At 37.0% G+C, this 72,089-nt stretch overlaps 3 protein-coding genes across 4 annotated transcripts in view; 2 read left to right on the top strand and 1 right to left on the bottom strand.

Moving 5' to 3' along the window:
• ttc12 (tetratricopeptide repeat domain 12) overlaps positions 1–12,275 on the top strand; it is an 18,748-nt gene extending 6,473 nt beyond the window's left edge. For both annotated transcript variants that reach the window (XM_030152356.1, XM_030152355.1), the window contains 12 exons: positions 1,619–1,688; positions 3,614–3,702; positions 4,033–4,201; positions 5,122–5,217; positions 6,293–6,356; positions 6,468–6,602; positions 6,790–6,882; positions 7,608–7,676; positions 9,142–9,243; positions 9,553–9,652; positions 10,535–10,763; positions 12,146–12,275. In XM_030152356.1, the coding sequence (XP_030008216.1) occupies positions 1,619–1,688; positions 3,614–3,702; positions 4,033–4,201; positions 5,122–5,217; positions 6,293–6,356; positions 6,468–6,602; positions 6,790–6,882; positions 7,608–7,676; positions 9,142–9,243; positions 9,553–9,652; positions 10,535–10,763; positions 12,146–12,215 (1,286 nt within the window). In that variant the 3' untranslated portion in view covers positions 12,216–12,275. The remainder of the gene's footprint in view (positions 1–1,618; positions 1,689–3,613; positions 3,703–4,032; positions 4,202–5,121; positions 5,218–6,292; positions 6,357–6,467; positions 6,603–6,789; positions 6,883–7,607; positions 7,677–9,141; positions 9,244–9,552; positions 9,653–10,534; positions 10,764–12,145) is intronic.
• Positions 12,276–38,845: 26,570 nt separating this feature from the next.
• LOC115431087 (tigger transposable element-derived protein 6-like) lies at positions 38,846–40,304 on the bottom strand. The gene is made up of 2 exons (XM_030151337.1): positions 39,745–40,304; positions 38,846–39,590 (listed from the first exon to the last, which is right to left on the bottom strand). The coding sequence occupies exons 1-2, from the start codon at positions 40,302–40,304 to the stop codon at positions 38,846–38,848; spliced, it is 1,305 nt and encodes a 434-aa protein (XP_030007197.1).
• A 6,565-nt stretch (positions 40,305–46,869) lies between these two features.
• Positions 46,870–56,760, top strand: ankk1 (ankyrin repeat and kinase domain containing 1). Its single transcript, XM_030151212.1, has 9 exons — positions 46,870–47,229; positions 47,986–48,268; positions 48,365–48,516; positions 48,786–48,835; positions 50,345–50,500; positions 54,291–54,412; positions 54,739–54,763; positions 55,152–55,392; positions 55,504–56,760. Exons 1-9 carry the CDS (start codon positions 47,045–47,047, stop codon positions 56,546–56,548), a joined length of 2,259 nt encoding a protein of 752 aa, XP_030007072.1. The 5' UTR covers positions 46,870–47,044; the 3' UTR covers positions 56,549–56,760.
• Positions 56,761–72,089: the final 15,329 nt, after the last annotated feature.

Here is a 72,089-nt window from a genome sequence, read left to right as displayed (position 1 = left end):
ATGTTTTTGATCACCTAAATTAGCATAATTACACATTCCCTTAGTCTGTGAATATTGATGTAATTTGATTGTAGAAGTGCTGAGCAGGCTGTTGCCACACCGTTAATGTCTGCTACTATATCAGCCAAGTAATGCCGTTTAAAGATAGATTAAAACTTATAAGAATTTGGGAGAGCTTTGGGTATGAGTTCCTGTTTTGTTCAGGAGATGTTAGATGTATTATTGGAAAGGTTTTGGAAGGATGTTGTCTCTGAATGACAGCAGACATTATTAAGTCTCTGCAGAGCTGTCTGGGGAGTAGTTTCATGAAACATCTGTGAGAGCAGGTGTCCATCCCATAACCTTTACTCACACCTGTACTCAAGTGTGTAACTGTCAGATTTAGTGTACGCAACAATGGATGGTGTTACCTGTTCAGTGACTATAGATTTATGACAGCACAGCCTGAGATCCAGTAGATGGACAGAAGACTTGTAGACACCAGGGATCATAGATATTTATATACAGCATATTCCAGGGTTATAGTCATTTATCAGCAACTACAAACAGAAGGCGACATCCATTACAGCTTGTTCCGTTATATTTTGGGGCGAATAGTGCCAAAAAAAGTTATCTGAGGTGAAAAGTTATCAAAGTGCAATGTTTTCTGAGACACAATCATTCTCTCTATGCACCCATTTTATAATGCTCGTTTTCAAGCAGGTTTATATGTAACTGATATTTGTTTACTCGGTCCTCTGTGAAAAGGGGCTATTGTTTAACCTACAGGCATCAGTTGCTCTGCTCTCAGGTTGTTCAGCCCTCTTCTGCCAGCTGCTGATATTTTTGTACATGTTTTTGACCCAACAAATGACTTTGAAACTCACCACTATGAGTAAAACTCTTTTCAGCTGTTGCCAAAAGGTAAAAAATTTTAGGTTTTGCAAAACAGTACAATTCATCAAGGTCAATGGCCCTCCCAGGGATATTTATTTTTCTAGATTTCAGCTTGTAGTCTTGACATGGTCTGTTGCTGCCCTCATGTAGACCTTGTATGTATTAATGTACTTTTACAATACAGCCGGTGCAGATGGAGGTGATGGAGTTAAGCTGGAAGCCTATTGCTAAGAAAAGCACAATCTATCAAATACTCGCACTGTGATGCTTACTGTCAATTTTAGTTTTAGCTTGTAATACATCGTGTTTGTTTGCTGCTGCTGCTGTACTCTGTGGAATGGCAAACACTTCCAGTCAAACGTCTCGTCTTTCTTCATTTAGATGAATAAAGAAGCTTACTGTCAAATGATATAACGGCTGTCTCATAGTGCCATTCAAAAGAAAAGGGCAAAACTTACATAAGTCACAAGTGAAAGGGCTGACATTACAAGCTTTCTCCCCCAGAAGAATGTCCTCGCTGCTCTGTTCTACTTTCCCGCTTCTCCTTATCAGAGGAAGACAAACCATTCCTCAATATACACTCCCTCAACATATTTTATTTATTCTTTTCTTTTTTGCCCTTGACTCTAAACCAGTGAGCAAGCAAACAGCAAACTACACTAAAAGGGAGAGGCGTTGAGGTACATGCCGATGATTTATGGTTTTCTGTCTCTTTATACTTCCTGCTGTTCTCTTCTAACAGGTACTGGCCAGACTCTTTTCAGACTGAACAATGGCTTCAGTATCATCAGCAGCAATGACACAGTGAGGAGGTAAGGAGACCAGTGGGAGAGGTAGCTGTCAGCCCTCAGAGGCGCTTTGACAGATGGACCCAGAGACAGGGGCATACAGAGACAATGATGACCTAAACTAGGAGATCATTCTCTGGCCTCTCTTCCTTCCCCTGTTGCTCTCTCTCTCTCTCTCTTTGGTTGTTTGTGTCACAGCCCAAAGAGGAAACGATTATCACAATGAAGATTGAGATGAACAGTGAAATGAGCACAGGCCCAGAGTTCTGTCCTACAAAGAAGGGGGTGTTTAATACAAGATGCAAATTGTGACTCCCTTACGTTAAGGTTATTATTAACATGTCACATACTTTCCCTTTGTTCCATTGTTAGTACTGTCATTGTTCAAGTTGGAACACAGCCTGTGGAAAGTACAAGAACTGTAAAGGAAAATGCAGTTTGAACTTGACGGAAATATCCAGTGGGAACCTGCTACGAGCCGTATATACATGCTACACAAAGAAATACATGTAGCAAATGAGTGCGCTGTCACCGTTGTCGGTCTTGATCAAATCTGCACTCTGAGTTCAAATACGCTCTACACTGATTTGGAGAACCAAACCCGAAGAAAAACGCGGAAGGATGACTATAGTATCTTAACCTTTTATCAGGCGAGTGACTATTTTTGGTAATTTCCACACACATTACAAGACAGTGACAGCAATAGTTATAGTGAGGACAGTGAGGCAACAATCTTAGGTCCAATGTGGTCTACAGGGTCTGGAGTGTAACTGCTTTGTTAGGTACCATGAAGTAATGGTACTAATGTAAGTAATGATGTTCAAGGGAATAATGTGTATGTTGACAGGTGTCTGGATCAGCACTTACATAGTTGTAATGTTCTAAAATACATGCTTCTTTCATGTGTTTTTTTTTTAAATCTATGCTTCTTGGATTTTTTTTTTTTTGCCACATATGGGCAAGGAACCAAATATGGTAACTTTGTTGACCTTGATTTTTTACATGACAATAAAAAATTGTGAAAAATTTCACAAAAGTAATAAAGTCTTGTTAGGTTCTCCAATAACACACTAGGGTTTAAATTTAGAATTTTAGAGTATTTCAACATGTGCCCTATAAAGGGTTAACCCAAAAAGGCCCAGTGCTACTTTTGTGGCAGTTCCCAAATGATTTTTTCTCTTTTTTTTTTAAACTCCTCTTAAATGCTTTATCACTATTTATTGTAATATTATGCTCTGTATTTTGCATTTTTCAGTGAAAATCAGGTATTTTCCTATATTTAATTTACTAATCATGTAGATGTTCAATAAAAGCTCAAATCAAAGTTCAAGGTTATTTATCAAAAATAGAGAAAATGGAAGAAAAAGTGAGTTTTTCCAGTAAAATACATCATTAACTGAACATAAAAACAAGTGTCTCCATTATTTATCCAACTCCATGGATTTTACTGGTGAATCAATGTAGAAGATGACAGTGTTTCCACATTCACTACAGAGCCTCTGAACTTCCAAATGGGTGATATCTGATGACCATGAAAAGACAACAAACTGCATTTTACACCAATTATTTACATGTATAAATAAGATTAGTGGATCAACAGTTATTTAACTTTTTATATCAGTAAATGATTTTGGTTACCAGTGGATGTTTGGGTCTTTATGGGTTAAAGACATGACACGATTTTCCAACTTTTCCTCACAACATTTGTGCTGAATTGCTTCCTGTCTGCTTTTATTTACTTGCTTTTGACAGTAAAATACGTATTAAGAGCTTTTGTCACATGCAACATTGTAATTCTGTATCTATTTGTCTGCATCTTTCATATTAAAATATAGTTATTGAGATACTCTGGTGCAGAAAAAAACAATCATTATCTGAGAGCAATATTTAAATTTAATTTGTATTATGTCAGTTACAAGAAAAGATGATTAAATTTAATTTCTCCACAGTTGTCTGCAACAGAAAACAATGGACCCATTCAGCCAGGAGATGTGTGTGTCTGTTCTGAAATTATGGAGGGTTTGCTGTTGTGGAAATGGTATGTAGATAACGCTAAATAATTTTACATATTTATTAATTTCTTTTTATTTTTCTTTAAAATATTTATCCATGTAGCAATTAGCTCTCACTATGGTTGCAGACACACAAATTAATTACTAAAACAATCTTTTGTTGCTGTATTATGTCTGAATCCTCAGCCTATTACTATAATTCGCGAGCCTTTTCTTGGGTATAGCAATATTTAAATAAAAAGTAATATAAGTATAGTAGCTACAGCTCAGGTAATTATTTCCAGAGTTTGTTGTTGTGTTCTTTATAGATGGTGCCTTGCTTTGCCCAATTAACTATTATATTGTCATGTTTTCAGATGAAAATCAGAAGATGCTAATGACATGTCCAGTCTTTAGGAATGCCATTGTTGACTTGGTAGCCTCAGAGCATATTGCAATACAACACGAAAGCCTGGTGTTACTATGTTTGTATTCACAAACGCCACGAGGCAGAAACTTGGCCATGGAAAACCTGGAAGTGCAAATGTAAGAATTGTCTTTTGTCTTTGTAAAATTTTCTGTTGTAAAGTTTCACAGATTATTGCAGGCTTGGCTAGATCAAAAACAAACAAACTCACAAACAAAAATAATTTTTGCTCCTCTAACTCTGCAGTAGGGCATTACTGCTTGTAAAGGGGACTTGTTATTGCAGTAATTTAGTATGGCACATTACAATTGTCACGGCCCAGCCTTTCTTTTTCTTAGTTTCTTTTCTAGATCCTCTAATTCTAGGGCCTGCAGGCGCTCTGTCTCCTGCAATCACCTGGGGTGTGGCTATAAAGCCTGAGAGGCATTCAGCCTCTTTCTCTTCCCTGCTCATTTTGGGCTGTGCTGCTGCACAGCTCAGACCTTCTGTTCCTTTGTGTTTTGAGTTGTTTGTTATCTGGCCAGGTATGGTTTCAGTTTTGGTTCTTGTCATTTGGTTGGATTATTTTGGCTTTCTTTTGTCACTTATGATAAATTTTGGTTAACTGTACTTGTTGTGTTTGGTTGTTTTGTTATGGCTATGAGCCAGGTCATGACAAAGTGGGGACTCATCCGGGATATGAACCCTGGACCTCTTGCAGTGATAGTGGAGGGGCTTGGGCCAGCCTTGGGCCATATACTTGTTTGTGTCCTGTTCTCTGCTCATCATGTTGTCGTCTATATTAAATGGAATTGGTGTAATTTTGTGGATATTAGTGTTCTCTTATGAAGTTTTAAAAAGCACACTGGAAAAACCTGAATGATATATTATTACCTGAGTTACTGCTAATTTGATTTTCCAAAAAACTGAAAGGAGACTTCATTATGTTATAATTAGAATCACTTTGATAGGTGCAAAGGTGCACAGACTCAATATCTCAGCACAAAATGTTCACTATCTTGATTTTCTGTCCTATTTTTATTTTATTCATTATTTAAAGGTTAGTGAAGAACGTCATGGCATGCGTCTCAGAGCCAAGACAGCAGCGGGCGAATGCAGCGGTCAACATTTTGAAGAACTTTGCAGCGGAAAAGAAGTATTGTCAATACATAACCAAACAAACACACCTGAATTATTCTCTTCACTCCTTAACCATTAAAGACCTAGAACTATTTTTCTGCCCACTAGTAACCTTTCTTGTCCTTTACATTTTGTATATTCCAGTGAAAATCGAGTATTTTCCTCTATTTAACTTACTGATCATGTATATGTTTATAAAAGCTCAGAGTAAATTTGAAGATTATTATATAAAAACAGAGAAAACTCAAGGAAAAGTGACTTTTCAGCAAAATATATTAACTGAACATAAAAACACATGTCTGCAACTACTGTTGTTTGTCAAACTACATGGGTTTTAGTGGTGCATCAATGGTGTAGAAAATGGCAGTATTTCCATGTTCACTATGAAGCCTCTTAAAATCTAAAAATCTAAAAGAAACACATCTTATACCTCTGAAAAAGTAATTAAAAACTGCATTTAATCTGAAATATTTCACTGCATTAATAGGATTAATGATTCAAAAGTTATTCACTTTAGATCAGTATATGTTTTTTTGTCCCTGAATGCTGTTTAGGTCTTTGAGGGTTAAAAACTACAATAAAAAGTATTTCTGACAGAGAAATACTTTTTTGAAGATACTTTTTACTATAACCCAATGGATAGTTTGTTATCCTTGCTCTTAAATAAATCTACAGCATGTCAAGAAAAGGGCCTTGGAGAAACTGAAAGCATGATACCTATAACAAATCACTGTGCTATCTAAGCATCAATGTCATTTGAAAGCAAAATGCCATTCTTAACGTGTTTTTTCTCTTTGGCTCTGCATGAAAATAGACATGAAAGGACAAGTCAGGCTAACCAACACAGCAGGAAATAAGTCGAGGTGTCAAGCAGTGAAATGGGGAGATCAATTTTCCCTGTCTAAAGAGTCTGTATATCCTTCAGAGATTTTGTTCTCATTGTAGCAGCTCTTATGGGTCAATGTTAGACTTTCATCAATATTTCTGTTTTGGTTTTATTCTTAAAACTGCATGACGTTGTATGTGATAACGCTCTATTTATCAGACTTCAAACCCGAAATTTCATATCATATGTTTATATTTTATTCCAGATTTCATATTCAGTTAAGGACTGTAATGACAGACTGTGTCACTGGCCCTTTTACAGGAATACTGGTAAGATGTTTATCAATGTTTCACACTCTTAATCAGTATGCATTGTATACGTACAGGTATTTTATTGTGTGATGTGTGCACTATGTATGTCTAAATATGTTTTGCTTTCAGAAAAATATCAACGCTTCCAATCAATCTCTTCATCCTGCACTGATATCGGTCATCAGCTCTCTGGGCCAAGATGACATCATCCGCTACAATCTTTGTCATGATCCAGAGTGTTGGAAGGCTTTTCTGGTTGCCATTGTCAGTATGATTACAGACTTTTACTGACCTTTACTTAGATTAGTTCTTTATTATCAGATACTTTAAAATTAAAATGTTTTAATAAAGTATTAATGTAACAAGGACACTCAAGTAGTATAAAAATGTTTTGCTGCCATTTGACCTCTCTGTGCAATTTAATGAATATAGAACCTGTCGTCTGTTGCAGAAACAATGCAGGGAACATGAATACAGAGAAATCCTTTACCCTTTGCTTGGACTGATCATCAACCTTTCAACTGTCACTTCTCCAGCCATCCAGGTAAGACAGGTGATGTGATTTGCACTGCATTTATTTTATATTAAGTGTTTTAATACAAGGCACAACTTTGTTAATAACTTTGTTAATAACTCATAACTGTTCAATAACATTGAACAGTTATGAGCTATATGTCATTAGGAAAGTAAATTAAAAACAAGTAATGCTAGGGACAACAAACCCCGCCCCTTGCACTTATTGTAGCTTATTTTGGCATCGATCCAGCTGATGTCAGCATATAAATCGCCTCTATATATGTGCCAAGTTTGAAGGCAATTGAAACAAAAATTATATTTTTATAGACATTTGAAATTTTGCCCATTATAAGTAAAGAGGAAAAAAAGAACATTTTAAAAATTCATAAAAAAATGTGAACTTTGACCTACTTTTGCCAAAATGTAATCAGATCTATTCTGGGTCACTGGCAATCAATAAACCCAATTTGGTATGAATTCAACCAATAGTTTTGTTGATAGAGTGTTAACAAACAAACAAATGGAACCAAAAACAATACCCCTTGCCTCCCCTCACACTCCCCTTGCAGGGTAATAAAGAATAGTATTTTGACCCTATTTGTGCTTAAATTATGTTATTTATATTCTAGTGAATTATTTTATGAAAATCCATAGCGCTTAGAAAGTGGAGCAAAGGATGGCAGCTCTGAAGTGTGATGTCACCTATTGAAATGTGAAAATTGCCTTGGCTGCTGTTGGTCTGCTTCTTTGTAGGAACATGGTGTCTCACTCTGTAGCTCCTGTCTAGGCCTGCTGAAGGATAGTGATGGAGGCATTATAACCGTGAGTGCACCTTACTCTGGCAGTACACTGCAGTCTTCACCTTATTATTATTACTGTGCGGACTAAAATAAGGTATTCAAAATAAATCATTTGCAATATGATGCAACGATTTATACAGCAGTTGCAAACTTTTGTTTGTTTCGCAACCATGTGTACATCCTGAAAAGTAAAGATATTCTTTCAGGTAACTAGACAAAATAAAAGACATCTGTCTTGAGTAATGGGCCTTTTTTTGGACTTGAACACACTGACGATGTGCCCCAAAAGGTGGAAACAATCCAAATTGTTCACAGGATCCTGTATATGAGTCATTAGAGTTGATTAAAACTCGAGCTCCAGGTGCTGTTGTCTGTGATAATGGCTGTTATAGCATCTTCACACTGCCTATGTGATGCCCTCAGAGCCCTGCACCTCCACCCATCTGTCTCTTTACTCTGTTTAAGTGCTCATTCACTGCCTGGCACTTTTTCATTTTTGTCGCCTTATATCAACATCCTTTTTTTTTTTCTACTTGCTCAATATTTTTCCCTGCTCTTGTTTCACCTCGTTGTCTCTGAACTTGACATCTGTTTTCTTAAAAGCAACATTTTGTTTTTTCTAATCTCTTAAATCTCTATCCACAGTGTCCCAGATGACCCAATTACTGGTGTAGTTGTCTTTTGTTTTTTGACATGAATAAATTTAGGGTGAAAAGGGTTAAGTGTGAGCCAAGGAATGTGTTACACTTCCTCTTTTGTACATGCCAGTCTCATCCTCTGAAGTTTACTTTGCTCCATCCAGTAAAAAATATAACACTCCAAAGACTTTTCAAAATGCAATTAGTTGGAGTTTGGCCGTCACTGAGGAACTAGAGCAGTCATAATTCTGCACTCACAGTAGCACCAGTTGAAATCGAGATTCATCTATTGCATCAGAGGTTTTTGATAAAGCCGCCTGTGAAATGAGTAATTTCTGCTTTTCAATTAAAAATTACAGAGTTTTTACACTATTTTCACTTATTTTGTTATGTCTGGTAATTTGGCTAGTGGAAATTACCAAATTGTTGTCCTGGTATTATTAAATGTGTGATAATAATGTATGAGACATCAGCTACAAAAGATCCAAAACAAAGCAAGCATCAGTGAGTGGGTGTTTTCTAATTCTGTTTGTTCATTCATCCTTTTGAAATCTCATGATTATAAGGTATAATTCTACCAACAGGACTTGATCATATCCTTGTCTTGTGATGTTACCGTGAATATGATGCCTTCATTTTCTGAAACAGTTTTCCCTTTATTCTTACCACACTATTCTACAGACTTTTCTTTCAATCTACTGCACAAGCTGTTTTCTTTTTAATAACGGCTTTTATCCCACACAAGTTCTCTCTTTCCTTCCATTATTTCTCTGCTCTCTTTTCCCGATGTTACCTTAAAAATATCCTGTATTACTTTCTTTTTAAATGACAGTATTCTTTGTCCTCCAGAGAGCCACAGGCGTGTTGAGCACTGTCCTCCCTCAGTCCTCAGAGGCTGTTCAGCATGTTATTCAGGGTGGCGTGGTCAGGACCATGTGTCGACTACTAAAGGTACATATGCTGAAAGTAGATGGGGTCAGGTTTCTGTTAAAATGGCAAAACTTGTTTCATACCTCACATATCCTGACGCCTGTCATCTCTCATCACATTTCTTCTTATTAAAAAGTGCCATAAGAAAATAAACTGTGTCATTCATAGTACTGTTGTGTCTATTTATGTGTTACATACTTCCATTATGTATGTAGTATTGATATTTCTATCTTGTGATTGACCTTTGTTTGCCAAATATTAGTGTTTACCAACATACTGTACATTGCAACTTGTTTTAATATGATTTAATTTTTATCTGTGCCCACTCAGGGAACTGGGCAGAATGCCACTAAGTACGCCATCAAAACTCTGACAGTGTGCACTGTTGCCAGTCACTTGGCCCGGGAGGAGCTGGTGAAGGCTGATAAAAGTGAGAAATGACTGATATGTTAGCATCATTTTTTATTTTTATTTTTTTTACTTGTCTTGTCCAGCATCATAACAGCAGAATGGCAGTCTGGCTGCCTTTTGGTGCTGAACAAATTTGCTTTGCCAAAGGAAACTTCATGAAGTGTATGAGGCTCTCCTTGATATTCTACTGTCTTTATTATGAGTTTTGTTGAACCACATTTCGATGCTGTATTCAATGCCGGAGTATCATTTTTAAAGCTCTGTCTTTAGTTCATGAATAAAACCCCAGAGCTGACCTAGTATACAGATCGAGTGTGTTTGTGTGTACATACATGAACATATTTGAACATTTATACTCATATGCATGTATATAGCTACGTAGCTATGCTTTATTGTATCTTGGCTGTTCTTATTGTTCTAGTTTTTATCTTTCTAATCTTGTCATCCTCATGGAGCTCCACTCGTGTCTCACACTCCAAAAATCAGAACACTGCAGTATGTTATCCAGTAATTTTATTTTCACTTTTAAATTTCACAGAAATATAACGGTGTGTGGCCACAGACTGTATCAGTCCCTCTCACACTAACATAAAGACAGTGGCTGATTCCACCGTTTCCTCTCAAACAGGTGATGGTTATTCCTCCAATTCACCCTTACTCTTAAATAAATTAACAAATAATAAGACTGTTCCACAAAATAGACAAAAACATATCTTAGAAAAGTAACTATTATGCAACACAATTTTAAAGAGGCAAAAATATATGTTCATACAAACTCCAAAATATGAATGACTTTATACTGAGTGCCAAATTTCATGCACTAACATATATTCTTGTGAATATCCAGTATTTGACCAGTATTGCTCTTCTCTGGTTTGTTGTTGTTTTGTTGTTTTCACAGAGCTGTCCATTTTACGCCATTTGCTGGTTGTCAGTGGAGATGAGATAGTGTCAGGAAATGCAGCGCTGTGTATGGCCCACTGCCTCGAGGTGGATGGAACTGCCAGAAACCTGCTGGGCACTGACGCTGTGTTGATACTGCTGCGCCACGCTGCAGGGGACGCTAAGAGGACAGCTGTGCAGCAAAATGCAGCGATTGCCCTTGGGAAGCTGTGCCGATCTGAGCGCAGGTGCCCTCTCACCCCACTTTATAAACCACATGCTGTTGATTACATTGTAGAACGTAGCCTGAGGGAGCACTGATAGACCAGACGAAATGCCACACTGACAGTGAGCCAATGTGATGAGAGGGGATGTTAGGGCTCTGGTTAAATACATTGACAGCCTTACATTATTCATAATTGTTGCATTTAAGACATATCCTTTATTGTAAATTACTGGGTTATACTGATGCTCAAACCTTTAGGTCAGTGGTAGACAACCTCTGTCTTTTTCAAAAACATATAAAAACTTGTGTTTTAAACATTTTGCTATTATTGTTGCAACCATAAACCCATTCTGATGTTATGCAGCTGTAAATATGTTGACTCTACGCACTCTATGGAGACTATACTATATGAATCCAAAAATAGAAGTAGTAGCAGTAGTAGTAGTAGTAGTAGCAGTAAAAGTAGACATTTTTATTTTTGTGAGAGCATTCATCTGTATACTCTATTGTAAAGAAAGCCCTCACATACCAGTCAGTTTTTGCTGCACTGCACAATACTGACAAATGACAGCTTCTCACAGTCACTACTTTGAGATAAAATATATTAAGGATGTTTTTTGGCTTCAGGCTCCTTAATTTCTGTCCACAAATCTCTCTTTAGATGTCAATGGTTGCCGACCCTTGCTTTAGGCCAATATTCAATATGTAGTTTCTTGCATATAAAAATATGTAAATTAAAATGATGTTTGCTTATAGCTTCAAGAATTCCGCTGTTTCTCAATATTTGATTTTGTGAAATCATATTCACTGGGAGCTTTATTGGAATGAAAATTTTGGGAAACAATGTCACATAAATATTAGAATATCGCACATACAAACTAATCATGATCGATTGGCTGATAATCTTCAGTGTACATGTCTGTGGACGGTTACAGTTTTAAAAGTTGAATTTATCTCCATAATGTGATCTGTAAAGGACTTTTTGTCTTATGTCTAATTTTTCTGACAATTATGATGGAGCCAAACAGGCTCTTAATAATTCAAGCTCATCACTGCCAGATGGTCATACTTAATTTCATTTTATTGGTACAAGTGGATTTTTTTTTACCTGCAAGCTCAACAGCTTAATGAAATAATGTAGCACCAAGATTATGTGAGCGTAAATTTAAGATTTTGTGTTGACGTAACCAAATAATGTGAGATGACAGCAGCCAACGCATCCTCTTTGTTCTTAGCAGGGCTTTCTCTGTATCTTCAGGCCAAAGAGCCCCTCTGTGATTGTGCTGAGAATGTTGATCTTTAGTTTTCCAGCCCATTACTTCACACAGTGGTTTCAATCACATATCAACCCACTCAAGACGGTGTTGTGTTTTCTTCAAATATACCCTGTGTCTTTCTTTGCAGACATATGGAAAAGCTTCGAGAACTACATGGATTTGAGATCTTGCATTCCTGCATGAAGCTCATCACATGAAGCTTCAACAACCACAAAATTCACAAGTGAATAAAATGTCTTTTTTCCATTTTAGACATATTTTTTCTTCTTTTCCATCAATGGGTCAATTCACATTTTTCAAAATTTAACACATATATTCGGTTATTCATGAAAGGATTAGATTTTAGTGGCCAAAGGTCAAAGTAGCTGTGACCTCAAAAAACACATTTTATCCATAACTCAATATTTTTTACTCATTACAACAAAATTTCACAAATATGTAGTAGAATAAAATAATACAATGATGGCATTGTATAGCCTGAGGGTCAAAGGTCAACATCACTGTAACATAATGTTTTGTAAAAACAGATTTTTCCATTTTTTAATACCAAACTCTATTCATCCATTTTGCTTAACGTAATGAGGTTTGCAGGGGCGTATCCCTGCTGTGGGTGAAGCCCTGGACATGACACCACTTTATTACAGGCCTGACATAAACAGACAAAAAGCCATTCACTCCTAAAGGTGATTCAGATTGACCCCTTAACCCATTAAGGTGCATGTCCTTGGACTGTGGGAGGAAGCCTGGGTACACAAATTTCCCTTTGTGGATAATAAAGCAAGTTATCCTTTAATCTTTACCTCGAGAAAACCCACGCAGACACGGGGAGAAAATGCAAAGAGAACAAATTTTTACATTTTGAAATAAATTGCTAGAAATTATATTACAATCTTGACTAATTCCACAGTTGTTTATGGAAGAGGTTTAGGGCCACTGGAAAAAAATTAAATAAAATTAAGGTCCAATATATTTTTTTTATTATTATTATGAGAAAAAAGTCAGAATTCTGAGATTAAAGTCAGAATTCTGAGAAAAAAACTTTACAATGTAATTCTGCCTTTTTTTTTCTCAGCATTCTGACTTTAATCTCAGAATTCTGACTTTTGTTCTCAGAAAAATAATTGAAAAACTATATTGGACCTTATTTTTTTTTTTTCTATTGGCCCTAATCCTCTTCCGTAGTTGTCCATATGTCCTTGAAGTTATGAAGTCTATTTTAAGTCATTGGGGGAAAAATTTGAGTGTTTACAGTTCTATGGCAGCTATTCTACTATTTACATCATAGTGCAAAATTACAAAATCCTATTTAGGGTTACTTACATTAAATGGCACCATTAACTCAATTGCATGGGATCTGTGTGTGGACCTATACTGGGTAACAGCGGTTCCATTCAGTTGGGTGTAAAAACCCACATGGCCTATTCAACCCTGGGTGTAGCAATGTTGACCATGTACACCTGGGTGCAAATAACATCTGCCTCTAAATTTTCTTTCATTAAAAAACACTAAGCCTTTCAAGAGCCCATAAAACATTATTTGCTTTTAATGGGATTTAGCTCCTAATTGCTCAGTATACATAAACAAGGTCATAAACATTAGGAATGTTCTTGGCTGTCCTTGATGCTGTCTCTTCCCTGTGCGACTTCATATGGTTCATCACCATAAATATGTTCAACTGAGGGTACAAGTGCAGCTTGTTTTACCATCTATCCATGGCTATAATTGAATTTCCTATTTCATCACTTTCATCCAAAAATAAAGTAACAAATCCATTTTACTGTGTGAAAAATATGGCAGTTGAAAGAGTTGAATGCTTAAAATGTAAAATACATTGGACTGTGTGTTTAAATGTACAGACGCACATCTGAAGGACTCATAGCGAAGAGAAAGAATCAGCCTACAGGCGTTAATGATATTTAATGAGAATGATCGGAGAAAACAGCATTCATGGGTTAGAGATCTCATACATGTACGTGCTTCTCTTATTAAATATGACAGATGTGTTAACGTTAATTAACTAGTGTACATCAAGTATTTCTAACAGACTGATCAACCATAGGTCAGTGTCACCAATAGTAGATATATTGAGAAACTGTCTCATCTAAAGGAGATCTGATGCTGCATGGCCTTGGTAATTTCCTCATTTTTCTTTTATTTTTGTCAGTTTGTGTTGTAAATTTGAATCCTGTCAACATATTCCTGATAAAACCAAACTTTTTAATCAGTGTTTCATGCATGGAGGGACAAATCTGAATAAGCAAATATGTGTTAAAAGACTGTTTACAGTTCAGCTGTGTTTGGAAGCTGCCAGATCTGTATGTTTTCCAATTGTGGGGACTGTTTGCTGCATGACAACAGAGCTGCTTTCATTGCTGCGATGTTGAACTTAAGCAGTGTGGGAAGATCAGAACTAATGGGCAACAAGCGTCATATCTTCAAAGACACCATGGCAGCTTACAGTACCATACTTGAGCAGAACATGGTTAAGGAGAGATGTTTGATTTCAGCTTAATGGTGCTACAGTTGAACGAGTTTGTCGGCACAGGAGCTGTTTTAAGGGTCAGAGTATTGTGTTTATGTCTGTAAAGAGAGGTTTTTGGCAATGTTGTTTCCATTAACTTTGAAGAACACTGCAAAAATCTAAATCTTACCAAGTGTATTTTTCTCATTTCTAGTCAAAATATCTCACCACACTTAAAATAAGACATAATCACCTAAAGAGTAACTTTTCAGTGAGATATAAAGAACTTATTTTTAGACAACAGATCTTGAAAATCTTATTTCAAGAAACCTTACCAAGATAATTTTCACTTGTTCCATTGGCAGATTTTTTTTTTTTTTTTTGTTTAATTCAAGAACTCTTTAATTCTTTGTAATTCTTTTTTTTTTTTTTTATTTATAAATAAACAAATACATAAATAAGCTAAAATTTGCTTAGAGGTCTCATTTATGTCTGTGTGCAGAAGAAATCAATATAAGTGAATCTCCAAAGGAACTTTGTGTTGGTAAATGCAAGTTATGCAAATTTACAGGATTTCAGTTCTGTTGCAACATGTTGATGGTCATATGAACTATGTTTTCAGGTCAAAAATGTCCAATTTCATCACAGTTAATGCTATATTTTCATGTCACAAATGGCCAAGTTATATTTGAATTGAATTTACCTGAAAAATGAATATTCTATTCTTTTAGATTCCCCAATTTTTCTTACAAGATTCTATCCTACATATCACGTTTTATTTTTACAGGTTGCAATATGGAGTATGGTGCTGATCCATCCTGCTTATGTTACACCAATACATACATTAAGAATGTCACACGTCACTTTTTAAATCAACAGTTTTCTAATAATAAGCATTTTTATAAAGAAATAATTCTATATTGTTATTTACTCTTTAGTATGATGATAAACTATACAATAAATAATTCTGATCCTAGTTTTTGCACAGGGATCATTTCTGGAAACGGTGACATGGGATGTATGATGGGATCCGTAACAACCATGTCACATCCGTCCACTGCCACATTTTGTGTTTTTGTGTCAGCTGTTATTGTTTTAGATCCACAATACTAACATTTATGAATAAGAGGAGAATTAGCAATAGTAAGTATATAAGTTTATTACTAATAAAGTACTGGTACTGACCAGATCATCATGGGTAATGTCACGTCCGTCCACCAACAAAAGTTTTCACATACATGTGCTATTCAAAATCCAATATTTCTGAAAATATAGCTTCCACTGTCAAATAATATCAGTAGTCTGTGCACAAATGTATTAGCATTATTTCAATACAGTGCTATGCATTTCTTACAACTTTTTTTTTTTAACAAAAATGGCCACTCATTTAACCCCCTAAGTAATTTGTAGCCTATATATATATATATATATATATATATATATATATATATATATACATACACACACACACACACAAGAAACCTACAAACCCACTAAACACATATAAGAGAAGGACAAAACACAATAAAATAAACAATAACAAGATAAACAATATTATCAACTCCTCTTTAAATGCTTGTAAAGAGGAATTTTTTTGCTTAATTCAAGCCAATGAAACAAGTGAAAATTATCTTGGTAAGATTTTATGAAATAAGATTTTCATGATCTATTGTCTGAAAATAAGGTCTTACATCTCACTTACAAGTTACTGTTAACTCCTTGACATGCGCAAAGGTGAACTCAAAAGCACGACTCAAAAAACTGAAGATTTTAACAAAAATATTTTAATGTTGAAAAAGGTGATTTAACAAAAAATGCTCACAAGGAGGATATATAAAACTACTAACACATCTCTATGATGAACAAAAAACTCTTACAGAAAAACTTGAAGCAAAAAACTGACAATTATGGAAAAAAACCTGGTTGGCCACTTGACGTAAAGACACTGACGGGTTCGGAGGAACTGGCACAAGACAAAGGGAGACAGGACTATTTATACATGAGGTAGGGGAACACAGGTGACAACAATCAGGGGTGGGGCTAATCACACTGGTGGGAAAACACACAAAGGGAGGAAGTCAGGGTCTGAAACAAGAGGGAAGAGATGAGTACAAAATAAATCAGGAAGTGCAAGACAGGACCCAATGTGAACGACTCTAACTTAACATAAAGTGACGAATCAAACAAAGACAAAACACTGAAAACCAAAGATGAGACATGAAACACTAAACATCAACATGATTAACATATCTGACCAGACATGACAGTTACTCTTTAGGTGATTATGTCTTATTTTAAGTGTGATGAGATATTTTGACTAGAAATGAGAAAAATACACTTGGTAAGATTTAGATTTTTGCAGTGAAGTAAAAAGCAGTAAAGATTTGTTCTCATTCACTACTTTTATGCCCTTTAGTTGTATAATATTTGTATCACCAGTTGGCTATCACTGAGGGCACCTCTGGTCAATTAAAGATTTGTAGCAACTTAGAGGCAATAAGTAAAAAAAACTTTTCAGAAGATTTTTGTGGCTCAGGGGACACTAACCTCAAAACAGTAGCTGTGACTTGGTATTGAGTATCTGTGATATTACAACTGTCACTTGGTTTTCTGTGGAAGTGTTTATGCATTATGTACTGACCTGACCTACCCTTACAATAAATCATGTTCAGAACTTTGCTGAATTGACATCTTAGAAGTCATATCAGGTTAAAGTGCAAGAAATGAGTGTTCAGCGGTGGTTTATTTGCAGGATTGTGCTCTAAATAGCACACGTGATTGTCTGGGATTATCCTCTGCAGCTCGGATTTAATATTAAAACTCTAAATAAAACATGAATTCAGATGTGAAGTATCATTTATTTTTTGGTCCAATGATGATTTGTTGGTAGTAACGTCTTTTGTGTCTATCATACTTTGTGGATATAGTGGGAGTAAAAGGAGGGGTTACTGAACCTGAGAGAAACAAAACCTCCTTGTAAGTGATGATACCATCTGCGTATGTCTGGAAACAGCTCATACCTTCTGCTCAGTTGGATTAAACAGAAACACGAACAGTGGGACTTGAGTAATTGTAAACAGGACTGAACAGAAATGAGGCTTTACTATTTCACACTAGGATTTTTCCTGCTCACAGGTATGGCATTATTCTTGTTGTGTTACATAGATACATGTATTTTTTGGACCCTGTGAGTTTGCTTCCCTGTTCCCTGAGGCTAAAAAAAGTCACATACTATACAAACAATATTGACAGCAAAAATATCTGTTTTGACATCCCTCTTTCATTGCAGTTGACATGATGCTTCTTTGTCTTTTCAGCATACAGTGCAGTTTGCAGAAATAATTCTTCCCACAGGCAGAAATAATTAGAGTCTTTTACCTCTCACTTGGTATTTGATCGTTTATTTCATGTGCAAGTGCTGTTGTTTTCCCACTGTCATTTAAGCTGATAATAACTGCCATGATGAGACCCAAAGTAAGTTCTGCGTATTAACATAATAATATAGAAAAAAAGAACAAAACAAACTTAAGTGAAAAACTCAATTTGACTTAACCAATCATTCAAACACCAAGGGGTATCTAAATGATTCTCAGGGTCTGACAAATTACATTTTGCAGTTATTTTGCACCTGCCACAACAGGATCCAAATTATTTTAGGCACCCTCTGGAGAGAATAAACAGCATTCAGCTTACAGCAAACATATCAAATATAGCCATGAGAAAACAACCAAACAAACAGCATTGCACAAGCACAGAAATGTGAACATCAGCCTATTTTATCATATTTGTGGGTATATTCTGACAGTGCACTATAAGAAATGCAAACAGTTATTGTGATCTTGTGTGAATTGTTGCTAGTCAGCAAAATGGATCCTGTCACATAAGATAATTGAGGACGTTGTGGTGCAGTCTCTTCAGGAATGTGCTGTTCTGACACCCTGCATGGACTGTAATTTCGCTATTACTGAGAGGTTGCCCAGTTTAATCAATGCATGACACCATCTGACAGTGTGGAGTGCATCCATTTGGTGTTGCTGCGGTGCTATTATGTCCAATGACAGGTTAAATCCACACTAAGCTATAGGTCAGATCATGAGCATGTGCTCAATCTGTGGATGTGGTCACTTATGTGTTTGATTTGCCTCTCCATAGCAGATAGGCCTCCTCTCCTCTGTCTGGTTTTAAAGCCCTTTGTAAAACCCATCTCTTCTCCTTGGCTTTTGACACCATGTGAGATGTTTGAACGTATTATTATTTTTTATTTTATTGTTTATTTGGTATTTGGCATTGGTTTATTTTTTATTGTTTTTAATTGTACATGTCTTTTAATCTATTCTTGAATTTTATTTAGTGCTGCCAAACGATTGCAATTTTTAATCAGATTAATCACAGGGTTGCTGTGGATTCATTTTGATTAATCCCAATTAACCTATTAAGACCCAGGAAATGTCAGCAAAGTACAAGCTTTTTTGTTTTTATTAAATAAGTGCCTATATTGGAAACATCATGATGCAACAATTTTTTCAGATGCAGTTTTTAAAATTTTTATGGAATGTTCTTTGTGGTGGAGTTTTCTTTTCTTTTCTTTTCTTTTTTTTTTTTTTAAAGTTGTGAAACTCTTGTCCACAAATGTGGACAGTGGGTCTTAGGAGGTTAAATATAATTCATTTTTAATCTATATTAATTGTGTTTCATTTTGCATGAGCAAAAGAAGGGAATATATATGCATGTAACATGTTTATTAAACACCTTCAACAGTTTCAACAAAACAACTTGAAACAACTGTTCCGTCTTGTTTATTTTGTACTCATATTTCCATCCAGAGGGCCAACGTGCTGTTTAGCATCTTCCATCTTTATGGGTTGGTTCTGCTGCCTTTCATTACCAGATCAACTGCCCATTTGTGCATGTGTGACAGTAATTCTACTTGGACAAACTGCCCAAAATGCGTTACTAGAGACGTTCAGAGTCATTAGGCCGTTTTCCACCAAAATACCAGGAACTTTTATAATCTGTGTGCTTTGCGTTTCCATCACACCCAAAGTTCAGGGTAATTTATTGAAGTCAGGCTGATGATGTATGGGGGAGTGGGAAAAGAAGCTGCAGTGCAGTTCACGAACATTCACAAACTAAGCTCTAGCACATTAAAATTACACAGTACTTTAAGTGGACGGTTTTGGGTTTAACGTTTTGCTGGTTGTTGAGTCACTTAATCCATCTAGAATACATTTTAAATAAAGTTAACCGTCGTTACATATACTTAATTTCTATTTAAAAATGGTAGAACATGTATTTTCAACTTCTTAGTCATTAAACTAAATCAGGTCTAACTTTAAGTGTGATGGATGGTTCTTTTTCATTTCTACTTCTATGTTCTATTTGTTTTTGTGTTAATTCTGACAGCCCTAATTTTATTCTTTCATTTTGGTTTTATTTATTCTTCTGTACAGCACTTTGGTCCACTGTGGTTGTTTTAACCCTTTCATGCATGAATTATGAGAACCTTGGTCAATATTTGTTTTTTTGAGTGATTTTATCCCTTTTTAGGCATGAAAAAACAATGCAAATGAAATTTTTTTATGAACCTATTTTTCATGGAGTTACAAAAATGTCCACTCAGCTGGACACCATGCATTAAATTTTTGAAGCAAAGAAAATGTATTTAAACCTATCACCAAAAAGTGATACTGAGTGAAAACCATGAAATAAAAACATTTTTAATACCACTAATCTGATGTTTTCTCACATTTTAACGTACTATAATACTAGTTATTACTAATTTCATGGAGATAATATGTGAAAAATAAAACTTTTTGTTTTAAAAAACTGTTAATTACAGTCTAATAACAGTTAGTAAAGTAAATGATTTACAATAAAACATGTTACTGCAGATCAGGTTTGTCAAGAACAGAAAAGTTACAGTAATTGTACGAATTGCAGTCTTTTGGATAATGCCTAAGCGTCCACTCTGACAGCTGTAGAATAGCTGTCCACTGTAGTGACCACTATACATGAAAGGGTTAAAGTGCTTTACAAATAAAGTTGGATTGGATATGTTCACCTCAGTAGAAGAAACATTCCAGAAACAATCACACACAGAGCTTAAAATTTGAGAAGTAATTTCTGTTATGAAATGAAAATGCAGCTAGGCTTTATGTCTTTATGTAGGCCATATGGTACTTCTGTAAAATGCTGCAACTGTTCTGCTTTGATTGAAGTTGTAGGATTTAGGCAACTTAAACAAATCTGCTTTAAAGTAAAATACAGTTGTTTTTCATTTGAAGTTTTTAAAGATTTTTCATTTTTTTAACATGCAGAAACAACGTTATGCATCAAACCTTTATTCTGCATGCAGATGTCAGTTTGTTGGGAATTTTCTCACTTGTGTATTTATTATAAACTGATGCCCCTAAAGTTGGAATAAAATATTTTTTACCTCCTCTCATGAAATGAGCACATAAAGTGACCACATGATTTATTCTTGATAGATAAAGTGTAACTGAGGCTCAGTATGTAAATGTTGCACCTGGTTAAAGGTTTTTACTGATGTGTTGAAAAAGGAATAAAAAGAGGAATGTGTCAAAAAACAAAATTATTCCAACTTTATGGGTAACAGTGCATTTTAATTTTCATTTGAAGTTGACTCCCTTGATCAGTGTTTTTCAACCTTGGGGTCGCCTTGAATTCAAATTGGATCACTGGAAATGTCTAGTAATTGATTTAAAAAAAAGAACAAAAAAAAAAAAACAAACTAATAAAAAATATTTTTTAATGATTCAATATATATTTCATTATAATTAAAACACTCCACACTTTTCCTAATAAAAATCAAGTTCAAATAAAATGCAGGATATAATATCTAAGAGGGCATATCTTGATTGACCCGATCATGTGACTGATTGCTTTACTACACTTCAACCTGCCTGGACACAGTCGCAGTCAGAAAACTGGACCGAACAGAGAATGGAAAGATTTCTTAGCCCACCTGGCCCCACTAAGACATCTCCAAGAGAAACTGAGAAGCAGACACCAAAAAGGTGCATTATATTCATTATATAGCCCAAATGTTGTCTAAATCTAATGTTTATTTTTAACATGGTATAGCAAATTATTACATGATCAGAAACAAATAAATTTTGACAAAAAAATGTCTCTGTTTTGAATGTCTGGGGTTGCCAGATATTTGTGATGTTAAAATGGGGTCAGGAGCCAAACAGGTTGGGAACCACTGCCCTAGTGTCATTTGGACAATATTGTTCAAAAATTTGGAATCTCTTATCATTTGACCCACGTTTCTTTGTTTATAAGAAACAAACTGGGTGATTTAAGGGTTATAAAAAATTATTTTGACAAGTCAATGCACAGTTACACAGATATTGGTACAAAAACACTGATGCCTTTTGTAAAAGCGTTTACTATTGTAGTTGGATATTTTTGCCTGACCTTGCGATCATCCAACAGCGGTTCATTCAGGATTTAGGTCAGGTGACAGGGCAGGCCAGTCCATGACAGATGAAACTCTACATAATCCTAACAGAACATGAATGTGCGTTTGGGGTCACTGTGTTGAAGTTAGTGTTGAAGTATGGAGTAGTAGCCCTGCCCTGTGCACTGACCTGTATCAGTGCTGAAAAATCAAACTGTTTTTCTTTGTTTTTCATGCGTCAATACACTCAGTCACAGTCTGTAATGTATTTAACCTACATGTACAGTACATAATGAGTTAGCATGTACTCCAAACCTGTTGTAAACAGAAACGTGAGGTGGAACAAAGCGAACAAAGCTACATGAATTTCATCCAGAATCGACTGTTATTGCCCAAGGTAACAGTCTGATGAATATGAAGCTTTTATGCATCTATATCTGTACATTTGTATATCTGTGTGGGTAAAATCAATCATCAATCAATTCATATCATTGCATAAACAAAGGAACATGCATGTGTCTCTCAAAAGTGTTAGACTGCGCTTCAAAAACATCTGACATACTCCATACCATATGGCACAAATGACAGTAAAAATACAGCGTTACTGCTCTTACAATGCTTAAAATGCAGCTAAAATTACCACTCCTACTAATTCATCACCTTCAAAAATGTCCTCACTCTCCATGTAATGAGCAGAATTTATAGCTGAGAAACAGCTCTTTTCAGTCAAAATGGTTTTAGAGATCCTAGCTAGAGTCTCTCCTATAAAAATATGAGGGTCTTAGAACACAGAAAATAACACTTTCAATCCTTTGCCACCAACTCATTAATTTTCACTGTGTTGCTTCATTTAAGGACTTATTTTTAATGAACTACAAAAATATACAAACACAATACTGATTTGAAAACTGATGAAATTCAATTTAACTTTGTCCTATATTAAGGACAGCTTTAAGAGAAGAAATATGAGTGACATGATGTGTTTTGTTTCTTTGTAGAACAGGCTGTCATTGAAGATTTTCAAGGTTACCACACAGGACAAACAAAAGACACAACTGCCACGAAACAGCTGCTTTTAGAAACGGAAAGCACAGTTGCTCATGATGAAGACACAATACCTAGAGAGAAAACATATCAACATGCTGCAGTTACAGAACCTGTCAAGTTTCAGGGGACCGTCGTGTATGACAGCAAACCAATGTCACCTTATGGGAGGACACAACCCACAAACACATCAGTTATAACTGCACCGCCAAGCAGAGAGGTTTTCATTTCTGGAAATGGACGGAGCTCTCTCACATCAACGAAAGACAACCCATCACAAATGCGAAGTCCCACTGAATCAGAAATACCACTTAAGTTTAATTACGAGGAGATTGTTCTCACTGCTCCACAAACTGCTTTTGAGTCGGTAATGAATGTCACCTCAGAGCCACAGATCCAGTTGTCTGCAGAAGCAATGAAAGCCTCTCTGTGGTTTGACACTCGGGTTGATAACAGGAAACAGAGAAACACAGAATCTATTGCTTTCACATCTGCTGATGGAAGACCAGGAGTTCCGATGCTATCTCCATCTCATCCTGGTGTAACTGATAACCCGGCTGCTCTGCTTAATAACAATGATGACAAACAATCTCCAAATAGGAATGAAAAGGGGTTTTCAAACCTGGGTGGAAGTGAGAATTTGCAGGTTACCCTCCACAGTGGTACAACAGATGACTCAGTGAGAGTGACAAACCTGTGTTTGACCTGCCTGAGAGATCGAACAGAGACGTCCACTGAGGAATCTGTAGCTCTACCCACACTGACACAGGATGGCTCCTCAGACACTGGGAGTACAGAAGGGCTTATTTCAGGTTTCAGTCAATTCACAACCTCATTACAGAGTTCACGTCAACAACAAATTGAAGTGAAAGAGACTAGTCACCAAAACACAGCCACACATTCTAGTGTGAGTGTGAGGGAAAGACTGCTTTACAATTTGACATTACTTTCTGTAGGCTCCCAAAAAACTTTGAATCATTTTCAAAATGCTTCGAATGATTCCCAAATTAAATCTGTTTTCTCAGACACAGGAACAGCTGCACTTACTGAGGTTTCATCTGGAATGCAAGACGGCATAGAGAAACAATCAAAGCGCATGTATCTTAGTAAAACCTTTGTTACCGAGAGACCTGTCTCAACAACCACAGCGTTTTATCTCTCATCAAAGTTACTTTTCACTGTAAGAAAACAGGCAAAACATAGAGAGCAAGACATGAAAGGGATCACCGGGGTTCCAGTATCAAAACTGATATATCTTAATAAGCACAAAAATGATTCCCGCAGTGTCTTAATGAACTTAAAAAATATATTTCCCCAAAACCAATCTTTGGACACCAACAGTGGGTTAGAAAATAATGCGTCCATCCTCACTACAGCTTCCCTTCAAAATCAGAAAAGTGTGTCTCCAGAAGGCAGTGATCACAGACATCCAGCTGGAAGGACGAGTCGGAATGAAACTCATAGCTCAATAACACTCCACAGCCTTAGAAGGCAGGCCACTTCAACAGCTAAAAATCCAGAGTCTCACTTGAACACTGGAACAGAAGATTCTTTCATCTCTGCAGCAAGTGGTCAAATACCTGCAAAACCAAGCTCTCAGACAAAAGCACCTACACTGAGTTTGAAAGCGCCAACGAAATCTGTCACTAGGTTTGCGTCAGTAACTGCAGTGATGGATCAGACAGGTAAACCAGACTCTCCTACGTTTAGCACAGTAAACAGAATGGCTAAACAGGCTTTTGTTGATTCCTCGGAGCCGGGTGTACAAGAACAACATACTCCACCTTTCACAACAACAAATGTTGATAAGCCTGTGAAGTTGTTTCTCACAAAATCAAGACAGGACTTTGATGCTGATGAGTCAGTGTCAGTTCTCACAACATTATCAAGAAAGGCATTCTTCAACAGACTGACAATCAGTGGATTTTTAGGAAGTCAATCAAACATGACTAAGGAAAGCGTTTTTGATGTAGCCAGCGATAACCCCATGACATTCGCACATCAGTCTGTTATAAAGAATGATGGAGATTTCATCAGAGACACGCTTATAAACCACAGTTTGAAGGTAGGAGATAAAAATGAGCAGGTGTTGACTGAATTCACGCAAGGTGAGGACAAAGAGATTATTGAGATGGAGGGCAAGCAGGGTGAAGAAATTAAAGAAAGCAAAGAAAAACAAATGTTGCAAGAAGAGGGAGAAGCCAGAGGAGATGAAAAGTTTGAGAGCACCAAGGAAAAGTTATTTAGATCAAATAAGACAGAAATACTAATTAACACTGGGGAGGAAGCAAAAGAAAACACAACCAAGACGCATCAAGAAAAAAATGAAAGTGTAGAAATGTCAGGAGAGGTGGACGCAGCTGTGAGACGAGTGGAAATAAAGGAGGAAAAAGGAGGAAAAATAGATGGTGTAAAGACAACAAATACCAAGAGTTTCAGCACGAATGATATTAATGATAATGACTCTAAACTTGAAAAGGAGCCTGTGAAAAAGCAAGGAGCAGAGGACACAGGAGAAGAAACAATGAGCAAGGAAGACATTAAAAGCAAAAGGGGAATTGGGAGAGAGGACATGACAAATGTTCCCTTCGGACCTACTACTAATTCTAGAGAATTGAACAGAGACAAAGGGCACACTGTTACAAACCCATCTTCCTGCCAGAGCTTGACAAAAAAGTTGGGAGTGACTAAGCACAAAGTCATTCATCTGGGTGAAAATACTGCACAAATTGCGGAAATGGAAAATAAGCCTTTCTCCTACAAAGTGACAAGCAATCATAGACGACTGTACTCAAGTCTGAGGTCTCAGAGCCCGAAACTATCAAAAATGACGACTGTTCTGAAAGAGTCACACACACAACTTAATCCTCATCTGTCTGCCCGAATAGCTGTGCTTACACAGCATAAAGCTACAACTTCACTCACTGAGAAAACTTTGAACGAAGGAACATTTTCTGCCGTTGACGTCCCAGAAATGCTCCTAAAACCTTTTCAGAAACCAATTACATTTAACAAGAAACATCATACATTGAAGCACATGGTTTCCCCACAACCTAGTCCAATTAAATCAGCCCCTGACTCAGAGAATATCAGTGATGGGGCGTCATTGACTACCATCACACCACTATTGGTAATCACAGACGGTTCATCAAATCTTCAGCCTCAGTTTAGATCAACTACTTCTACTCTCAGTGTATCAGTTCTTCATAGCGTTTCAGATCATGGCGATAAATCACATACTTCATTTTCTGAGGCATCTCTTCTACAGAATGCCGCAAAAAAAAAGCAAGTAGAGCCAGTTACACCACAACATAAACCTGAATCCGGTGTCAAGGACTCTTTAACCTCCCATATTTTTGAAAAAGTAAATATATCCACTCCCCTGAATCCTGCTCCACACCAGCGGATGTATTATGAGTCATCTAGGAGGCCACCCACAGCTGCAGCCTTGTCATCCGAGGCCAGTGTTTCCACAGGGCAACTGCAGCCTCAACAAGGGCGGTCTACCCCCGAGATAAGTCAGTCCCTCTCCTCCTCTTTTGACATGACTTCAGGCCAGCCGTGCTCATTTAAACTGTCAGGGAAGATGGCCCATTCAGATGCTTTGCATGCTCCTGTTGATGATAACGAGCGGAGATCTGCACAGACCCTAATGGCATCAATGAGCCCTAAAGCAAAAAACAATCAATTTCCTCTCAGCAGCATGCCACCGCTGCTAAATCTCATACTGTTCGGAGGTGACAGTTTACCTGGCACTGATAGTTTGACAGGGCTAACAAGATCAGCCTCAGAAAAAGAAATATTGAGGACGAGCACCTATGCTGAATATGCAAATAGTCCAAGTGGCCACGCTGAGTCTTTCTTTGGGACTTTTGATGAGGCAAACCAAACTGAGGACAACAGCAGCGAGCAAACCACAGCGTCCGCCACTTTGACGCGTTCAAATACAATCACAAAGCAAAGGGCTGGGAAAAGAGATGAAAAGACCAGTTCTCATTTAATAGCACAGGTAGCTGGCAGGAATAACCACCAAGCAAATAAGACCAGCAAATTCACCTCTTTGTCTTTAATCCACACAGGAAAAGTGACAAAAAACACTAATGAAAGCAACCATACTGGCTTATTCAGGGTAGATGGTAAGAATAAAGCAAACCACACAGTCACAACAAACATTCTAAATAATCGTCCTCTGTCCCAGTCCCGTGATTATAATGACATAAAGCCAATTGTGTTGGCAATTCCTACCACCCATAACACTGAACAGTCAGGATATAAGCAGCTTGTGCATGTAATAAATAGTTCAGTAATACCTGTGCTTGATAAAAACACTCAAACTGGCATCACAGCATTTGTTGAGTCAGACAGTCTGCCTGAGGAACCCAAAATACAGGCTAATGATGTAGCTCACAACAAAACTTCTGATGTAGCGCGTGATGTAGTGGAAACAACTGAAAAGCAACGTGATCCCTTTATACCTCAAAGAACTGTGGGTAACAACATTCACCCAGTGGCACACAAATATTTTGCAAATGACTCTGATGAGAACAATATGCCTTTACAGCAAATTGGTGACCAGATGAATGAGGTTAACTTTGGATTTCGGACAAACACAACTGAAACTAATTATTATGTGTCTGTGGCACCGGTCGCTCACAAAACAGCTCTTACTGTGTCCACGGAAGCTCATGAATCAGCGCTATCTACCATTGAGATTGTGCAAGCTGTCATTGGAAAGTCATCTCAGGCTACACATGCTGAGCATATTTTACAATCCAATAGTCATATTGAGTCTTTGTCACTGAGAGAGCCTTCCCCAACTCCCACTACTGGCAAACACACCCCTGCTGTGAAAAGGAAAAACACAAGGGAAATGGGCCCACAGCATGTAAAGCAGCCTGAGCATGAAATGTCTGTACAGGCTATTGAACAAAGCCAGCATGCTGTGCCTGGTATGATAAGACATCCTATCAATAACCCTGACCAAGACAACCAGGCAGCTATGTTAAAGGATACCAACAGAGCTGGAAGGCCACATGACACACCGACATCAATGAAAAATGTCAAAACAGCTTTGACAACACTGGCGCCTTTGAAAGCATATTATTTTTCACCTGGAAGAACTTCAACAGTAAATGCCATTAACGGAACAGAACGACAAAAGAAGCATGAATTACTTGCAAAAACCTTGACAAATCGAGTAATAGTTACAGCTGTGACTGATTCTGTACCACCTACAGCGAGCTCACCTACAGAGATGACTAATACAACCAGCTGTAACACAACTGGCTGCAATATGTCAGTAGTAAACACTGAAACAATAATTGGAGCAGGTGAGACTGATCGTTCTATGGTAGAGGTGACGTATGAAGCAAAAACCAGTAATGAAAGAGATTATTTTAAAGCAGAACACACTGCTGACAAAAACAATGAGACGGAGAACTATACTGATATTTCTTTAGCTGGAAAGACCACACCACAGCCTAGGAGCGTTGACGAAAAAAGGTTTTCACCAGGTGCTGAACTTGGCCATGTCACCAGTGATGAAACTACAAAAGTGGATGCCAAAAGTTTGACAAAAGCACAGAGCGTACAAGTGGAGAATGATCATTGGGAGAGAAGTAGGACACCTGTGCAGTCTCAGTTTCTATGGAAAACAACACAAAGACTCTCTCATAGGGAGGACTCGACACCACAGCAGTCTATTGGAACAGAGGTCACTTTATCTGAGCTTGAGGCAACTTCTGCACAGACCACTGAAAACAACACAGAGATATATCTAAAGCGAAGAGCAGCCAAAGCTGAGATAATTGTAACACATCCCACCAGGTCAGCACGTGTTGTGGCAGAAGAAGAACCAAGAGTACAAGAGTCTGAGAGACGACTGCTGTTGCTGGAGTCGGAATTAGACCTGCCGAGACTGAAACACAGGAGAAAAGCCTTACCTCACCGGTATCTCTCTGGGTAATTCAGTCTTTTTAATCCTTTTATGAAGAAGTGTTAAAAAAAAAGCTGTTGGTTTTATATGATTTCTATACAGTACTGTGCAAAGGTTCTAGTCCTAGTGGACCACACATATGCATTTCTCAGTTGCTGTATTAAAATCCAATCTGGATATATGGGAAGTATGCACAACATAAAAAAATAAACAAACAAACAAAAAAACAAAAATCAAGGTTTCAGGGAGAAAACACCTTCTATGAACCAAAGTAATAGTATTTAGTGTGACCCTCTTTTGCACTTAATACATCTTTGACCCTTTATTTATGACAATATGAGATTTATTGCATTCATTTTCTGATGTTTTACACCAGGTTTAATTCAACACATGTCAGATGTTTCTTATTGTTTGTGCTGCTCCTTCTCATGGGGTCACGGGTCACAATAAATAGTGACTTGACCCTTTAGAATCCATTTTGCTCAGTTTTTGTGTGTCTTTTAAGGCTGTGCACATGTTTTCCTGTATTTTCATGTTGTATCTGGAGAAAAGAAAATGAGAAATAAATATGTATGCTTTTTTCAACCCTGCAAAAACAACAAAGCTAAAGGTGGTCCAGACTTTTGCACAGTACTGTATATGAAGATGTGAGAAGATGTTGTTGTGGCTAGGTACGTGTCACCGTTGAGAATTGTTTCCCCTGGCCACGGGAGCATAATTTCAGCTTTTCATCTCATTATTATGACTTACCAAGGGGATTTTTTTTTTTCAGTGGTGGAAATGGGCCATACGTAGGAAGCTCATAATTGTGAGATAAAAAGTCATAATTGTGAGATAAAAAGTTGTAATTATGAGGTAAAAAGTCATAATTATGAGATTAAAAAATCAAATTTATGGGATTAAAAATCCTAATTATGAGATAAAAAGCTGTAATTATGAGGTAAAAAGTCATAATTATGAGATTAAAAAATCAAATTTATGGGATTAAAAAGTCCTAATTATGAGATAAAAAGTCAAAATCATGAGGTAAAAAGGCATAATCATGAGAAAAAAAGTTGCAATTATGAAATAAAAAATTGAAATTATGAGATTAAAAAAGTCATAATTATGAGATAAAATGTCAAAATTATGCTCCTGCAGCCAGGGGAAACAATTCTGAGAGGGGATGCGTACCTTGGCACAACAGATGTGTTTGCCTAAAGTTGGGAAACACAAATATGCTCTTTAGAATATTTTCTTTCTTTGCCTTAAAAAGAACACTATTAGCCTACTTATTCAGAATATGTGAGTTATATGTTAGATTATCCATAAATACTTAGAAAAGCAGCACTGTCATCATACTGTTGACTATGGTGAATTACACATCTCAGTCAGTGGTGGTGGGGTCTATATAGAGTCAAAGTGCCTCCATGGGGCCATTATTTAAAAAAAATAAATAAAAAAAAAAAATAAAATAAATAAATAAACAAACAGTTGGTGCCAGGCAAAACAAACTCCGCCCCTCGCATGTATTATAATTTATTTTGGTATCGATCCAGCTGATGTCATCATTCCTATACGTGTGCTGATGTTAGCATATCAATTGCCTCTATGTATGTGCCAAGTCTGAAGTAAATTGAAACAACATTGAGGTTTTTATAGACATTTGAAATTTTGCCAATCTTAAGTAAATGGGAGAAGAAAAAAGATTTTAGAAATTTATGAAAAAAAATGTATCTTTGACCTACTCTTCCCAAAATGTAACCACATCTATTCTGGGTCACTGGCAATCTATAAATCCAATTTGGTATGAATTCAACCAATAGTTTTGCTGCTACAGACATGTGATATTTCGCCTATTATAAGTACATTGGGGAAAAAAATGATGTTAAAAATTCATAAAAAATTTTAACTTTGCCCTACTTTTCCCAAAATGTAATGAGATCTATTCTGGGTCACTGGAAATCTATAAGCCCAGTTTGGTATGAATTCAATCAAAAGTTTTGCTTCTGCAGACATTTGAAATTCCGCCCATTGTAAGTAAATGGGGATAAAAAAAGATTTTAAAAAGTTATTAAAAATGTAACTTTGACCTACTTTCCTCAAAATATAATCAGATCTATTCTGGGTCACTGGAAATCTATAAGCCCAGTTTGGTATGAATTCAATCAAAAGTTTTGCTTCTACAGACATTTGAAATTCCGCCCATTGTAAGTAAATGGGGATAAAAAAAGATTTTAAAAAGTTATTAAAAATGTAACTTTGACCTACTTTCTCCAAAATATAATCAGATCTATTCTGGGTCACTGGCAATCTATAAACCTAATTTGGTATGAATTCAACCAATAGTTTTGCTGCTAGAGTGTTAACAAACAAAGAAACGATACCCCTTGCCTCCCCTTTGGGGGGTGAGGTAATTATAGTCAAAGAATAGACACAAGCTACTTTTGGATCCTATTTGAATAATGCCATAATTTACACATCTGATGTTTATTAGTTTAACGAAAAAAATTCACAAGTCAAGAACATCACAGCTTGTGGTAAAATTGTTGAAGTATCAGACTGTGAAAATATGTAAATAGAAAGACTATGAATATGAAAGTCGTGGAGGTGATGTCATTGTAACTTTCTCTCTCCATGATCTGTGTGGAGCTGTTGTTTGCAGCTTCAACATGACCAAACATCAACATGACAGATTTTTAGTTCTTTCAGTACTTTTTCCATCTTGTTTTTAAAGACTGAGTTAAAAGGTTCAAAGGTGGCGGTCGTCATCATATACTGCAACATGCAGTTCCTTGAGTTTAACTCAAAACATGTTTCTTAGCTGTCTTTGGCACCAAAATGTGTCCTTATCTTACAAAATTATCTTTCAAACTCACAACATCATATGTACAAAAATAGCGACACAATTCCAACGGGATCAATAATTTATTCATCTCACCACTGACTGTTCATTTTTTTCTAAAGTTATATCCCATGGTGCACAACAGGAGGGCTGTGACTTTGAGTCTCTATAGGGGGTACTTAAAAATACTTGAAAAGAAGAGCCGTATAAACATGTTCCTTTTAGCAAAAAAAAAGATCTGTTTAAATCATTATAATATGATACTCATCCTGTATAATGTAGTTCATGACAACATTAATTAAGTTCTATCTTGTTAATTTCCACATGAAAATCTATTTGTGAGGTGCTGGTAAAGTGAGTGTGTATGTGGCTCCATTAACCTTTGGAGAACCAGTGACATGAGACTGTGATCTCAAAGGAGGATTAAAGACTCACCCCTGTAGCCAATCAGTACTGTTTTCATTTGCTGTCCTTTATGTGATGGATACATTTGCAATCATATAAAGGATCAATTGAATGAGATACAGACAGATTAACTTACTCCAAATGTCACAAGTAACAAACTTTAGTTCTGTTCAGTCTATTTCAGCTCCATTTAGGTGGCCTTACCTATATGTGTTTAACTCAAAGACTGTAGTTTAACAGACTATGACCCCAATGCATCAGCTTTCTGTTCATCTATAGAAATAGCATACAATCATATTATAACAGCTGACTGGTGTTCAAGTGGTACGGTTGTAGGTTTGATACGTGGGAGAAAAGTGTTTGAATCCTGCAAGAAACAAGGCTTTATTTGTCCGTTTTACTTAAAAAGAAAAAAAAAAAAAAAAAAACACCAAAAAGCAGGCGGACATGAGTCAAACATTAAACTCAAAGGCATATGACAAGCATTATCAGCGAATTAAAAATTTGGCTGTATCTACAAATCCACAACTGCTGTCTTTTCATATTCTCTTGTGCCCTGTAGTCTTGTTTAGTACCACCAGCTACTGATCTCAATCATTTTTAAAGATTCCTTCAAGACATAAACAACTCCTCCACCCTCATTAAATATTAATTTAATGTTAATTATTACCTTGGACAGATGTTTCCTACTCTCCTTAAACACAAATTTTCCACCAATGATGGCTTTGAGTTTACAAGTTACATACTAGAAGAACAATTGGCTCTAACATGTATATGACATTGCCAATCCTGCCTTTAGGTGCAAAAGCCTTAAATTCAGGTTTTATGTGAGTACAGAGAAATGTTTCATCTCAGATAAATGTGAAAACAGTTTGACATTATCAATCTCTGCACAGACATCACTGGGCACAGTGACAGAAGAGATTATAGCATATGGAAAAACATGATGTTAAGTGGACGGGGGCTATAACTCAATCATCACTGTACAGAATAATAAGAAAATTACCTAAAAATTAAAGCCTGGAAGGTGAAAAATCTGAACAATCTTTGGCAGTTGACTAAAGCAGCTGCACACACTGAAATTAGTGCCCAAAAGTGTGTAAAATTACACCTTTATGTTGCATTAACCCATAAAGTCCCAAACATCCACTGGCGTTCAAAACCATCTACTGATGTAATACTTTAATAACTTCTGATCCACTAATTCTATCAATACATGTAAATAAATGATGTAAAATGCAGTTTGTCATCTTTTCATGGTCATCAGATATGACCCATTTGGACGTTTAGTGGCTCTGTAGTTACCATGGAAACACCATCATCTGCTACAACGTTGATTCACCAGTAAAACCCATGGAGTTGGATCAATGACAGTGGATGGAGACACTTGTATCTTTCTATCTTTGCTGAAAAAGTCACTTCTTCTGAGACTTCAGACTTACTTTATTGTCATTCAATAAATGCACCATCAGTACTTCATTAAACGAAATATCGGTGCTTTGCTCACCACAGCGTCAGTTTATAAATAAAATAAATAAAAACACACTTTGTGAAATATAAAGTAGCCTAAAATGCTGTAATCATTTTAAATGTCAGTTTTCTCTGTTTTTTTAATATAATAACCCTCAACTTTTTTCCCGAGCTTTTATGAACATCTACATGATGAGTAAATTTAATATAAGAAAATGTATTATTTTCACTAAAAAATGCAAAGTGAAGAAGATAATATTACAATAAATGGTGATAAATCACTGAAAAAAGGTTAAATATAGAGAAATCACTACTTGGGAACTATCATCAAAGTAGCACTGGGTCTTTAGGGGTTAAAGTTTGCTGATAAGGTACTGGATGTTGGTATACCGTCTTTTTTTGTTTATATATGTTGTAATTCTGCTAATCTACTGCCAGTGTAACAGAAGTTTCAGATGACGTGTGTGGCAGTGGGAACTACACAGCCGAGATGAGTCTGAACCTGGGCGGGGGGGTGGAACCTGGCGATGCTGTGCCTGCCCTGGGAAACCTCCGAGTGGTTATCAACCTGAAAACAAACAACAGTCGGATTAATCTAGGGGTCACCTCCTGTTGTCTGTCCCCGACCATCCAGCCCGACTTCACCAACTCCACCTGCTGCCTCTTCTCAAGGTGCACAGCATAGTCTGAGAAACACAGCACATCCACATAAAAAGGACGGGGCAAAGATGTATGACTTTCATTGCAGGGTTTAATGGATTTTTATATCAAAGTAAAAAGGTTTTGTTCAGGTTAAACAGGGTGAGATATCATATGTGGCCTCGAGAAAATGTGTTTTTAAACAGATAAAAACAGAATGTATAAGAGTAAACCCAGGAAATACAAGTTTTAGAATGAGGTAAACAAACCCCATGGACTACATTTTGTGAAGAGACAAAATTGCCAGTCTTGATTTTTGTGATTTTTTAAAAAATGTATTTAATGTCTTCCCAGAAAGAGGGCACATTTTTTATATTTATGTTTCTTTTTTGTTTTCTAAACACATAAAACTAGCAGAGTGCATAATACAACCTCTAAAAAAGCCTGACATCAACCTTGCCAGACTGACATGGTCATAAACACGTTCACAAGACGGAGATTTTCGCTATTATTCATTTCAATCCACAGAGATGCAGGTACTTTTTAGATGCTGAATATTCTCAGCTCAGTAAACAGAGGACTGCTGTAGGTTGATGGTGTTATCTCTGAGAGCCAGCATCACTCAGATGGATGGAAATTCAATGTACTGCACACTTCAAGAGGCAGCGGTAAATGCACAACCTCTGAAATATGTCAAATGTGAATAAGCTGCCTGTTAACTTGTAAAGTGGATTGGGATAAAAAACAAGCATATACACCCAGGACATGTCTTTTAATATGCATAGTCACTTTTTGTTTACTTTTTTGTTTGCAAGTGAGAGCTGTGGTTATACAGTGTGTTTACATTGTGCTTCAGGTTAGCAGCAGAGCCAGCGGGGATCACTCTGTTGCCCAGTGCCCTGTCAACCAGTGCCAGCTTTACCATCAGTCTCTTCCAAATGATTAATTACTCAGTGGCATACCTACACTGTGATCTCAGTGTCTGCCTGAGGAACCGCTCTGACTGTGAAAGGGTAAGACTGCAGCGAATGCACGGCGTAATAGATGCAAGAGGATGAGAGTATCAGCAGTTGAGCGTGATTTAAATTTAGTGACACAAGGTGTGACACTGCGAAAACAGGGAGACAGACGAGGAGCGAACAGGCTGATGTAAATGGGCTGAGAAGATGAGCAAGAAGGGAAACCAAGGTGAGTGCAGGACTTTGGAGAGAAGAGAAGGAGAAGGTAAATGGGGCTGAATATGATGGAAGCATGTGGAGCTGAGGGATTTACAAGGGTGGTAACTAATTTGCCTGCATTGGAGGTGAAAAAGAGAGAGGGGGGGTTATAAATAAAATATTCTGTCAGAAGTACAGGACTGTTCAAATGTGTTCTGAGAGTGAGGAAGATAGCCAACAATATGCAGACTAAAACATCTGTCATGTTATTATTCACACTTAAGGTCAGATAAGGTCTTCGCAAAGTTACTGAATAACACTCACGTGGCAGCAGAGGACGCCGACGTCTTCATTTCAGCTGCTGTTGTGGGGGTGAGGCCTTTGATTAAATGGAAAAAAAACCTGAGTCATCTGACATGTACACGTTAGAGGGCGGAGGTGAAACAGAGGATTAACTCGCGGGGTATAATTTGACGTCTAGCTTCATAGAGCTGTTCTATACTCTTTACTCTTTCGAGCATTTTTTTTTTTTTTATGTGGGGTGTCATGTTTTTCGTACTGCAACATTTTTAGAGCAGCAGCATTTTTTTTTTTTTGCAATGAGTAACAGTTCAGTTAAATACATGCAAAGTTTGTTCAGTGCTTTGATGATGTTTAAAAGCGCGGCTCGAGGAGGACTAAAAGCTACACCTGGATCATGCGGATTGACATTTTTCCCACTTCGCTTCCATTTGCAGCTTCCTTTATATGGATCCATTGATCTTGTTTCTGCCCCGCTATCCTGAAATGGTCTTATCTTCTTAGCACTTGATGTCAGGTGACACACAGCCTGAGACTTTCATTTACATAATGTAGGAGCCATACATTATGTGTAAACTAACTTGTTTGAACCAGAGTGTGGTACTTTGAAGAGTTGCTTTTAAGTGAAAATCCTATTTCCAACTCTTCATCTGAATGTTTCTCCTCCTGCCCTTTGTCCAAATAAAAAATAGCACAAAGGAAAACAGGTTTAAGACATATTTATCACAGAGATGCACCTGCATTGTTTCAATTACCTTTGCCTGCACATTGTATCCACTATCTTTGATGATAAACAACACACCATACTTCTTCCAAAAACTTAATTAATGAAAGCTACTCAATCATTTTTCTTAGTCACATGTTAAAGCACTTATTTTCCCATGTCTTTTTATAGCAGTGCCTTCAGCAGAGGAATGCATTTTCCTTAGAGGGTCCAGATGCTTTTGTCACTAATCTAAGAAATCGCATATCCTTCGGTCCCATGTTGAAAGAAGTGGCGAATACTACCTTCCCAGAGGAGATAGGTAATTATTAACTCTGCCTTAAAACAAGAGCGATCAATCTGAGATAACAGTGCAAACGCAGGAGATGCCACATGACAGAAAATGAAAGATAACCATGTCATTTATCTGAAACAGGCAAGGGACAGATCTAGAGCTAAGTATCTGTGTGTATGTATGGAAATCAGGGGCTTCATTATCATGTATGATACAGAGCTAATAAGTTCATGTATGGTAGGCATAGAACATTGTATGATAAATGATTAATTGCCTACATCATATTTTATTCTTTATTGAGTCATGTAGACAAGCCAGAGCATTTTTATGTGATAGTGGGAAGCAACTGAAGACACAGAGAAGTAGAAAAGGAAAACTATCACTATAAATCACAGTTATTCATCAGTGTTTTCTACTGCAATCCTAAACCTGTTCTTTTCAATGCGACACTGCGGAAATGTCTTACAGCACCTTTAGCTTTGTTGTTTTTGCCAGGTTGTAATGAGTATACATAATTAAAGACCCTGGTATTAAAAGTACTGAAGTCACATTTTTGGACAATTTAAGTTGAGCATATAAATATGTTGTATTTGTTTAGCGAAGTTCACCCTATAAATATTTTTAACAGACTTTTTTTATGACTTCAGTACTTTTAGCGCCAGGGTTTTCAATTATTTCTCAGCCTCCTTTTATCAGATACAACAAGAAAAGGCAGGAAATATGGGCACAACTTTAAAAGCCCACCCACACAAAAAATCAAAACTGAATAGCTTCTTGAAACTGAAGTTGGTATTTAGTGTGACCTTGTTTCCATAACAAAAAGAAACCCAAACAATAAGAATCATTTCACATAAGAAACGAGTTGAATTATTTTTTAAAAAGCAGTAAATCTCACGTTGTGTCAAAAGGAGCATGAAGCGTTAAAGAAGTTGCACTATATATATATATATATATATATATATATATATTTTTTTTTTTTTTTCCTATAAAACATTTGTTTTTACTGGTTTGCATATTTCCCCTACAGCCTTGGTGTATCTTAACACAGAGACAGAGTTGCATACGCATGTGTGGTCATTATAACTTTGCTAAATCAGCAAACCTAATGGTAGTTCATACTTCTGCACAGTAGTGTGGTTTCACCAGAATGTAACATCATTAAAATATGATGCATAGACAATCACCTGCATAAGGTACTCCGGAACAGTAGAAACAGTAGCAATGCTTATTAGGATAGTCACATGTAGCTACTGTGAATTATTTAATGATCTATAAGAATTATTTATATGTATTTAAATATTTAATCTGTGTATATTATTTTTGTCATCATGCTGGTTTTACATAAATATTTAGGGCTTTGTACAGTCATGGTCCCTCTTACAGAGGGTGTCCCATGCCTGTAGCAGGTTCTATATAAAAGGCAGGTACAGTCTACTCTCGTTATACCACCAACTTCCGTTCACGGCCAAATTGGCGGTATAGCGAAAATGGCGTTACAACGGGTTGCGTCCATAATGTGCATGTCTTTACTATATGATGTCTATGCTGCCTCCGTTAACCCGTTCTAATTGCGTTTCTAAATAAATCTTGATTCTGTTATGTTGTAAGGGATCATTTAAAGTGGGGAAACATTTTAAACATTATTATACCGTGTCGGGAAATGACACCCCACCAGCACTCCCATTAGATCATGTAGATAGTGAAATCATTTCAATATGGAGCTTAATATATTTAAATCCCACTACTGTTCCCATTTTGCAGCTTTTTTTCCGAAATAAAATCCAATACATCACTCTAAACTAGTTTATTCAACAATTCGTTTTAACAAAATTACAGTACGTTCAATAGTTCTTTATACAATATTGAGTATGGATGAACAAGTTCAAAACTGTCACAAGAATTAAATGTTTATCTACTGTATTGCTAACTTTTACCGGACTACAAACTAGACTCGGAAGTTCCTCAAGCCCCGGGGTCAAGGTATGTACAGTAACTGCCAGTCCATAACAAAAATAGCGAGGCCAACTGCCATTCTGCCACATGTCGAAATGCAAACAAATTTTAGAGTCTACTCAAAAACAAAACTAATGAGTTACAAGCCCATCGTTAAAATTGGGCTAACAAACTCAATACCTATTGCGTGCCGGTTCTGCAGATCAATCAAAATGTTACTGACTTTTGAAAAAGTCGGTTATGGCAGATTGTTTCGTCGATTTCTTAATCAAATTGTTTATTTCTGAGGAAATGTCCATGACTTTTTTCATAACGCCGTCGGCTGGAGTCTTCGATTCCAGGAACCTCACAACAACATCAAGTGCCGCTTTGGCCTCGCAGCTTGTTGGCGGTCGTTGAGGTTCTATGTCGATGTCATCGGCGTCTTCATCTTCGTTCCCTGGATCGGACGAAGGTCCTACCACGATGTTGATGATTTCTTCTTCGGTCAATTCTTCTCCAGTTGATAGGCCATCATCAACTGAAATGAATTCGCTCTCACTCATGGCGTGCTCAGGAGGAATGGTGTACATTTCGGCCATGCACTCAAACATGTTTCCAAAATCGTTCTGCAGGGGTGCGGGAACTGGATCAAGGACCTCAACATCAGCATCGGCAGCAGGTGTGCGATCTGGAAAAATTTTCACATGTTCCCAGCAATTGACGATTGTCTTTTCAGTTATGGCATTCCATGCTTGCTTAACATAGTGAATGGCATGGTTAGGCTGGATTTCTGTAGGCCATCCAGCATCGTAAGCATCAATCATGTGTCTCACTTGAAAGCGACGGTAATGCGCTTTAAAAGCTTTTATAATGCCTGCATCCATGGGCTGCAAATGGCTCGTTGTTGTAGGCGGCAGAAAGTGAACGTCAACATTGGTCAACTTCGGCTGGCCATCATCATCCACTGGAACAATATGGCTTGTGGCATTGTCCAACAAGAGCAATATGTGGCGATTTTGCCTTCGCATTTCTGATCTCAGTAATCCATTCGTTGAAGATTACGGATGTCATCCATGCCTTCTTGTTATGGAAATACTGTGCATAGACCCCAGGATTGAAATGTTTGAAACACCTTGGTCGCTGAGCATGTCCAATTACAAGAGGGGTTAATTTTTCAGTCCCTGTTGCATTTGCTGTTAGCGCGAGCGATATGCGAATTTTTGCCTTTTTGATCCCTTTTGTAGAGGTCACTAGCGTCAAGGTCCTATCTGGTAGCATACGATAATATAAACCGGTTTCGTCCATATTGAAGACATCCTCAGGTTTATACTTGGCAATGACAGTCTTGGCTTTTCTCCAACCTGCATCAATCGCCTCGGGGTCTATTCCCGCACTCTCCCCTGAAATGACACGGTTGCTTATGACAAATCTTTTTTTAAATCGCGTCAGCCATCCTGATGAATAAGCAAAATCAGTCACACCAAGTTTCTCCCCAAGTTCTTTTCCCTTTGCTCGCAAAACGTCATCGGTTACTGGTAAATTTCGTGCTCTAGCTCCTGAAAACCAGAGGAATAGGGCCTTTTCCATGCCTTCGTTCTTTGCCTGCCTGTTCCTACGAAAAGGATTGTCGTCGGTGCTCTCAAGCCATTTTTCTTTTTGTGCCAGGATATCACCCACCGTACGGCGTTTCATCTGAAAACCCCATGTTAGTGTAAAATGGTCGGCAACTTCTTGATGACTCAAAGAACGATTTGCATCTGCATACATGCAGATGGCCTTCTTCTGCTTTGCTGCCAGGCTAACCCGCTTTCGATCATCTTGAGGCTTTGGCTTAATCCCACGTCCTCTTCCCGACATCCTGACCTACTGAGTGTTCTGTGATACATGAACGGTGGCCGTTCCGTAGAGCTACTCATAGCTTGTCGCAATCAGCGTCTGGTGCGTTTGTTTCAGTGCATTGTTAAAATTTATGTGTACTCGATGGCAATCACGCTGGCGGTATAACGGTCGGGAAATCAATGGTATAAGTGTTGTTTGTGCATGGAACTGGGCTGGCGGATGGCGATAGGCGGAAATGGCGGTAGCTAATGGAATAATGCATTGGGGATTTTTGTGCAATGGTTTTGGTCGGCGGTGAGCAAAAATGGCGGTATAACGGCAGGCGGTTTAATGAGAGTAGACTGTAGTTGCTCTCAGTGTGTTGTTCATGTTGGTGTGTTAATGTGAAAAACTGAGTGCTGCACTGTAAGACTGTTAGGGCACAAAACCACAGCTACATTAATATTAAAAATGCATTATAATTTAACAGTAATCCATAAAAGAACATTTAAAATATGTTTTCAGCATTCTTTCATCTGCTTTAAACATCATATAACCAAGCTTAAATAAGTCTAAATGCAAAATTTAAATAAAACAAGTATGCATTTTGTGAAATATATGCAGTCCTAAAAAAAAGACTGATGTTGTACACGTGCTAAATGTTAAAATATAAAGGTTGGTCAATTATCGATGATGATGATAGGATTTCTGTAGAGCTGCTGTTGTTTGAACCCTGTTAAAGTTAGTTTTTGTGCCCACAAAAACAGATATATTCACAACAAAAACAGGTGCAAGTTTTGCATGTGGTTGTTTTGCCATTTCTGCAGGTTTAGACCTGACTTGTTTGCAGTCTTAATCACCACATACCCCCAGGTCAGAATTGAGTGCTGCACTATAGGATTGTTGTGGTACAAACCCACAACATTAGCATTAAAAATGCATGATAGTTTTACAGCATAACATAAATGTAAAATATGTTTTCTCCATTCTTCAATCTGCTTTAAACACCACAGTACAAAGCTCAAACAAGTCTACATGCAAAAATAGATACAAAACCCCAATTTACCATTTTATTAACTATATGTAGTGCTAATTAAAACACAGATTTGAGTGTATGTTAAATGTTGGAATTACAACATATTAACATATGATAATATACACATATGATAATAGTCATAATAGGTGGTTGTACATTAATGGAGACCAAGAATAAAGAGAAAGATTACTGCTACTTATACTCTATAGAAAGTAGATGACAACTAATCTAGTGTGACACATCTACCATCTTTGATAGATAGATAGATAGATAGATAGATAGATAGATAGATAGATAGATAGATAGATAGATAGATAGATAGATAGATAGATAGATAGATAGATAGATAGATAGATAGATAGATAGATAGATAGATAGATAGATAGATAGATAGATAGATAGATAGATAGATTCCACATAAAGGCTGATTTCATGTTGTTCATTTTCAGACCCATCAGGGCTGGATCTGGTCCTGGTTCTGGTCAGTCTGGTGGTTGGCTGCTCTCTTGTCACTGTGATGCTGTTGCTGGTGTGGCTGGCCTACCGCCGTAGAACAATCTGGCTCCTCCCCTCTGCAGCTCCACCACAAGCCTGCTGTGGTTGTGTACGTCGAGGAGGTGACTTGATCCTACCGTGACCAAGGAAGGACCACTGCCAATTACACTGATCACATCCTCACCAAAATAGCTGCAGACAATTACATTAGTAAACAGACAGTGGAGCAGTCAATCATATTAACCATAGTGCAGAGGCGGCCACTCGTATCAGACAGTATAGGCCAGACTAGATGATGAGGAGCAATCCAATTCTCACCTCATCTCATAGGTGACACAGCTGTTGCAGCCAAATTTCACACTTAACGATGAGCAGTCTATTATCATTCACTGAAAATAAACACCATACCCACAGGGAAAAATGGCTGTGATACCTTTATTTTCTCTTAGTGGCAACAAATCAATACTCTTTGCATCTCACTAGGAGATTGATAGGTTGTTAATACTGGATGTAATATAATGTATGCATTCACGCATTGACATTTGTATCGAGGTCCTGTCATAAACTATTCCGAGACAATGTGTGTTGATTGATTAGGAAAATGTGATATCATTCAATATTCCTTCATAAAACACACAAACTCTCACATTGTTTTTTTTTCCTGTCTGCAAACATATATCCTTATCATATTAACATAATATGACAATCTATGTAACATAAAATGCCAAATCATTACTCATTCTTCAGTGTAATAAATGATTAAGAACTTACTCCCTAGTTTTGAGTTCAATTCTTGCTCTGAATTTATGACCTGAACTGTGTATCACAACAATAAATAAAGAATAAAAAACAATCTATTATTTAATTTTAGAGGTTTATGATCATGTTTATATCATTTTCTCGCATGCATAAGTGAGACAAAGATAATTTACTCATAATCTGTCAGCACTGTGGTTTAATGTCTAGTTTAGATTATGAACACATTTTTACCGGTGCATGAAAAGAAATATATATTACCAAACATCATAAGTCACTGTGTTCCCCTCACTGTCATTTCTATCAAATCTTTATAATTCTGCAGAGGTACAAGAGGTAAAATGTCTGCATGAGATAAGGATTTGGATTAAAACACTGAATGCTCTTGAGAACTATATGGTAACCAATTAATGTTTCTTTCTAAATCACAGAGCTTACATACCCCCCCCCCCCAACACACACACACTTATTTTGTGTGGGTGTGTGCAGTACTCTCCACTCTCTACTCTCACAGAATATGGATCAGAGACACTGGAGCTAGTTATTAGGGGACATAAGGGGTGATAGAAAAGCCTTTAGCTCCAGTCAGCATTCCCAGTGTGCAGGAGCCTACTAATGCGATAAGTTCAGTTGTGAGATGTGGGTTTTGTCAATGAAGACAGACTTCTCCCCTCAGGTAGCTTATCAGGAATCTGATCACGGGGCCTGGTTTTCATTGGAACATCAATCCAAGACTCTGTCCTAAATAATAGTGTGAGTTAGTGAAGCATGAAACTATGGCTGTCAGTGAATGTTAAATTCATCTATTATCACCTCTGAATGCATTGAGAGTTGAAGGATTTGGTCACTTAGGAATGGATTATTGGGAATGCAATGTGTTATAATATCTAAACTGGTAAATTCACAAATTATTCCTGTATTTTCGTCAGGTAAAAACACCACAGCCCCACAGATACTTTGAGTTGTTTCTATGGTGATAGGGTTTTAACATGCATGTCTACCTGTAATAGTACCCATGATGCTTCTTCTTCATAATTTGTTATTCAGCTCAAGTCTTCTCGGGTTTAAGCTTAAAAAAATATGTTTTAGCCCACTTTAATAATGCATCGGTGGTCTACAAAAGCATCAATATGCACATAAAGCCACATAAAAATATATTCACACTTTCAGTGTCAGAAACCTGATAACAACAGAGACACATGTCTAAATGCAAATCATCCCACATGTGTGCAGCCGGTGACTAACCTTGAGGAATGAGCCAGCAGATTTTTAACATTGTCTTTGAAAGGAAAGCTTGAATAAAGAATCATCACAAAGCAAAAAAGAAGAGAAGACATTACTGCAGTATCCTGACCTGTAGTAGCTGCTGTCCCAAAAGACACAGATTAAAGGCCAGGATCTTAATGAATCACATTTACAGTTTGGAAAAGAGAGAGAAAAATAATGAGGAATAGAGGGCCGCCCAGCGAGGGCTGCACACAAATGTGTTTGTAGTGGAGCTTTGCGTCATGCTCTCTGCAGGAGCCATATTGAATCTAAATGTGCTATGTGCTACGAATGAAGAAACCCACAGGAGATGTCCTAAATATTTCTCTGTCTGCCAAGCTGCTTGTGGCCCAAAGGAAGAATATCTAACTTCATCTCCTTCTTTAACATCGTAACAAACTCTTTATGTCCCCAGACAAATTCAGCTGTAAAGGGGGTTGAGTGGTACTAAAATATAACTGACAAGTCTATAAAAGACAACAGCAGGTAGGGCTCAGAGGAAGGTGGACTTTTGATTCTGCCCCATGTTCCTGAATAGGTTGACTCCGACCATAATCCTCTCCCATAAAACAAGATGTGTAAATCTTTTCTTTCAAACATCTCTCTTTGATGATACCTGGAGATAAAATGCATGATTTATTTAGGTGTGACCATGTTAACCCTTTATAGGACACTCATAGAAATACTCCTTTGTGTGTTATTGGAGGACCTAACAAGAGTTTATTACTTTTGTGAAATTTTTCAAAATTTCTTATTGTCATGTTGGAAGTCAATGTCAGTGAAGTTACCATATTTGGTTCCTTGCCCATAAGAGGCAAAAAAAAAAAAAATTAAAGAAGTATACACAAAAACTATTTAAGCACTCGAAGCGCGCAGACCAAGGCAGATCAGTGCCCCGGATTTGGATGAAAATTTCAGGAAATGTTGATACTGGCACAAGGAACAAATGAATACATTTTGGTGGTGATCGGGGGTGGGGGGGCCACGGGGGCCCACTGATCTGCCTTGGCGGAGGTCTGCACTGTCTTTTCTAGAAGAGCACTCGTAGAGTGCAGACCTCCGCCAAGGCAGATCAGTGCCCCCCCACCCACCACCAAAATTTAATCATTTGTTCCTTGTGCCAGTATCAACATTTCCTGAAATTTTCATCCAAATCCGTCCATAACTTTTTGAGTTATCTTGCACACGGACAGACAGACTAACGCTGGCAAAAACATAACCTCTTTGGCGGAGGTAAAAAACTACAAGAAAAAATACATGTAATGTGAAAGGAACTTGTATTATAGAACATTAGAACATCACTTTTAGAACATTAGACCAACGTAAGTGCTGCTCCAGACACCTGTCCATATCCACATTATCCCTTTGAACATCATTCCTTACATTAGTACCATTACTTCGTGGTACCTAGTAAAGCAGGTACACTCACTGTTCATGGAGAGGTCGACCTTACAGAGCCTGTAGACCATACTGGACCTGAGATTGTTGACTCACTGTCCTCACTATAACTGTTGCTGTAAGTGTCTTGTAATGTGTGTGGAAATGACCAAAAATAGTCACTTGGCTGATAAAGGGTTAAGGTTTAAGTCAGATAATGAGTGGAAGTACCAGGAAGTGATACTTGAGCGCACATTACACTTCCAGGTAACACACCCAGCTAGCACATAAATCTACAGTATGCCACATGAGTTGCACAACCAGTTTCATCAAAAAACATAAAACTATAGCATGTTGGAATATCTCATTTTCTTTCATTGAAAACAGCGAGTGGAATGTAGATAACATTTATCTTGTCGCTGAAACCAATAAGCTTCCACACATTAATTAGGGCAAAAGCGTCTAATCTCATTCTGTCATTTTGTGTCTTACAGAGCAGAGAACCCAGTGAGAAATGACTGTATGTGAGAAGTATGAGAGATATGAGGCCTCGCTACATTAGTGAGGCATTAATGTACATGTAATGAAGCCTTATAATGAGCTTTCCTAGTAATGGCATAAAGACTATTTCAGGCAATTTCCTAAGCAGTTTAGGTGGAATGAAAAAGTACAGAATACTGAGTTTCTGATTATTCTAAGCATGACTTGGAATTATATTTATAAAACTCTATGATGAATGTGATTAAATACCACAAATAACTTAGATCTATTCACAGAGGGTGACATAAAAAGCAGTGCTAAATGCCACATTTATCTCACACAGGAATTTGCTGATTAAGAGCTATGGAAAGACATGCTCTATGTATAAAGAAAAACTTCGAGAAAGACACTTGGAGACTTTAGAGGACAAAATTTGCTATTGATGCTCGAGGCCGTTTATTTATATGCATTTGTTTTGCATCAATTTTGATTAATCCATTAAAAAAGAAGATAATTATGCAAATATTACACCAGTATTGAGTGCAACTGGGTGACAGCCACACATATACAGCTCACACCCTGGTGATAATCAGAATTGCTATATTCTCTGCCTCCCAGTGCTGGCTGCAGAGGTATTCCACTGAAGCTGCTGGGGGTTAAGTGCCTTGTTAAGTTGCAGTTTGATAGAAGTGGATGGTTCATTAAGCAGTTCATTCAGTGAGTACACAACCCCAAATTTCAACTGGCATACCAATCGTATCAACATCTATTGTAACTGGTTGGTTGTTTCTTATTCTACACATTACTAAGGGATTGCTTTAGTTCTTTATTCAGATTTATGTGACTCATTTGCAGCTCTGGAGGGAAAGTCATAGAACATGGCTGGATGACTGAAACCTAGGTCAGCTATGTTGGCGACTGAAAACCGGCTTTGCAACATTGCAGTCCAAACAAGTTTTCCTCCATAGTCCCTCCCACAGATCAACAGTTTAGTCAAGTACCTCTGACTGCACATGCCTTTACTGTACACAACCAGATGCCGCTGGATTTAACGTGAATCCATGTTGCACAACTTTATGTTTGTCTGACACGAGCCCCAGCTGTGCCGCTGATCGATGCTGATCTGAGGGATAAACCCTGTTTATGTGAAGGATTAGGGCCGAGTGTGCAGTAGTGGCTGGTGTCCGAGAAAATCTATGTACCCATGGATTGCTTTGACGGATCTCCTGGGCAGTTCAGGAACTTCAAAAAGGACGACTTTGAGGCTGACTGGATAAAGGTGGCAGAATGCAGATTTGGTCAAGTGTACAGAGCCAAACTCAAACTCTGGCGGGAAATCTGTGCCCTGAAATGCTTTGACACAACTCTGAATGCGAGTAACTTTTACAGGTGAGACTTGGAAATTGTTGTCAAGAACTGTCAAATATCTTTACTATTAACCCTTTCATGCATATTGGTCACTACAGTGGACATCTATTCTACAGATGTTCTCTTGTATATTCATGGGTTTTGTTGTTTTAGTTCCATATCAACCAACACAGTGGACGCTTACGCACCATCCCATACACTGTAATTCATACCATTACTGTAACTTTCCTGTTCTTGATAAACCTCATCTGCAGTAACATTTGAGTGTAAATCGATTAATTGTTATTAGACTGTAATTAAAGTTTGGATTTTTTTTTATTTTTTTTTTTTTTACATATTAGTAATAACTAATAGTATGGTATGTTAAAATGTGAGAAGACAGATTAGCAGAATTAATTTTTTTTTTTTTTTTTTTTTTAAATTTCATAGTTTTCACGCAGTATGTCAATAAATGCATGTTTATTTGCTTAAAAAATTAAACACATTGTGTCAAGCTGTACATTTTTGGGTTAGGTTCAGTAAAAAAAAAAAAAAAAATCAATCACATTGTTTTTTTCATGCCTAAAGAGGAATAAAATCACTAAGGAAAAAAAAATCTTAAGGTTCTAATAATTCATGGATGAAAGGGTTAATTATTCTGAAATGCATTGTTGTTCAGGTCTTTTTTCTCATTATTGTTCTTGTTAGTATTACATGTTTGACAGAGGAGAGAATGTTTCTTTTAAAGTTAACATTTAATGCCCAATCCTTCTACTGACCCTTCTTTTTCTATCACAGAAGAATACTAGAAGAGAACTCTACCATAGCAAAAGTGAAATTCAAGTACATTGTGTCAATTTACGGACTGTGCCATGAAGCCAGTGCGATGGTGATGGAGTACATGAGCAATGGATCACTGAACAATCTTCTAGCCAGTCATAATTTAATGTGGCCGAAGAAGTTCCAGATGATTCATGAGGCTTCCATGGGCATGAATTTCCTCCACAGCATGAAACCTCCATTACTGCATTTTAACCTCAAGACATCCAACATCCTATTGGACGATCATCTCCATGTCAAGGTCAGTGAAACAGTATGATGACCCTTTATGGGCTGGCTCATTTCCACTGATATTTTTGGACTACTGTATGCTCATTTTGGCCAATACTGTACACAGATTTCAGATTTTGGTTTAATTCACTGGGAAAAGGGGATGAACAAGAAGTTGCTCATGGAGTATCTGACGGCAAGAGGGAACATAAGTTACATTCCTCCAGAGACCTTCACTCAGTGCCCTGATCCTCCAGGAACTAGCTTTGATGTTTACAGGTGACTTACCAAGGGCATTCCTTGATATTGCACCATCAAGTGTCTGCTTTTTTTCTGATTCAGTGCACAATCCACAATTCATACTGCGTAACCTTGCACTCTGCTCTTTATATTTTACTCTATTGCAAGTCACACAGGCACATTTCAAGTGTTACACCTGTCTCACCCTTTGTTTCCCTCTGAATGTTACAAGAATATACTGTTTATATTTATTTATTTCAACAAGAATAACTTAATATGGACGCGATTCTGTCTATTTTGTTCTACAGCTTTGGAATAGTGATGTGGGAAATTCTAACACAGCAGAAAGCTTATGCAGGTATGACTTAATTCATTTAAAATACATTAGATTTTCATATTAAACAGACTTAACAGTGTTATTAAAACAAGAACCTTGGCAAAGATCAGGTAATGCTTCAAAGACACTGAAAAGAGAACGAAGGTGAGGGCTGTCTATATTAAAGCCTGTAACATCTTCTTTGAGAATTTACAAGTGTAATGTGATGCATTTAAATTTCACTTTTACATATTTCATTGTACAGCAAAAAGGGTTCATGAACTCATGTAAGATCAGCAGTCTTTAATCTGACAAGGAAACATTTGATTATATTTTCATTTTGTTCTGTCACTCCACTCCTGACCTGAAAGTCTGCTCAAATATTCTTTCATTTCCCTAAATATGAAGAAAAAAAACTGTTGCATGGCAATTGTGTAAGAAATGTTGTATCTAATGCTGCATTCCAGGCAACCCGTAACTCGTGTTTTTCAAATCTCCTACCGGTAAAAATGCTCTGGAATGGCAGTTAAACCTGGCTTCCCACCCGTGAACTCGTACAAGATCTTTTTTTTTAAACTTTATTGAAAATATATAGGTATACAAAACAGAGAAATTTTGAACAAACATCAAGATGTCAAAAGGAAAAATCATCCAAACAAATAAAATAATGTGAAGACTTACAAACACAAAGAGGAATAGACAAATAATAATAATAATAATAATTTCAAATATAAAGATCTAAGAAAAATGAATAAATAAATACATCAGAAAGTGAGTTCAGTCCATTTTAAAGAATTCTTTATAAATTGTCAGAGTGTTTGTACTTTTTTTGTGAAAGACAAATTTCAGTGATATTACATATTTTTCAGATTCAATCAGAAAGACTTTAAAATTTGGGTGTGTTTTGGCATATTTACTTTTGTGTAAGTGAAATTTTCCAACTCGTACTAGATCAATGTACTCTCAGTTCAGAGCTCTGATGTCACGTAACCTGTGAAACAACAATGGCGGCCCCCATGGATGCGGTGTTTATGCCAAATTGTTTAAGTGTTGCTCTAATGTAGTTTATCCACAAATGTTATGCATAATAAGCAACTACTCTAATGGTAGCTAGTTTTCAGTCTATTGAGGACAAGAATAAATTAATACCAAATACGTATCCAAATATCCAAATAACACAACATAAAAGGTACACGGTAACAGCTTCTCTTGCATTATACGCTGTTTTTACTCCTGTTTCCCTCAAATAAGCAAGGAACAAGCACCTCTGGGATAGAAATGATTGTAAATGAACATACGGTCTGCCATCCTGGTTAGTTTACATCTAACTAGCACAATTCCTTGAGCTCAGACAGTTTGGCAAGACTTGCCTGGAATGTTACAAAGTTGTGAGTTGTGGTTTGAAGTCATGACTTATAGGCTCAAAAACCTGCCTTGGAACACAGCATAATGTTCAACATGTACTTATAAAGGAGGAAATGAAGTGCAGCACATAGTTTAAGAGCCTCTCTTGCTGGTTTGAAACAAGTAACATCTGTTTTGTGAACCCAGGGTGCAGTGTGACCACGGTGCTCTTACAGGTGTCACAGGGTAAGAGACCCTGCATGGAGATCATACCTGAAAAGAAGCCACATGAGTGTGAGCCAATGATCAACCTCATGGAGCAGTGTTGGGACCAGGATAACAGGAACAGACCTCAGTTCTCAGGTGAGGAAGTCAAAATAAACTGCAGAACTTTTATAATCTTGGCCTGCAAAATCCACCAAATAGGAAATGTTGATTATCCAAGTATGTTGCAATTAAAATGAACAATTATGTTACTGGCACCAGACCTAGGGGAAATCTGGACCAGCAGCAAAGGTTACACAGGCAAGGGTGCACTGTGTAGCCAATAAAATGAGAAGGAGTGGACTGTGGATTAACGAGAGAGAGGACCAAAAGTTAGTTTGTTGTTTCAGTCACCACTCATTTAATACTTGAAAAAAACTGCATAAAATTCAGTTACATTTCCATCATGTTACCTATTTAAAAGCTTTTTGGTTTAAAGTTCATTATCCACATCTATACAAAAGTATATTACACAAACAAAATCAATGTAAAAATCTAATTAGCAATAAACCATATCAAACCTAAAGTAAATTACATGCACATGAGCTCAAAATAATTTAAATTACATTCCATGTAAATAAGAATTGACTCAATTATAATATGAAACTGTACAGAAATAATACTACCCCAAACGCACATTTACTGAACTCAAATACTTACATTCACTCACACTGCAACAAATACAATGCAATAACACTCGTACTATGTGGATATGATGATTACAAAATCTTTCTGCAACGTCTACACTACACTGTCTTAAACTTGCACTTAACGGTCTGACAAAATGGCGCCACAACCGGATGACGAGCGACTAAATATTAGACTCATATTTAACTGTCTGATAAGATGGCCGACAATGGCCGGTTAACGAGCGGCTGACAGTGAAACTAACTTGGATAAGGCAAATCATTTACTCACGGCTAACTAGCTTTAACTCATAAACAATGTTTACAAAACGTTTACTTATGTTACCTCAAGATAATATCTGTAAATTACTATTACAAAAACACTACGGCTAACAGAAACTCACAGAGGTAATTGTACAAGATGGCGGTCACGACCGGGACATAGACTGACAAAAATAACCTCTGTACTCGAAATGCATCTCAAAACCTTATTAAAACTCTACCGAACAGGCTACGAAACACTAACATTACATATTCAGTGAAGCTAACCATGGAAAAACAAGTTTAAACATACCTGTGGATTAACGAGAGAGAGGACCAGAAGTTAGCGTGTTGTTACAGTCACCGCTCATTTAATACTAAACTGCGCATGAGCGGAACACAAGAAGGCTCCCTCGCGAATCCACAGTGGGATTACAGCGCCATCTATTGACGTATTACAGTACTGACCCAATGTCAAAACTGTAATTTTACTTGGATTATTTTAAAAAGTTAAAAAAAAAAAAACAAAACCCAAAACAAACAAACAAACAAACAAACAAAAAGATTGGGGGGGTGTCTGTTTCAATAATAAAAAATATATATACATGTAGCATTTGCCACCTACTACAATTACATATTATACAATATATAATGATATTTTAGGGACAAGAGAAGTTATTTTAGGTTAAGTTATTTTAAATTTTGCATGCAGGAGACGAAACACAAAGCATGTATGTTTAAGCACACACTTCTTACAGGGGTTATACATTATTTTTTTATTATTTATATTATTATTTTATACAGCATTTTTTTTGCATACTTTCAAAACCTCCAACAAATCAGTGCTGTATAACCACAGATTGTAAAGTTTTCTTCTTCAAACCCAAGCTATTTTGATGGTCAAAATAACACTGTCTTATAATCTTCATATTCTGTGTCAGCTGATAGTTTACATCATAGCTCTATTAGCTTAAAAAAAAAAGTTTAACCTATAAAAACCCAAACATCCACCTTTAACTTAAACCATCTACTGATCTAAACGGTTTAATATCTGTTGATCCACTAATCCTATCAATATATTTAAATAACTGGTGTAAAATACAGTTTATCATCTTTCATGGTCATCAGATATGACCCATTTGGACGTTCAGAGACTGGTTACTGTGGAAACACCGTCATCTTCTACAACATTGATTCACCAGTAAAACTCATGGAGTTGGATCAATGACAGTGGATGGAAACACTGGGTTTATGTTCAGTTAATGAGAGATTGGATTGAAAAAGACACTTTCTCTGCAGTTTTGTCTGTTTCTGACATAAAAACCATCAACTTTAATCTGAGCTTTTATGAACATTTACATGATCAGTGAATTAAATACAGGAAAATGCCTGATTTATGCTGATAAAATGCAAAATACAGAAAATTATATTAGAATAAATGGTAATAAATCATTTAAGAAAGGTTAGGTACAGAGAAAATTTCATTTGGAAACTGATACAAAAGTAACTCTGGGCCTTTATGGGTTAAAACAGCCCCAGTAAAACTTCAAATCACCTGTTTTCTGTACAGTTTGTGTGGTCAGTAGCTGCACTACAGTTCTGTTTGGAATCGTCCAAACTGTCACAGTTGAGTCTGAACTATAGATTACAAATGACAAAGTTAGCAAAGATAAAAACATCACATAATAATAACTTTATGTCTTCAGAAGTATCATCATCAAAAACACCGGTGTCTTTGATGATGATGGGTACCCATGTAGAAAAAAATGCCCTGATTTCAGCATTGAACTCCATTCCTTTCATTTAGAGTCATGTCCAGTGGTGAAAACAACAACAACAACAACACTACTTCTAGCTTCTATCATTTGTCACTTTCTCTGACTCAAAAAGTTGTTTCTTAGTAGTTCTCATCCCATTTCATCCTTTTTGATGCTTCGGTCAAAGGCCCTGTGGCGTTAGTTTTCCTCACCATGGGGAACCTTCAGAGTGACTCACTACTCTCACATCTCTACAATCCAAAATAATGGCGTCTTTGGCATAACTTCAGAATTTTTCATTCTAAACACTCTAAAAATAATTTTAGGCCTTTTTTGAAAGCAATCATTCTACATATAGCTCTTTTAGTTATTCTGTAATGATGATATGACACCAAAAAGCTTATTTAATTATTATACTGTATGACCAGAATGGCCCGACCATGTAACACTGTTCTGAACAGGTGGGAAAGCATTGGATCCTATTCAGGATATTGGCTGCACACACAACATGATTATGCCTTATTTGCCAAATTGTCATCTTTATTAACTTTTGGTACTTGCATGTCTCTTCTCAAGTTAATTGCAAGCCAAAAAAATTGCCATTGATCATCAGTTAGACTCTTGGACTTTGCCAAAAGCCAAAGTATTTGGAAAGTGAATGTGCTGATGCCATGTTTAGCAGCAGTGTTTGCCATTTCATTAAAAAAAAAAAAAAAAAAAATCAGTGCCTGTTCCTCATTTGAAAAACGGCACAATTTTACGCAAACCTAAAAAAATAAAGTGTTGTTTACTTATCTGAGCCTTGATTGAAATTACGAGGTGAACACTCCTTCTCTGACCTGTCACCTGCACACAGAGAACAGGCTGCATGTACTGTCTAGATGAAATGCATACATTCAAATTAGAATAAATGATTTACACAAGAGCAAATGGGTCACCTTTATTTAGGCAGGCACTTACGACTTAAGAAGTCCAGCTAATGAATATAAATTTGTCATGTTTATTCATCAAGCTTCCAATTTACAGTTTAAAGAGCACACTGTTACCATTACTGTGTCTATGAAAGAATTTATGTGTAATTCATGCATGATGGTTCATCCCCTGAAGAGAAGCAATTAAAAAGAGATCCCAGTGGGTTTAAGGTTTGCAGGTCTTAAAATACCTTTGTCTCACTTGCCAAATTCAGAACAAACCTTGTTCACTTTTCTATGTTTTCCTTTTCTTTTTTTTTTTTTTTTTCTGTAGAAATTGTTCGACAAACAGAAGCACTAAGTGAAATCTTGAAGATTCCTGGACCGATGCAGTGTCCCAAAAACAATGATGAGGGCCAGAAAAGTTTTGCATTGATGATTTCTCCCATTCATAAGGTTTGCTCTGCTTGATTTTATGTGTAAAACTGCATTATAGATTTTAATGATTTAACAACCATATGGTCCCTCTAAATAATATGTATTTCAGTTTACTTAAAATCTAAAGAAAAATACGAATAATGTAACTCAGTTAACAAAACGAAACTAAAAAACTGGGCCAACTCAGGACTGATATATTCCTTTACTGAATACTATTGCTATTTGTACAGTGGAATTTACACTCTTGAGGCTGGTCACATCATGATTGATATGTGAGCTTATTAACTACTTGTGATGATTGATGCCACAGGTAATAACTTTCCTTTTCTTTCTTTCCACTTTAGATTAAGATGCCTGACCTTCCCTCAGGTACACAGTGCGATGCAATATCATGTTCAGTGCAGCAATGCAGTACCAAGCCTGAAGGGCTGACATTTAAAAAGTGCTATTTACAATGCTGTCACATTTTAATGTTACCTTTAGCACTGGAAAGCACAGTCAACTATCAATAGAAAAGAGAAAACAGAAACAGACATACAGAACTCTGTATATATTCTGATATAGATTACCTTTTCCATTCATTCTCCCACCCTCCAAATAAAAATCTTTAATATACGTATGTTTGTATAAATGCTAACAAGGTAAACATCTCATTTCAACAGCTTATACCATATGCCAAAGCTAGTATGGATAGATCTCTACACTGTAACATTCACTGTAAAAGAGTTTGGTGATGACAATTTTGTTTTTTCCACAGATGATGAAAATGGCAAAGAGGGCTTTATTTCTCTCCTGAAAAAGAAAGATTTTGGCACTTTTAGGCAATCTGTTAAAAAAGAGCATTCAGACACACTGTATTCTGGGAAAAAGAGCCTCCTGCACTACACCGTAGCCAGTGGTGATGCACAGAGTGTGGAGCATGTCCTTAGTCTGGGTGCTGACGTGAACTGTACAACATCCAGAGGTTACACTCCTCTAATGATTGCAGTTCTACACAGGTATGTTTAACCAAACACAGAAAAAAATACAGTCAGTTTAAATAAAAGTGGACTTTTCTAAAATGTCTACGACAAATTAAGTCCAGTAATTATTAAAATGGTCTTCAACAGGTTTCATGACATCATCTCCTTGTTGCTGGAGTATGGCGCAGCTGCCACATTAGGAGATGAGGATGACTGGACAGCCCTCCACTTTGCCGCGCAGAACGGCGATGACAGGGCATTTCGTCTCCTATTGGACAAAGGAGCTGTGGCAGATGCCAGGGAAAAAGCCGGTTGGATGCCGCTCCACCTGGCATGCCAGAATGGCCATGAAACAGTAGTCCGCCTGCTGCTGTCACGGTTGTCAGATGAAGCAGTTGTGGAACGGGAAGCACAAGGAAAGACGCCGCTCCACCTCGCCTCCGCCTATGGGCATCTGAATATTGTTAAACTCCTCCTTTTCCAGGGAGCGGATCCTAACACAACAGACAGTTCTCTCTCCACTGCTCTTCACTTAGCAGCAGAAGAAGGACATAACAGAGTGGTCAGACAGTTGGTGAAGAGTGGGGCGAACAGTGACAGTGTAGACAGCAGGGGATACACTCCACTTCACCTGGCTGCTCTGAAGGGTCATACAGGCATATGTAGGCAGTTGTTGTCAAGCGGGGCCTGCCCAAACTCCAGGACCCTGCAGGGCTGGACGCCCATGCACCTAGCTACCTTAAGGGGACATGACGCTACTGTGACCGAACTGGTGGGTCAAGGTGGTTGTGTGGATGTTGAAGGAGAAAATGGATGGACTCCACTTCACCTTGCCTGCCACCAGAGCGAAGCGGAGGTAGTGGCTAAGCTCCTGGCAGCTAGAGCTAACCCCAATGTGACAGAAAGCAGAGAGGGATGGACCCCGCTTCACGTAGCCTGCACCAGTGTCAGTTTCCCAAGTGTCCTACACTTGATCTCACATAATGCAGATGTCAATGCTGTAAACTCAGAAAAGGTGACAGCTTTACACCTGGCTGCACAGCATGACTGTTTGTCTATTGTCAAGGCTCTGCTGCTGAATGGAGCTGACAGGACTCTGCTGGACTCTTCTGGATCCACTGCGTTAAATGTGGCCCAAAGGTGTGAAAAATGGGAAATTGTGGAATTACTGAAGAAGGACTGTGAACCATGACTCTGAGGCCTTGTTCAGACCTGGCTTTGGCTTTAACCTAGCTAAAGGTAGCTAAATACCTGGGTTCACACATCAATGCATCTGCAAATACTTGTGTAAGGCTCAGAAGTTAAAATTATGTTGAAGGAATGTAAAGTTTAACAATGGAGTAAATTACAGGCAATAAGTTAATTCAGGTATTTGTTAAAAATGTATATTGACAGTGTTTACACAAATAACTATTTACATTTATGTTGTAGAATAATACACATATACACATTTAATTATTTTCATTTGTTGTCTATAAGCAGCTAAAATAACTTGTTGAATGTGCCTTTCTAAATCACTTAACATTTACCGATCTAGGTACTGTTAGTTCCTGATTGGCTGGTTCGGTCATGTGAAATGTGGTTTCAGGAAGTGTTGTGGTTGCTGTTAAGGCATGTGTAAAGTAAAGCACTGTTGTAAGAAGAAATCCGTTTCCATCCTGCAGTCTCATTTTATAAAGAATGAACTATTAACCACCAATGAACCCTCACGTTCCACTTGTTTACTGACTTGATCATATAGAGTCAAAACTCACTTTCCTCCTTTCTGCACATATGCAAGCCCATCTATAGGCTGAAACAAACATAACCTTTCAATTCACTGCTCAGCGTTTAGGGTGAAATGCTTTCTTGCCTGTTACTCACTGAAGTAATGTGAATCACTCAATGCACCAGTGGCGGATGGAAATGGAGGGTGCAAGAAAAATGAACACATTACTGTGCAATGTTTCAGTCAGCAGATAATGCTCGTCATAAGCCCTTGACTGTAATGTTTCATTGACGTCCCCCTGCATTTTAGTGAAGTCCTCCTACACATTGCCAGATTCAAACCCTTATTTCCTGCATGGTAACCCCACAACCCACCCTCTTGACCACCTCATGGAACCCTACATTAGCAATGTAGCCGAACAGCTAAATGGTGTTTTACCTCACAGTCAGTTAAATTGATGTCCTTGTGTAAAACCTAGAAACGGACGTGACTAAACAGAGGTGTAATGAGTTGAACAGAACCAAATATTTTTACCTGTGACATTGGGAACAAGGTAATTATCAATCTCATGTCACCTGGGAATGGTTTACACATAGACATTTTACAACCTGGAAGTGAACATACTGGCTCAAAAATGAACTAAATACAGTTAAAAACATGTCAGTAAATGTTGACATGAACAACATGAAGCAGGATGAGTATTTTGTCATAATAATTTAAACATTATTTGATTATTTCAAATCCATTTTTGCTAATATTAATATGTGTAAATAATTCTTCTCCATTTAATTTGATATGTTACAGCACACCTACACCTATGGACCAGCCACCACTGCAATATACACTGATAGCTAATAATATTGAACCATTTTATTTGTTTTATTGAGTCTCTTCCATGCTGTATGCTTTGATGATGATTGAATTTTAATTACCAAAACAGTGTTCATTAAAAGGGCCTATAAATACAAACAGTGGAAACAGTGGAGTTAAAAGGGATGCTGCAAGAACAATATTCCTGCAGTTCAATTTTATTCTTCTCTTCTTTTGACTGGAAACTTCATGAATTACGTTAAAATTAATGAAGAGACTTTCATAATAGATCACGATATTTCAATTATTATGTGGCAAAAATAGTTGGAACCTTGAATAAACTCTACTAAATAAACTTTGCAATTGTTATTCTCAGAGGACTAAACAATAATTGTGTTTTTCTTCACACATATTTGTTTCATAAAGCCTGTTACAGGTTTTACAACTCAAACACTGCACCATGTGAGTGTGCTGTTATTCTCATTCACAAATAAATACAATTTGTGTAGCTCTGCTAATACCAGCCTTGAAAGTTTCCATATGAGGTCTTGCCATTTTCTGATGCCAAATTAGTCATTTACTGAACACAGTGGCATAGAAATCCACATTTCCACTAGAGTATTATATGGGAGGCAGTCAACACATGGGGTCAGATTCAGGTGAAGTAGTCTATAATGAACAAACATATTGGTTCTCCTCTTTGAATCACCTTGTTTGCTTCTTGGAGATGGAATTAAAAAGGGTGGAAATGAAAATATAAAAGGTCTTCCATTATAATGACATATCAAGGAATTCATTACATTAAACTTGTTGACTTCATGACAGTATTACGTGGCGAAGAAAACCGGACATGTATTGAAGATGGAAAACTGGATCATGGTTATTGGCATCTTAAAACCCTTTACTGAACTTTTCACACCATAAATGCACAGCCTGCATATTCTATAACAATAGAAGACAGTTGGAGATGACTCTGAATATCCATATTCCCTGTAGACTGTGAAAAAAACATTACCTAGGATTTGCCATAGTCATTTAACACTGTGACACATTACTTAATCTAAATTAATGTGTGTACTCAGGAAGGTGTACTGCCCCGTATGTTCAAAGGATTTTTCCCAGAACCTTATGAGACTACAAACTCTGACCGAAGAAAAGGGATTTAGATGAATTAAATCACCCTAAATAAATATAGCAGACTTGAAGTCAAACTAGGCTAAGAGTTTCCAGGGGGTACATCAATTTCATACTTTTTTTCCCCATGAAATCTTTTTAAACTGAAGTCTTTCATAGGTTCTTGGCATCAGTGGACAAAAATCACCTTTCAGAATATTGTACATAAAGTGGTCTGATGGGAAACAACAGTTCTTGACCCCTCTCTGGACTCTGTTTACAGCCTGTTTTTCTGTTTCTGGAGAATAATGACAGGTGGTTTTAGCATCTTATGGGGGTTTTCAGACAGGTTGGAGGGTTCAATACATGATTAACAGCTTCAATTACTGATCACTGTTAAGCCACTGTCAGGTTGTCTATCAGTCTATTCAGTTTGATGAGACAGAGCTGCAGAAGGGGGTTGTATCTTCAAATTCTGGTGTATTTTCCTCATGCAGCATTCAGTATGACTACATTAGAGTGTGGGTCAGAGCTTGCCTGTGGTTTTCTTCCATGTGCCATTTTTTAGGATTCCACTATCTGTGTTTGGCAACCTTAACCACACAAACACAATCTCACTTTATCTTCTTTTGAATACTTTCGGCACAATCTGGAACAAGGCACTTGTCACTGCTGCCATTTATATAAATATAGCAAAATTTATTTTGTCATATGGTCTGACAAAGTCTGTTGACCCAGCTCTCATTGTAATTTTCCCACCTGAGGTTGAAAAGCAGCTATCACATTATGAAGAGAGAGCCCTTTAGAGAGGCAGTGGATGGATGATTTATAGCCGAATGTGTCCTTTTTATTGCGGCAACTTCCATCTGAAATTTATGAGGCTTTCGATGTCTTAAAAATTGGAAGCAAACCGCATTCATGTGATTGTTATCTACAGTAACCGGCACGCAGTTTTAACAGATGGGAACGACACACATCTGTGGAATCCTCAGAGCTGTGTCATTGTCTAACCTGTCTAACATAGTTTTTGTCCTTGTAATATTCAAATGAAATGTCTAAACAAGCAAAATTAAACTCAGTTTTCAAACAACATTTAATCAGGCCTTTCTAAATCAATGGTGCTGCCCCAACCTTTTTACACATACACTGACACATCGGATACCGTCTATCAGCTCGTAATTGGGTTTGCAGGGACCTAAACTAATTTTATTTTCTAATAGGGAGACAAGCAGGAAGAGGATAATGTCACCTAAGTTGCTGTTACCACAAATAACACAAGCCAAAGAGAGAGAAAGAGGCCGCAATGCACTTTTCCTTTTATTATTTTACTTGAAGTACAACGTCATTCTATAACAACAATTTTATTATACCTTTTTTATGTTATTAATAAAACAATTGACTAGCAAAGTGTGCTTAAAACACCACATGTGCTCTAAATAATGTCAGTTTCCATTTCCATTTATGCATTTGGCAGATGCTTTTTTCCAAAGCAACTTTCAGGGGAAGATTAACAATTAAGCTCTCTCTCTACTTCATTTGTAAAGCACTTTAAAACAACCACAGTGGACCAAAGTCCTGTAAAGAAGAATAAATAAGAACCAAAATAAAAGAAAAAAATACAAGAATAGATTAAAGACATAAAACAACTGTACAATTAAAAACAGTGTCGTACTGAAGAATAAAAAAAGCAAAATGATAGACTAATATGCAAGAATTGATTAAAAAGACATTAAAACAGCTGTACAATTAAAAACAGTGAAATAAAAATACCAAGTAAAACAATAAAATAAACATAATAGTACAGTTACAGTTTCCAAAGCAGTAATGTCAAAACCAATAGAAACGTCTTAATATCTTCAATTATAATAAAACATGATGGTTCAGAACATACCGTGCTTTTCTTCCACCTACACAACTTCAGATATAAGCAGCAGAGGTCTAAAGGCTAAAGCTCTGGAACGAGATCCACAACGTTTTACATATCTAATAGAAACCCATGAAATGTACAGATGTTACCTAACCCTGGTTACACAGTGAAGTCTGATAAACTTCTCAGTGTTTGTCTGAAAATACCATATTTGCATGAAGACTTTGAAATGTTACAGTGTCGTTAAGGTCTGCCTGACATTCACAGCTCTTACCTTAATGATCAGATGTACTTAATCCCACTACTTATCAGTATATTTAGCTTCTCAGAGGAGAGCCATTACGTGCTCTCTGCAGTACCCCTCTTAACTGGCAGGGTTAAACTCACCACTGAGCTGTGTCCTGTGGTGTTAAGCATCAATCATAGCTGATGCAGCTGTGTCTCTTGACCCAGGTGTGCCGGCTCAGCAGGGCCAAGCAGGCATCTAGGCAGGCATCTCTGGTCCTTGCCACAGTAACTGATTGAGTGATCTACAGTATCGTGTCTTGTGAGGGATGATTTTTTTTCCAGAGTGATGATATGGAAAACATTTTTCGCCCCTGTCATCCCTTAGCGACCTCTCACTCTATAATGTGCTGGTGGAAAAACAGCCCAGGCCGGTCTCAGTGAATCCCCAAGGTTATTGCATGGTTCAGTGTAAGTGACTGCTCTCACTTCGATGAACTTGCATTTTGGCCAAGGAGTGAGAGCATTTTAGTCGGCCTTGTAACTGATCCTGCAAATTGCTTTTTCACACATAAACTGTGTGTGCAAATTAAAAACCACATACTAGCATGAGGATGTTACAATGCTAATCCATTGGTATTCATATTGTAAAGCAGAATTTATTTTCTACTATTGAACTCGTGCTGCTGAATCGTCTTCCTTTCGCCTATGCTTTCTCATTATCCTTTCAGCTTCCTTTGTTTGGTGTTGTCATGTTCCTGTGAAATGATTAATGGTCGATCTCAAACCTATCTCCCTAGCACAGAAGAAAACCCCCAGACTCTCTAACTTTACATTCATTGAAAGCCCTATAGAGATCACTTTGCATAGTTTGGCAGCAATATGGGAATGTACAAAATGTTCCTTATATAGACATTATATAGTAGAAATAACAAAGACTCTTTGCGTTAATGTAATATTAATTAACCTATATCCTGCTCATCTCCCCTTTCATTCTTTTTCACAACACAACTATCACATTCAGCTCTTTTATGCTGATTAATGAACAAATTTAGTTCCTGCTTTCTGCTTTTCCCACATAAAATCAAATTAATATATTAGGCTTTTATTTAAATGACAAGAAATCTATACTAGAGTGTCTACATTATAATGCTGGAGATATTTATTAAGGATCCATGGTACTGAACAGTCTTTTGAGTGTTTATCAAATGAGAAAAGAAAATCTGATGATGTCCTTGTGCAAGTGTATTGATGCTATCTGTTTTATTCTCATACACATAACAGTGTGCATATGTGTCTTCCACACATTTTGCATTTTCCTATAATGTTGTAGTTTTCTATGCTGTGCTGCAAAGAATTTCAACAAAATAAATGGGTGTGTCATGAAACAAAAACAGATCATGCAAAAGCAGTGTTAATAATTTACTATAAAAACATGTAGTTTGTACTCAGCATGTGTGTATGTGTTTATTATTAGTCCCAACGATTTTAGGTTTTGCATCGGAAACAATGTCTCTCTAACTTGAATGCATATAGACTTATGGTTTAGGACTTAATTGCAGTTGCAATAGCTCTTCTCTGTTGTTTCCTATTATCACTGAGGAGGCGCATGAAAAATTAATGAAGATGCACAATTTACAGTAAAAATGAGAAAAAAGCAACATTTAGAAGCATCATCTCTGTAGAGGCTGTTGCAGTTGCTATGAGGTTACATAGGGTCAGTGACTTTTAAAAGACAATATTTATGGTATTAAAGATCTACATTTTTCATGACAGCCCATAAAAAGAAAGTAAGTTACCAAGAAATGCAATGCCATCGGGATTTTATATATTCTTAAATAAGTAACAACTAAGAAAACAGCACCATCATGACAAACTCTCAGATGCACCCATGTTGAATATAGCTACATGGGCTTAAGAAGTGTTGCTGGCTCCAGAAACACAACCTGAAAGTGTATTAGACAAAGAGGAGTGTATCAGTTATGTGCATAAATATAGTCTACTTATCCTAGCCCGTGTTCATCTCAGAAACTTGAGATGTGGTCAGATCTGTGGCTTGTTTCCAGGAAAAATGTAAGGTTCTACGTGCCAGTGATGAAAAAGACCATCCAGACTGTTAATCGTGATGCAAAAGCAGCATCTGTAATGATCTGGGGATGCATCGGGGCCTTCACGTCTGTGTCGACATAGATCTGAATTTTACAAAGACATATGGTTCCATCGACTCAACTCCTTTTCCCTGAAGTCTGTGGTTACTTCAGCCAGACAATGCAAGTCTTCATTCTCCATCAATTATGGTAAAGTAGTTATATAATCACAGAGGGCATGTCCTTGACTGTCTACATCTGTCTCGTATTGAAAATGTAGGGACATCATGAAGTGAGGAAAGGGACAACAGCAGCTGTGGCTCTGTAAACAGCAAGAATAAAAACAATTATTTTCCTCAATTCCCAAATGATTAAAAAGTGTAATAAAAAGCAAAGGTGATGCAACATAGTGGTAAACATTTCTCTGTCCCAACTTTTATTTTTTCAGTGTGTTCCAGACGAGTAACACATTTTAGTTATTATTGCACTATAGAGAATGTCCTGACTCTTCTGAAGATGGGATTTGTAATTTACAGGTTTCCTTCCCCTAGACTGTAATGGTGTCACACAATAGGGCATTGTGGAACTCTTTAATTATTTATGACTAAGTCTAAATGCTCATGACAGCATATTTAGATAAGTTAATTTTTAATCTGACCAATTCAGAAGTTAAATGTTTTATTACAGATGAAAAACCCTTTAAAATTCATTTTTTATGGGAGAAATATTCTGAAATAAATGTTTTATAGCAAACAAAAATAACATTAAAAAAAAAAACTTTAAACCAACCAAAATGTAGTGCACGTAGTAAGGAGGGTAAAGATGGAATGTTGTTTGTCCCTGTGGGGGAAATTTGTTTGCCGCACATTCACGAGGCATTTTATCACAACATTACAGAGTAACCAAAAGACGTACTGATGATAGGGGTCCTTGAGATACTGTGTCTTTTTGGTACTATACAGAATGAAAAGTAGGTGCTTTTGAGTGGTGATGCATTATTATTTTGCCTTTAAATTTCTTTGTTTCCCACCTAAGACATGCATCAGATGAGAAACGCATTTTAGCAACTTTGGAGAAGAAACATTTCATAAGTTTTAGCCTGCAGGTTTACAGTGAAGAGATATACTGCTACTGACAAAGTGCATTAGAGATCAAAATATCAAAGGATCCAGTTCCTCTTTCCTCCTACAATCTGCCAGGAGGACTGAACCAGCAGTGAATTAAACACCACACAGATATGTATCTGTTTCATTTCCGCTTACCTTCACCCCTTGTCCTTCAGGCTCCAGTGAAGATTATGTCCTGTCTCTGGTGAATGAGAATAGTTTTCTTCGTTGGCCTCACCTTACCTGAAAGCAGCAGCTCAAACCGTCAGTAATAAAAGCTGCTGTCACACACTTCTGTCACTTATGCATGGCTGACTGCGAGTCATGCATGGTGTGCAAGGATGTCAAAAAGGATGCACATATACAAATTCTTTGTTGTTGAGATGACAGCAGTGTTTTAAAAAAATATGACTCTAGCTGACCTGGTACAACACACACCACCTCTGAAGACTGAGTCCTTACCAGAGGCCATGTTGAAGACGTGGCTGAGATGTGGCTCTTACGCAATAACTTGACAATTTAACCCATAAAGACCAAACAGCCACTGATGACCAAAACCATCTATTGATCTAAACTGTTTAATTCCTGTCCACTAATCCTATCAATACATGTAAATAATTAGTGTAAAATACAGTTTGTCATCTTTTCACGGTCATCAGAAATGACCCATTTGGATGTTCAGAGGCTCCATAGATACCGTGGAAACACTGTCATCTTATACCAACATTGATTCAACAGTAAAACCCATGGAGTTTTGATCAGTGACAATGGATGGAGACACTTGGTTTATGTTCAGTTATTGATATATTTTACAAAAAAAGTAAAATATTTTCTCTAAAGTTTCTCTGTTTCAATATAATCTACTCTGAACTTTTATGAACATCTAAATGATCAGTGAATAAATTATAGGAAAATACATGATTTACACTAAAAAAACTCAAAATAAAGAAGATAATATTACAATAAATGGTGATAAATCACTTATTAATGGTTTATATGGAGAGAAACAGTCCCTTGGGAACTGCCACAAAGTACCACTGGGTTAGAAAATGAGTTAAAAAAAAAAAAAAATACAGTTACAGTTCAAAATAAACCTATGGTTACACATCATGGGTTTTTGTGGTATTTACACAAGTGTGGGCTTCATTTATAAAAACCAAAACGTAATCTCTGCCATTTACAATAAAGCTGAATCTACTTCACCACGGAAATCCTCTTGATATTCTTTGCAGTGCTGTAGAAAATATAAATTGGGAATAGGTTATCTGTTGTAACCCTTCTGCAATCATTCACACCAGCTGCAGTCAGGGTCTGCAAGAGAAAATGAATCAATTCATTCAATACAAGTGAAGATTAAGGTGAGTCTGATATCTTAGATCACTGGAAAGCATCTAAACGTTTAATTAGACACCAAATTGCACTGTGAAAATATAGTGCATTATTTAAAACACCCTCTAACATTTCTAAAATATACAAAGACAGACATGAGGTTTACATCTTGAATAATTTGCATCATTCTTTTATGGTAAAAACCTGGAAATGACTTAGGCTTCTGTCTTGTATATGGTTGTTACTTATATAAACTCAGCTGGGAGAGACTTAAGAGGAAATCGCACATTTTTAATGAGTGTCAACCAATATCTGTGACCGATATTGATATTTTCTCTTGGGTTTATAGCTGACAATACTGCAGGAGCTCTCAAACTTTGAGGATCCTTAAAGTGCATTGCTGGCCTCAAGTGATATAAAATAAGCAACAGGCTTTCTGCTGAATCCATGTGATGCCACCTGCCTGGTTTGATATCAAGTTCTAACCTTTTACGTGTTCTAGCGGTGTCATAGCTGTGAAAAAAAATCAATATTAAATATCTGCCTTTACCTTGATTCACCTTTTGGGGAGATGGGGGAGGATCAGTAATCTACTCCATATTTTAGTGAAATGAAAAATCATGATGAAGGACAGTGGAAAAAAGCGAAAGGAGAGACTATGTATTGCAAAGACTGTTGTGCATTCCTGAGGTCAGTGTGCTGCACGAGGTGTTTCTGAGCCAAAGGTAGCGTTACATGTTAAGAAAATGTCAAGATTTCAAACCTTACAACCCATTAAATTTTAAACATCCAGATCCTCTCAGTGTCAAATATGATGGAGCCTTTGGGATCAGAAATAGCCTTCACATGCTTAAAGATGTTCAATCCTTTTTTTTTTTTTTTGATGATTTTGGTTCATCTGTTAACACTAATCCGACTCTTATTATAGAGGGAAGTTAACTGTCAAAATATGTAGAGGAAGTGGTTTGGAGAGGCAGAGTGGAAAACATTAAACAGGGCTAAAGTGGAGACAGAGGGACTCATCTCACCAAGGATGTGCTTCCAACCATCTGCACCAGGAGTGCTCTTCTGTCCCCCACTTTTGCTGCAGCACAATTAGCAAAACATCCCACTGCTTCTATACGGCATCAAGGATATCACAGAATGTGTTAAGATTTAAATTGATACTCAGCCTAAGGATTAAATGATTACAAATGACTCAAACCCATCTTCTGTGGTCTCGGCTAAAGCAGGAAAGAGCCAGGTGGAATCAGGACGGAGGTGAGGGAAGGGGAAGAGGCTGAGCTGAATTATTCACATCACTGAACTTCACTTCAGTCACTTGCTTTCAACGTCACACTGTCATGCATATCAAACCATGTTTGTAGAATCAGAGAAGAAACAAGACATGAAGCGTATCCAATCAATCCAGTCATATGCTCTGCAATTCTTCCCTTGTCTTGTATAACTTCCCCCTGAAGGCTCACTATGAGATTAAAAGACTTCCATGTTTTGAACCCATGCTGTGCTCATGTTTAACTTTTTTTTCCTGTTTTTTTTTTTTTTTTTTTTTTAAATTTAAGAACATGTTTATACGATTACATTTTTTACTCTTGCCATTGCGGAAGTGGGGTGATGTTGTCAATAACAGCATCATGATTGGCACTGTTGCACTTCTACTCAAGATGCAAAACATTCCTTGTGAATGCAAATGAACAGGTAATTATCTATTCATCCTGATGATCAATTTTTAACATTATGTGACTAATCTGAAGAGTAAAACTCACATCACACCAGAATATATAATGGAGACATATGCCAAAACTAATAGAGGAATTAGACTTGGTAATACATTTTATTTAACTCTCATCAGGGTATTTATGTCAATTAGTGCTGCATAAAATAAACTATATTTATACATTTATGCATATAAATATGTTCTCTCTCTCTCTCTCTCTCTCTCTCTCTCTCTCATTTTTCTTTGAACTTAGACATTGTTAAGATCACAGTTAACAGCAGCAACATATAACAAGCAATTACAGACAAAAAGACCACAAATGAGTGAAAATGAAAATATAGAGAAAAATAAGAAATTTTATAGTGATTGATATTGATCTGATAAGTGATTATTGTTGAACTATATTGTATTATGAGTTATGCAGACTATCATTTAGATAGTTACTAACTGTAATATACTTCAGTTTTCCTAATCTGTTTTCTATCTGTTATTTACATTATTAGGACTCTAAACAGATGGAACTTTATCATTAAGGAAGCAAAAGTGATGTGTTATGTTGTATAAATGTGAGATGGGGGTGGGATTTAATAAATTTTCTTCCTCCCACTCCTTTTTGAGCAGTACATATTGAATTTATTTTGTTATTACTATTGTACATGGCAATTGCTATTTTTGTCTTGATCATCATTATTTTTTATTAATGTATTTGCTTGGATATTAGTTCCTTGTACACAAAAAATGTTAATTTTTTTCTTCTGCTCAAAACAAATAAATAAAAGAGTGAAATGAATGATATTTATATAAATATCTATATAAAAAAAGATTTATGCACTGCCCCCTCATCCTGAGTAAATAGGTAAGACCCTGTATTTGGATGACTACTGAATTAATTCAGCTGGAAACAAGTTATTTAACCCCAACTGGTCCAAAGTGATGCTATCCCAGAGTGATGGGTGCAGGAGAGAGGCCCATGATGTCATACCTGCAGCCAGACGTTAGTCTGGTTTTGTCTGTCTTTTATGTTTTGTTTGTCATTTCCTGTTTTATTTTGTTAAGTTTCCCCTCATGTGTCTTGTCTGTCGTCTTTACTTCCTGTTCCCTGTTCTCCCTGACCTCTTACCTGATTACCTGTCTCCGCCCTGATTTGCTCCACCTGTGTCTAGTTGTCTTCCCTCCCTTTTGTGTATTTAAACCCTGTCTCTTCCCTTAGTCAGACGCCAGTTTGTAACTCTTGTAGTTCTTACCAGCGTTTTGACCTCGTTTGTTCGTTTTGTCTGCCTGTTGTGACCCTTTTTGGATTCCTCGGTTTTTTGCCTTCTGCCTGCTCCCTGTCGGTTTTGTCTGCCTCATCTGGTTTCCTGGTTTCGATCTTCTCGCCCTGACTTTTTGGTACGTGAGTATTTGTCTAGCCCTTATGTCCTGTTGCCTGAGTGATAGCCTGCCTGTGCATGACCTGTTTCCGTCCCTGACCTCCCTTTGCTTTTCCCCAGTCGGGAAAAATACCCCAAACGCCGCTCGGGGAGACGGGCTGCTGCCCTCAAACCGGAGGACGAATCAGAGGAGGATTTCTCCTACCATTATCCTCAAGATTCTGTCACTATTATTACTCTTACACTTTTGTGTAACTAATAAACCTTTTGAACCTTATTTTTGTGTCCGAGTTCCTGCATTTGGATTCAGTGTTTGTACTAACGCCATCACACATGAAGTGATTACCCATCATGCCTAGTGCCTACAGTACAAATCTGTGGATGAGGTGTTATGATCTGGGGTTGATTCATTTGGTCAGGATGAGGTTCAACATAAAAAGAACATATATGTGCATAAAATAAGGTCATCTGAACCTGAAAATATGTAATATAACCTGAATGTTTAGGTTTCTTCCCTGATGTCACAGACATATTCCAAGACGACAGCACCAGGGTTCATCAGGGTCATATTATAAAAGAGTGATTTAAGGTGCATGAGGCATCATTTTCACACATGGACTGGTCACCAGTCCAGACCTGAACACCACTGAGAATCAAGGTTATTATCGTTAACGAAAACTAACGAAATGACGAAAACTAGAATTGAAAAAACATTTTTGTTAACTGAATTAAATAAAAACTATAAACGAAAAAACGATAACTAACTGAAACTGTATTGTATGCTTAAAAAACTAACTAAAACGTATACAAATTAGGGATAAAATTCCCTTAGTTTTTGTCATTGTCAGTGTCGGATTGATATAAAATCGATCTATTTAGCTTGAGCAATTTTAGCTGGTGGCACTATATGGCACTTCACGGTCCGACACTTCTCTCCCCACTCTACCTGGAAAACATGGAGACTAAAGCTGGGAGAAAGTTCTGCGTGGGATTTCTTTGAGTACGACGGCGAGAAAGATAAAAGATATGAAAAAACTAAAACTAACACTAAAACTAAGCTAAAACTAAGCATTTACAAAAAACCGAAAACTAATAAAAACTAGCAAACCTGCTCTAAAAATGAATTAAAACTAACAGAATTAGAGAAAAAAAAGTCAAAACTAAATAAAACAAAACTAGAATCAAAAATCCAAAACTATTATAACCTTGCTGAGAATATGTACGATGTGCTGTAGAAGACTTTACACAATGAACTCAGTCTCCATCATCAGTACAAGATCCTGATGAAAATCTAATGCAATTATGGATGGAATTAAATGCTGTGACAATGCATTGTGTGACATATACAATAAAACTCTGAATGCATCCCATAATCAAAGCTTGATAAAGTGGAGACACTAAAAAAAAACAAAAAACAAACAAAACTGTATAAAAATCACAAGAATTGCTCAAAATACCTCAACTAAAGGATGTGGCAAATAAGGCTGTGAATATCTATCCTATAAATTTATTTTCATTTTCATCGCTAAATCAGATTCAGAAATGCTAATATCTCTAAGTGGTGCTTGCACAGGTATTTGAAAGAGGAGCACTGTGAATGTATCAATGGTGGTTTAATGATGAGAGGCGCACAATGGTTTCTTCGCTTTAAATCCTATAATATTGATGAGATCAGACCACCCGAGTGCTTAGAGCAACACAATGTGTCTAAATAATTTACACAGCAACAACAGTAATCTGGAGTTGCTTTAGTGCAGCCACAGGTGTTGTAAAGCTACACTGCCCTTCAACCCTAAAACACCTACAACTATTCTGTGGTGATTTCCAAATGGTTTCTTTCACTACATCTAACCTTTATCTTTTGCATTGTTCATTGAATAATAAATATTTTCACAGAAACTGAGAAAACTGATGCAAAAGTTACTTTCTTAAGAAAATAATCATAAAATCAGCATAAAAACTAGCATCTACAAATGTCATTTGAAAACTACATGGGTTTTATGAATAAATCAATATTTCAGGACACACAAGTGTCTCCAAGTTTACTACTGAGCCTCTAAATATCCAAATGGGTCATATCTGATGCTGCTGAAATGGGACAAATTGCAATTTACCTGAATTATTTAAATGTGCAGACAGGATTAATGCTTCAGAAGTTATTAAACATTTTAGATCTGTAGATTCGTTTGATCGCTGGTGGCTGTTTAGCCCTCTGAAGATTCTTCTGACCTTAACCCATAAAGACCCAGTGCCACTTTTGTGTCAGTTCCCACATATTATTTTTCTCTACATTTAGCTTTTCTTAAGTGATTTATTGTCATTTATTATGACATAATCCTCTGTATTTTGCTTTTTTCAGTGAACATCATGTATTTTCCTATATGTAACTTACTGATCATGTAGATGTTCATAAAAGCTCAGATTAAAGTTGATCAAAAACAGAGAAAACTGAACAAAAGGTGACTTTTTCGGCAAAATTGATCATTAACTAAACATAAAACAAATGTTTTTATCCACTGTCACTGATCCAACTCCATGGGTTTCAATGGTGAATCAGTGCTGTAGAAGACGGTAACTACGGAGCCTCTGAACGTCCAAATGGGTCATATCTGATGACCATGAAAAGACGACAAATTGCATTTTGCACCAGTTATTTACATGTATTGATATTATTAGTGGATCAACAGGTATTAAACAGTTTAGATCAGTAGATGGTTTTGGTCGTCGGTGGCTGTTTTGTCTTTATGGGTTAAGTAAAAAAAAATAAAATAAAAATCCCAGTGTGTGCTATTGCCTACATCTGTGGGCAGAGATAAAACAAGCTAGTGGCCATACTGGAACAGCATGAAGCAATGGGACCAAATATTTTTTGATGACCAGACACACAAAAATAAGTTCATATAAAAGTTTAATATATACAATTACCATGTCTGCTATAACAAATTATAGGGTGAGCGAGTGTTGTTCAGTGTTGTATTTTGTCTGTATTTCTAGCATATTTCTCTCCCTTTTTTAATGCATTTTGCTTTTGTGTTTGGTGTTGGCATCTGCTAAGAAACCAACCAAGACTTTTTCAGTCTAGCTTCTTTCCAAGCAAGATGTTTTTGCTGCATAATAGGTTTCCTAAGTGATTTTTACTGTAGGCAATTCATGTGTAAATGTAGCACAAACAGTTGATTATCCGTGTTCACATTCACCTTGTCTAGTTTTTATGAAGCAGAACAATGTCTGCAAATGTTTGAGCCACATTATCTTGCTAAGCACATACAGTAACCTGAAGGGCCTGGGCAGGAAGGAAATGCTCTTGGTTAATGGTCCGACAGTAATCACACTTAAGGATTACTGCTTGATATTCCATAAAATTTGCATCATTTTCAAAAAATGAACATGACATACTTAAT

Source organism: Sphaeramia orbicularis, chromosome 13 (assembly GCF_902148855.1).
Source record: "Sphaeramia orbicularis chromosome 13, fSphaOr1.1, whole genome shotgun sequence".
NCBI classification, from domain to species: Eukaryota; Metazoa; Chordata; class Actinopteri; order Kurtiformes; family Apogonidae; genus Sphaeramia; species Sphaeramia orbicularis.
The sequence above is the reverse complement of the archived record's forward strand: the minus strand, read 5'-3'. Positions and strand labels throughout refer to the sequence as shown.

What these genes read in the sequence shown, in the direction of transcription:
- LOC115431087 (XM_030151337.1), bottom strand. Translation starts at nt 40,304, where the DNA reads ATGAAACGCCGTACGGTGGGTGATATCCTGGCACAAAAAGAAAAATGG. An exon ending in GGACATGCTCAGCGACCAAG is followed by an intron (nt 39,591 to 39,744) that starts GTGTTTCAAACA and finishes CAATGCCACAAG; the next exon opens with CCATATTGTTCCAGTGGATG.
- ankk1 (XM_030151212.1), top strand. Translation starts at nt 47,045, where the DNA reads ATGGATTGCTTTGACGGATCTCCTGGGCAGTTCAGGAACTTCAAAAAG. An exon ending in ACTAGCTTTGATGTTTACAG is followed by an intron (nt 48,517 to 48,785) that starts GTGACTTACCAA and finishes TTTGTTCTACAG; the next exon opens with CTTTGGAATAGTGATGTGGG. An exon ending in TGATTTCTCCCATTCATAAG is followed by an intron (nt 54,413 to 54,738) that starts GTTTGCTCTGCT and finishes TTTCCACTTTAG; the next exon opens with ATTAAGATGCCTGACCTTCC.